Source organism: Miscanthus floridulus, chromosome 7 (genome assembly GCF_019320115.1).
Source record: "Miscanthus floridulus cultivar M001 chromosome 7, ASM1932011v1, whole genome shotgun sequence".
Lineage (NCBI taxonomy): Eukaryota > Viridiplantae > Streptophyta > Magnoliopsida > Poales > Poaceae > Miscanthus > Miscanthus floridulus.
In genome coordinates, this window is record NC_089586.1 from 84,982,775 (window position 1) to 85,052,249 (window position 69,475).

General features: G+C 45.4%; 7 protein-coding genes, 2 long non-coding RNA genes and 3 pseudogenes across 11 annotated transcripts; 6 read left to right on the forward strand and 6 right to left on the reverse strand.

Moving 5' to 3' along the window:
- The first annotated feature begins 806 nt into the window (after nt 1-806).
- LOC136467217 (7-deoxyloganetin glucosyltransferase-like) lies at nt 807-2,704 on the forward strand. Its single transcript, XM_066465819.1, has 2 exons — nt 807-1,487; nt 1,604-2,704. Exons 1-2 carry the CDS (start codon nt 980-982, stop codon nt 2,572-2,574), a joined length of 1,479 nt encoding a protein of 492 aa, XP_066321916.1. The 5' UTR covers nt 807-979; the 3' UTR covers nt 2,575-2,704.
- A 1,582-nt stretch (nt 2,705-4,286) lies between these two features.
- Nucleotides 4,287-13,602, forward strand: LOC136465780 (beta-1,3-galactosyltransferase GALT1-like; annotated as a pseudogene).
- Nucleotides 13,603-13,891: 289 nt separating this feature from the next.
- LOC136467218 (transcription termination factor MTEF1, chloroplastic-like) lies at nt 13,892-15,174 on the reverse strand (annotated as a pseudogene).
- Nucleotides 15,175-31,308: 16,134 nt separating this feature from the next.
- Nucleotides 31,309-33,119, forward strand: LOC136463643 (7-deoxyloganetin glucosyltransferase-like). Its single transcript, XM_066462616.1, has 2 exons — nt 31,309-31,901; nt 32,018-33,119. Exons 1-2 carry the CDS (start codon nt 31,394-31,396, stop codon nt 32,986-32,988), a joined length of 1,479 nt encoding a protein of 492 aa, XP_066318713.1. The 5' UTR covers nt 31,309-31,393; the 3' UTR covers nt 32,989-33,119.
- Nucleotides 33,120-34,212: 1,093 nt separating this feature from the next.
- Nucleotides 34,213-37,106, forward strand: LOC136463642 (uncharacterized). 2 transcript variants are annotated; one of them, XM_066462614.1, is made up of 6 exons: nt 34,213-34,349; nt 34,434-34,520; nt 34,650-34,799; nt 34,999-35,064; nt 35,165-35,344; nt 35,446-37,106. In XM_066462614.1, exons 3-6 carry the CDS (start codon nt 34,707-34,709, stop codon nt 35,509-35,511), a joined length of 405 nt encoding a protein of 134 aa, XP_066318711.1. In that variant the 5' UTR covers nt 34,213-34,349; nt 34,434-34,520; nt 34,650-34,706; the 3' UTR covers nt 35,512-37,106. The 2 variants fall into 2 exon arrangements, with proteins under 2 accessions (XP_066318711.1, XP_066318712.1); XM_066462615.1 differs by having other exon boundaries at nt 35,002-35,064.
- On the forward strand, nt 36,235-37,374 carry LOC136465781 (protein FAR1-RELATED SEQUENCE 5-like). Its single transcript, XM_066464385.1, has one exon. It carries the CDS (start codon nt 36,235-36,237, stop codon nt 37,372-37,374), a length of 1,140 nt encoding a protein of 379 aa, XP_066320482.1.
- Nucleotides 37,375-50,590: 13,216 nt separating this feature from the next.
- LOC136464949 (uncharacterized) lies at nt 50,591-51,073 on the reverse strand. Its single transcript, XR_010761308.1, has 3 exons — nt 51,040-51,073; nt 50,763-50,934; nt 50,591-50,682 (listed from the first exon to the last, which is right to left on the reverse strand). It is a non-coding gene; the product is annotated as an uncharacterized lncRNA (long non-coding RNA).
- A 539-nt stretch (nt 51,074-51,612) lies between these two features.
- LOC136465782 (uncharacterized) lies at nt 51,613-52,467 on the reverse strand. The gene is made up of 4 exons (XM_066464386.1): nt 52,357-52,467; nt 52,197-52,265; nt 51,951-52,109; nt 51,613-51,860 (listed from the first exon to the last, which is right to left on the reverse strand). Exons 1-4 carry the CDS (start codon nt 52,465-52,467, stop codon nt 51,729-51,731), a joined length of 471 nt encoding a protein of 156 aa, XP_066320483.1. The 3' UTR covers nt 51,613-51,728.
- A 231-nt stretch (nt 52,468-52,698) lies between these two features.
- LOC136463645 (uncharacterized) lies at nt 52,699-53,764 on the reverse strand. Of its 2 annotated transcripts, XR_010761053.1 has the most exons (4): nt 53,633-53,764; nt 53,412-53,548; nt 53,217-53,333; nt 52,699-53,032 (listed from the first exon to the last, which is right to left on the reverse strand). It is a non-coding gene; the product is annotated as an uncharacterized lncRNA (long non-coding RNA). The 2 variants fall into 2 exon arrangements; XR_010761052.1 differs by lacking the exon at nt 52,699-53,032 and having other exon boundaries at nt 53,203-53,333.
- LOC136463644 (uncharacterized) lies at nt 53,759-55,989 on the reverse strand. The gene is made up of 4 exons (XM_066462617.1): nt 55,765-55,989; nt 55,524-55,667; nt 54,321-54,428; nt 53,759-54,222 (listed from the first exon to the last, which is right to left on the reverse strand). Exons 1-4 carry the CDS (start codon nt 55,834-55,836, stop codon nt 53,764-53,766), a joined length of 783 nt encoding a protein of 260 aa, XP_066318714.1. The 5' UTR covers nt 55,837-55,989; the 3' UTR covers nt 53,759-53,763.
- LOC136465783 (uncharacterized) lies at nt 55,906-57,251 on the reverse strand. The gene is made up of 5 exons (XM_066464387.1): nt 57,127-57,251; nt 56,958-57,038; nt 56,605-56,664; nt 56,200-56,431; nt 55,906-56,126 (listed from the first exon to the last, which is right to left on the reverse strand). The coding sequence occupies exons 1-5, from the start codon at nt 57,235-57,237 to the stop codon at nt 55,906-55,908; spliced, it is 705 nt and encodes a 234-aa protein (XP_066320484.1). The 5' UTR covers nt 57,238-57,251.
- Nucleotides 57,252-60,621: 3,370 nt separating this feature from the next.
- LOC136463646 (7-deoxyloganetin glucosyltransferase-like) lies at nt 60,622-62,955 on the forward strand (annotated as a pseudogene).
- The last annotated feature ends 6,520 nt before the right edge of the window (nt 62,956-69,475 follow it).

The following is a 69,475-nucleotide window of genomic DNA, read 5'->3' on the forward strand; positions in this document are numbered from 1 at the left end:
CGCGTGAGATTTTCCTGCTCCATTACTTGTGCCTCTACTATGGATCTCGAGAAGATCGACTGCCGATGGACCAAAATAAGACAAAAGTTAGCAGCTGAATCGAAGGTCCTCTCTTGGCCTCTCTCATTTCAAGACTTTGCAGCTAGAGATGTAATCGGGTTAGCCCATAATAAACCTATATATAAGTTTGATATGTTGATCTATAAAATTAGCAATATATAGTTCGCTTGCATCCCTATTTGCAGCTATGCGCCTATATATGCAGAGGTGGTTTTGGTCCATTTGACAGCAAATAGTTGTTGAGATGTACGTATAAGCATAAATGTTTGTACGTTGAAAACTTTTGTTTCTATATGTTCGTTTAAAAAATTATTTCGGACAAGCAACATGGTCATTTATGAGGGATGTAGGAGTATTTTTTAAGGGAAAGGCATGAAGAAAATCTAATGATTACCTTATGTCGAACTAAAAAATTGCTTCTCATATATTTTAGGTGTCTGTTTTTATTGTTATTCATGTAATATGCAGTTTTGTTATTATTTGGTTATAAAAAAATTGAGTTATTTTTTATGAGTTGTGCTTTTAGTTGTAATATTTGGTTGTCTAAAATTATTTGCTGAAATTCAAGTGCCTAAAATATAGAACTCTAAGAAAATAACCTTTCTACTAAGCTGCACCAACAGATAATATCAGCGTCTTCGTTTCTTTATTAGGACTCGTTCGTTTAGCCCAATTCACGTCATCAAAGCCTATATAAATTAGCTTAGGAATCCTGCTACTGCTAGAATTGTTCCTGGTCACCATTGTGTAACAAACGAACGTAGCCTTAGTGGTTGCCAATGCAAGAGAGATTCAAAACGTCACGTCTGTATCTGTATTATATTAGCGCCAGCAATCCAGAAGATAGACCACTCTCACTCCACAGAAAATTCCTGAACACAGCACGCAGCATTACTCTCTCCTTTCCGGCCGACGAGAGATGGCAGCCGGCGACAAGCCGCACGCGGTGTGCGTCCCGTTGCCGGCGCAGGGCCACGTGACGCCGATGATGAAGCTGGCCAAGGTCCTCTACTGCAAGGGCTTCCACGTCACCTTCGTCAACACCGAGTACAACCACCGCCGCCTCATCCGGTCCCGGGGCCCCCAGGCCGTCGCGGGCCTGCCGTGCTTCCGCTTCGCCACCATCCCCGACGGCCTGCCGCACTCGGACGCCGACGCCACGCAGGACCCGGCCGCGCTCTGTGACTCCACCATGAAGACCTGCCTCCCGCACCTCAAGAGCCTGCTCGACCGCCTCAACGACGATGGCGATGGCGGGGTGCCGCCGGTGACGTGCGTCGTGGCGGACAACGTCATGAGCTTCGGCTTGGACGCTGCCAAGGAGATCGGCGTGCCGTGCCTGCTCTTCTGGACGGCCAGCGCCTGTGGCTACATGGGCTACCGCCACTTCCAGCTCCTCATGGACGAAGGCCTCGCGCCTCTCAAAGGTTCGTCCCTTAGTGATGACTGATGACTGATGCGCTAGGCGAAACAAGGAACTTGCATTTCGGATATACGCATATCGTCGTCATGTCTGTGATCGATTAGAGCATGCATGCTGCAGACGAAGCGCAGCTGACGAACGGGTACCTGGACACGCCGGTGGGGTGGGCGCGCGGGATGAGCAAGCACATGCGGCTCAGGGACTTCCCGAACTTCATCTACACGATGCAGCGCGGCGACATCCTGCTCGAGTTCGTGATGCACGAGGTGTCGCGCGCGAACGCCGCCACCGCCGTCATCCTCAACACCTTCGACGAGCTCGAGCCGACGGCGCTCGACGCCATGCGCGCCATCCTGCCGCCCGTCTACACCATCGGCCCGCTCAGTCTCCTCCTCGAGCGGTTGACCGCCGCCGTCCCTGACCCTGGCGTCGTCGTCGACGCAGCAGCGCTCGGCACGGTCCGCGCCAGCCTCTGGAAGGAAGACCACACGTGCCTGCGGTGGCTGGACGGCAGGGCGGCCCGGTCGGTGGTGTACGTGAACTACGGGTGCGTCACCACCATGTCGAACCAGGACCTGGTGGAGTTCGCGTGGGGGCTGGCGAGCAGCGGCTACGACTTCCTGTGGATCATCCGGCCCGACCTGGTGAAGGGCGAGACCGCCGTGCTGCCACCCGAGTTCGTGGAGTCCACCAAGGGCAGGTGCCTCCTGGCGAGCTGGTGCGAGCAGGAGGCGGTGCTGCGGCACCCGGCGGTGGGGGTGTTCCTGACGCACAGCGGGTGGAACTCCATGACGGAGAGCCTCAGCGCGGGCGTGCCCATGCTGTGCTGGCCCTTCTTCGCGGAGCAGCAGACCAACCGTCGGTACGCGTGCACCGAGTGGGGTGTGGGGGTGGAGGTCGACGGCGACGTGCGGCGGGAGGCTCTCGAGGCAACGATACGAGAGGCAATGGCCGGCGACAAGGGGAGGGAGATGAAGCGGAGGGCGGACGAGTGGAAGGAGGCCGCCGTTCGGGCGACGCTGCCTGGCGGCAGGGCGTTGATCAACCTGGACGACCTAATCAAGAATCACGTCCTGCTACCCAAGTGCTGACGGCTCTCTCCAAGTGCTGACGACTTCAGTTTTCTATATTTAGCCAAACTATCTAAAGTTTGATTAAATTCAAAAGAGTATCTATATGTATAACACAAGAATTAAAATGGAAAAAAATAAATTATACTTATTTGGTTTCAATAAATCTGATATTTTTATATTAACTTTGTCAAACACAAAATGTAGTTTCATGTAAAGCCAAAGTCGCTCTAAGTCCCATTGAACAAGCTGACAAGTGTTGGCGTACTATACATAACAAAGGGTACAAGAAGTAAAGGGCTGCTTGATTCATGTAGTGGCTTTGGCTCGTCTTGCTGGATCGGCGTGAGCCACGAAGAGCTCGCTCACTCTGCTAGATCGACAATTTATCTTGTGATCCGCATAACTGTGTTCTATCGTTGGATTAAAGTGTTAGTTTGATCTCCACCAATTGACCAAACAGTCAATCGGGCCCTTGGATCCGCGCCCACCGCTCCATGGTTGGTGGACCTCCGTCGCACAGCACCATAAAAGGGAAGTGGGGGCCGGGGTAGAAGGTACGAGGTTCACCTGAGTCGCCTGACGCCCCACCGATATCTCAACCCTAACCGATCTAGAGATGAGAGTGCTGCCAGCGATGGGAAGCACCACCATCGCCTTCGCCGCTGTCATCGGCACCGTGCCCGCACTGCTACCTACGACAACCTAGCGGACGCGTCTCTGCTTCCCCTACTACTATGACTCCAGTGGCCATGTCACGGTGGCGCCGTGGCCGTGGCTGAGCTCACCTAAGCTAAGTATGACCCACTGATCTACGCCTAGAAATGCTTTCAGATCCATCAATGGTCCCAGAGCCAAGGTTGCTAGTGGGTAGATCCAGTTTGGAGTAGAAAAGAGAAAAGCAAATAGAAAGAGAGGATTAACCCTAGCAAAAAAAGAAAAGGAACGGGCGGGCTCACCTTGAACCTGCCACACCACTACCGCCGTCTCGCCAGAGTGTGGAAAGAAATCAAGTAAGAAGAGATCCAAATCGGATCAGAAACCCTAACCCTAACAGAGAGGTCGACGAGGGGAGGGACCTACCCGTTTTTCCTCGCCGCCGTCGCACAGGAAGAAGCTCCACCGCCGTCGAACCGGCACACGGGGAGAAGCCAAGCCGCGCTCGTCGCCGTGGGCGCGAGCCCTGGCCGATGGCACCGTCACAGGACCGCTCGACGGCGGCGCGCTCACCCACTGGGGAGCGTGCGCTCCGGCGAGGGGACCGCGGCGGCGCCACACTTTGATTTAGGGTCAGGGGAGCGGAGCCACGTGGGGTCAAGGGCAACGGCGCAAGGCCGCTCGACGGCGGCACGCTCAGCCTCGGGCAAGCTCTTAAATTTATCCACTTCCATTTTCTTTTTCCTTAAACGAACCACTTCGAGTTTAGCGAGATTTCCTACAAACTAGTCTTGTTCTAAGAGCAACAGCACACAGACAGATAGCAGAAGGACTGTAGCAGTTACATGGGAATAATCATCGTGGTCAGAGTAGCCGCCCACGCGTTTGAGGGCTGCAAAAGGCAACGGCAGGACTTGACTGGCACCGGGGCGCCTTGTCCGGCACGGCGCACACTTGGCCTCTCCGCCTGTTCTGTTGGCCAATGTTTTTGATTTTTGACATGGTCATGGTCATGCACAGAGGGGAGGGCCGGCAACTTCCTTTCACTTTCAACCAATATAACTGTAACTGTCCCCAGATTATGTGCTCAGAATTTTCAGCAGAATGATAATAAAAAAAATGATTCATTGAATTTGTACTTTCTGTTCGACCTTAGTGTTCTCTGCGAAGTCATCGCCTCATAATATATTAGCAGAATTTCTTTGAATAACGTCTATTGCACTGGCAGGTGCATCCGGCCAGGACCTTGACCAGGGGCGAGGAGAAAAATACCAGAGGGCTGCTGAATTTCCATCCAGGGCGGCGCCGGGTATGTGCTGACACTGTGACAACTGCGGCACCAGAGAAGAAACGAGAGGGCTGCTGAATTTCCATCCAGGGCGGCGCCGGGTATGTGCTGACACTGTGACAACTGCGGCACCAGAGAAGAAACGATCAAAACATGTGGATGACAAAGAAGCTTGCCATCACGGTTCTGGTCATGCTTACTTCTCTGCTGACTGCACGGTATTTGATAGAGCACGCTGCGAGTTCAGGGATATCTCGGTATCAGATCCTCCGTCTGGTTCACCTCGAATGGTTCAACGGCCCAGCGGACGTGTTAGATAATCTGATGCATCGTGTGTGAACATATGGTAGAGGAAGGGTGCGCCGAAAAGGTACTCTATTGTGGTACTATAGCCACAGCAAGGATAGACGTCGAACGGCTCACAGCAGGAGCAGACGCTAAAGTCAGTCCTGACTATCACATCTAGTAACTGTAGCAGCTATGGCAGTTGTACTAGGACTAGATGAGTAGAGTTGTATATATAATTTGCCACTGTAACTCAGTAAAGAGAGAGTAACTCAGTAAAGAGAGAGTTCAGTATTGTCCATCTCCTCTGTAGAGCTCCGGCCAACGCTGGTGCTTATGCTATATATACTATGTTCTCCCTCCCTTCTTCTACCTCTAGCCATAGTGTGTGGTCGGACAACGTTTGTCGTGGTCGGCAACGCCGGTGAGTAGTCGACTCACCCATGCCGGTGATCCAGTGTGCAACAAGTGGTATCGGAGCCATACAAGCGTCGTCGCCAGACTAACCGCTGACGATGACGGATGGTTTAGAGTTGGGCGACAGCAGTGGCACTGCTGTGGCTACCCAACCATCACAGAAGGTCATTGTGCGCACGGTGCGGGAGGTCAGCGGCACCATTGGCCGACACTGACTCGCACCAACTATGAAGAGTGGGCAGTGACCATGAAGGTCAAGCTCAGAGCCCGACGGCTCTGGAATACTATTGATAAGGGCACCGACAGTGAAGAAGATGACATGTCAGCGTTGGAGGCTATCCTCGCTGCTGTACCGACGGAGTACAGGGAGCCATTGGGGGCGAAAAGCTCTACTAAGGAGGCGTGGGAGGCCATTGCAGCGATGCGCGTCGGTTCCGACCGCGCAAAGAAGGCAACGGCCTAGCTTCTGAAGCAGGAGTACGCCAACCTCAAGTTCAAGGATGGTGAATCGGTGGACGACTTCTCCCTCCACCTGCAGACGCTCATCAGTAAGCTGAAAAGCCACGGCGTCACTGTCAACGAAGAGGAGACGGTCTCTAAGTACCTCCACTCCGTGCTGGCGAAGTACATCTAGATCGCTCTCTCTATAGAGACGATGCTGGATTTGTCCACCCTCACGATTAAGGATATGACAGGCCATCTACGGGCGGTGGACGAGCGCCTGGAGCAGGCGACGACAATGAAGGACAGCGGCAAACTGCTGCTGACAGAGGAGGAGTGGGCTGCTCGGAGGAACTCTGGGTAGCCTCCTCCAGCCGCGGTGGCGATGACAAGCGCCGCGGCAAGGCTTCTTCAGTGAAGAAGAAACAGGTCGACCCCAACGCCTGCCGGCGCTGCGGGAAGATGGGCCATTGGGCACAGAAGTGTCCAAATCGTAAGCAGGAGAAGAAGGCTGAGGCTCATCTGGCGTAAGCTGATGATAACGATGAGGCCACTATCCTGATGGCGACATTCTGTGCACTGCACGACGTCGAGGCCGAGGAGAAAGGAGAGGTAATGGCGGTGGAAGGGTCTGGGAAGGCCCTGAAAGCTGTCAACCTCGACGAACCACGCGCCCAAGTCCACCTCGGACGTGTGGGCGACGAGTAGGAGCAGCGGTGGTATCTGGACTCTGACGCCAACAACCATATGACGGGCTCAAAGACAGCCTTCTCCGAGCTCGACGACGATGTGATCGGCACGGTGAAGTTCGGTGACGGCTCAAGGGTGGCAATCCGAGGGCGCGGCACCATCATCTTCAGGTGCCAGAACGGCAAGCACCACGCGCTAACGGATGTATATTATATCTCGTAGCTACGTTCAAGCATCATCAGCATTGGCCAGCTGGATGAGCGTGGTAGCGAGGTACTGATGAAGAATAAAGTCCTTAGGATCAGAGACTGGGAACAACGACTTCTTGCCAAGGTGAAGAAGTTCCAGAACTGGTTGTACCTGCTTGACTTGAAGGTGGAGCAACCGGTGTGCCTAGCAGCAAGACACACCGAGGAGCCGTGGCTGTGGCATGCCCGGTTCGGACATCTCAGCTTCGATGCGCTTGGTCGGCTGAAGAAGATGGCCCGAGGATTGTCCCACATCAAGCACAGAGGTGAGTTGTGTGACAGCTGCTTGGCCGAGAAGTAGAGGAGGCTTCCATTCCCAAAGGCGGCCAAGTATCGCGCGGAGGATGATCTCGAGCTCGTCCATGGCGATCTCTGCAGGCCAATCACGCCAGCCACAAACGGTGGTCGGCGGTACTTCCTCCTACTTGTGGATGATTGCAGTCGCTACATGTGGCTGCAACTCCTGACGAGCAAGGACGAAGCGACGACGACAATCAAGTAGTTCAAGATGCGCGCGAAGGCGGAGAGCGGCAAGAAACTACGCGTGCTGAGGACTGATCGTGGCGGCAAATTCACTTCGGTGGAGTTCGCTGCGTACTGCGCGGATCAGGGTGTGGTGCGACACCACACCGCGCCATACTCGCCACAGCAGAATGGCGTGGTGGAGCGGCAGAACCAGACAATGGTCGGCATGGCTTGATCCATGATGAAGGCGAAGGGCATGCCGACAAGGTTCTGGGGTGAGGCGATGACCACGATGGTGTTCATCCTCAACCACGCGCCCACCAAGGCCCTGAAGGGTAAGGCGCCGTTCGAAGCTTGGTATGGGCGCAAGCCGAGCGTGTCCTTCCTCCGAAACATTCAGCTGCATCGGCCACGTCAGAAAGACAAAGCCGGTCCTCACCAAGCTGGAGGACAGGAGCACACCGATGGTGTTCCTAGACTATGCAGAAGGTACCAAGGCGTACCGACTCTACGACCCACGCGGAGGCAAAGTGGTTGTCTCATGCGACGTCGTGTTCGACGAAAAGGCGGCTTGGGACTAGAACAGTCCGAGCACGGGAGAAGCTGGCGGCTTCACTAGTACCTTCGTCGTCAATAACTTGGTCATCCACGATGGTGGAGATGCTGGGAAAGAGGTGCCAAGCACTCCGGAGGGAGTGCCGAGCACTCCAGCAATAGAGCTGAGCACTCCTGGGGAGGTGCCGAGCACTCCGAAAGGGGTACCGAGCACTCTAGGAGTGGTGCCAGGAGGTCATGCAGTGGTGCCGACCACTTCAGAACGGGTGCCAAACACTTCCGTAGTGGAGCCAAGAGGTCTTACAGTGGTGCCGATCACTCTAAGACTAGGGCTGAGCACTCCTATAGTGGTGCCGAGCACTTCAGGAGTGGTGATGAGCGGTCCAGGAGTAGTGCCGAGCACTCCAGGTGCTGTGCCGATCACTCCGGCAGAATAGGGAACTCCATCAACGTCAATCGAGTTCACCTCACCTCCAAGCGACATCACTGAGTTCGTAGATGCCTTCCACGAAGGTGAAGAGATGCGGTTCCGCAGGTTGGACGACATCATCGGCGGTATAGGGCCCTTAGGCCTGGCGGGATGGCTGCTCAATGACCTAGAGCTACTTCTCGTTAGTGCAAAGGAACCACCCACATTCGCACTGGCCGAGCGCGATGTGAATTGGCGACGAGCGATGCTGGAGGAGATGAAGGCGATCGAGGAAAACGAGACTTGGGAGCTTGTCGATCCATCTCCAAGATGCCGTCTGATCGGCCTGAAGTAGGTGTACAAGGTCAAGCGGGACGAGCACGGTGCCATTGTCAAGCACAAGGCGCTGCCTCATCGCCCGAGGCTTTGTCCAGTGCGAGAGCGTCGACTTCGAGGAAGTCTTTGCACCGGTAGCGCGCATGGAGTCTGTCTGACTGCTACTGGATTTGACAACAACAAAGGACTAGCGTGTTCATCACCTGGACGTTAAATCAACCTTCCTCAACGGCGAGCTGGTGGAGACGGTTTTCGTCAGGCAACCTCTAAGTTTTGCCGTCAAGAGAGCAGAGCATAGGGTGCTCCGACTGCGTAAGGCGCTCTACGGGTTGCGGCAGGCCCCGTGAGCGTGGAACGCCAAGCTTGATGCCACACTGGGCGAGCTTGGGTTCACGAGGTGTGCAACCGAGCACGCGTTCTACACACGACAACGGGGGAAGGAGGAACTCGTCGTCGACGTGTATGTGGATGACTTGATCGTCACCGGCGCGTGTACAGAGGACATCGACAGCTTCAAGCGCGAGATGACGGCTTGTTTTTGAATAAGCGATCTCAACGCGCTCTCCTACTACCTCGGCATTGAGATGAGACAGGGGAAGGAGGCACTCACGCTCGGTCAGAGCGCGTACGCTTCGAAGCTGTTGGAGCAGAGCGGCAGGGCTGAGTGCAAGTCGTGCGTGACTCCGATGGAGGAGTGGCTGAAGTTGTCAAAGGCCAGCACCGCGGCGAAGGTGGATGCAACACTCTACCAGAGCATCGTCGACAATCTGCGCTACCTAGTCCACACGAGGTTGGATATTGCGTTCGTCGTGGACTACGTCAGTCGCTTCATGGAGGATCCCATAGAGGATCATTGGGTTGCGGTGAAGCGGCTACTGCTGCTACGTCAAGGGAACAGTGGATCAGGGGATCATCTTTCCCAAGTTCGAACGAAAGTAGGCTTAGCTCACTGTGTTCAGCGATGCAGACATGGCGAGGGACATCGATGGACGGCGGAGCACCTCTGGCGTGTTCGTCTTCCTCGGGTCGACTCCAATCTCATGGCTATCACTGAAACAGAAGGTGTTGGCACTATCTACGTGCGAGGCAGAGTACGTAGCAGCGGCCACAGCGGCTGCGCCAAGCTGTGTGGCTACAGCCGTCTGCTGGGCGAGCTGATCGGTGTGGAAGCTCACCCACCAGCACTGATGATGGACAACCAGTTCACCATCGCCCTCGCGAAGAATCCGGTTCTCCATGACCGAAGCAAGCACATCGACGTGAAGTTTCACTTCCTGAGGGACTGTGTCGATAGAGGGACCGATCATCATCGAGTTCGTCGAAACTGGTCGGCAACTCACGGATGTCCTCACCAAGCCGCTCGGCCGTCTTCAACTCACGGAGCTGAAGAAGATGATCGGCATGGAGAGGGTTGTAGGGTTAGCAGCAGGATTAGGGAAAGAATTGTTAGATAATCTGCTGTATCCCTGTATGAACGCACGGCAGGGGAAGGTGACGCCGAAAAGGTACCCTGCTGTGGTACTATAGCCACAGCAGGGGCAGGCGCCGAACGGCTCACCTGCCGCACTGTAACCGCAGCAGGGGCAGGCGCCAAAGTCAGCCCTGCTGTTACATCTAGTAACTGTAGCTGCATGACAACTGTATTAGGACTAGATGGGTAGAGTTGTATATATAATTTGTCACTGCAACTCAGTAAAGAGAGTTCAGTATTACCATCTCCTCTGCAGAGTTACGACCAAGGCTGATGCTTGTGCTGTGTGTGTACTCTGTTCTCCCTTCCTATCTTCTACCTCTAGCCAAAGTGTGTAGTCGGACAACGTTTGTCGTGATCGGCAACACTGGTGAGTGGTCGACTCACCCGTGCCGGTGATCCAGTTGGCCAACACGATGCACAATAAACCACTCCGGAAGTAAGTGGTAGTGACAACAGCAGATGCTCCAGCTTCAAACAGCTCGGGTTCCAGAAACTCCTCCCCTGAAGTGTTTCAGTGGCTAGACACATGGAACCAGATGAAGCAGCTAGCCAACATCACCAATGGCCTTCCTCATGCGAGCGAGGCGATCAGCGATGGGAGAACTGCATGGGAAAACTTGACATCATCAGTTCAGAATGCAAGCTCTCAGCAGAGAGAGAAAGAGAGACTCTGCCCTTACTCGATTCGCAGAATGGATGCTTCCAAGTCAGAGAATGGCGTCTTTACCATTGATGTACCCTGTGGGCTGATCGTAGGTTCTTCAATAACTCTTATAGGAACTCCTGGAGTACTCTCTGGTAACTTTTGGATTGATCTTGTTGGGACGGCACTTCCAGGGGAATCTGAAAAGCCTATTGCACTGCATTACAATGTCCGTCTAAATGGTGACAAGGCTACTAAAGATCCAGTCATAGTGCAGAATACCTTCACCGCAAACAATGGCTGGGGGGTTGAGGATCGCTGTCCCAGCACTAACTATAGCAATTCAACTGAAGGTACTTCAATGTTACTTCTCTCTTGCAAATAAGTTACTACTGTGCCTTGCACACTATACTTATCTGACGCCTTCTACAGTGGACGATCTAGAGAGATGTAATGCCATGGCGGGCACAGAAGAAAAGGACATAGATAACTCAAAACATCATGCAGCTGCCAAGAAACATGGAGAGCCAAACAAGTATTTTCCATTTAAACAGGGATACCTTGCTATTGCAACATTGCGTGTAGGATCGGAGGGTATCCATATGACAGTTGATGGGAAACACATCACTTCATTTGCATATAGAGCGGTAACCTTCTTCCACATCACCAAATGGATCATTAAATATATGATATATCTGATATGAGACCAATCCTAACGAACTGGTGCTTCTGTTATTAGGGTTTGGAACCATGGTATGTAACTGAAGTAGGAATTTCTGGTGATTTCAAACTTGTAAGTGCGATTGTAAGCGGCTTGCCCACATCAGAAGACTTGGAGAGCTCTAATATTGAATCGCTGAAGTCACCACCTATTCCAGACGACAAAGATGTCGACCTTCTGATTGGCATCTTTTCAACAGCAAACAACTTCAAGCGTAGGATGGCAATTCGAAGGACATGGATGCAATATGACACTGTGCGCCAAGGAGCGGTAGCAGTCCGATTTTTTGTTGGCCTGGTAAAACACTAAGAGCATTAAGTAATACGGTATATAGTAAACTAACAAGAGTTATCTTTCAGACTAATTGTTTTTTTTGTTTTGTTTTATAAAGCATACGAACCTCATGGTAAATGAGGAACTCTGGAATGAGGCACACACAGTATGGTGACATCCAGGTGTTGCCTTTTGTTGATTACTACAGCCTGATAACATGGAAGACACTCGCAATATGCATTAATGGGGTAAAACACTACCATCACTAAGCTATACTTCTCCAGTCTCCACTTCTTATGTTTCTCTGTGCTTGACTGCGATTTGTTTGACCAGACCAGTGCACTATCAGCCAAGTATCTGATGAAAACAGATGATGATGCTTTTGTCCGTGTAGATGAGATCCAATCCACAGTAAAACACCTTAATGTCAGCCATGGGCTACTTTATGGTCGCATAAATTCTGATTCCTGTCCCCACAGAAATCCTGAAAGCAAATGGTACATAAGCGAAGAGGTAAGTTCTTCACATAAAGGGGTTTACTACAATCAAAATCTAAAACTTCAGACTCCTGCCATAAATGGTAAAAGAAAAAAAAAACAATTATTGCAATGCTTTTTTTATCTGAATTTCAGATGAATCTAGTAGCCAAAGGACATCTATGCAGGTTAATTTACAACATATTGCTATCATAACAGAAACTCAAGGAGTCACATACACGTTATTTTTAATATCATCATCAATAAATGTAAATGCCAACATTTCTGATATGTTCTCCAGGAATGGCCTGAAGAGAAATACCCATCATGAGGCTCATGGACCAGGATATGTAGTTTCACAAGACATTGCAAGGGCAATCAACAATTGGTATAAAGCAAGTCGTTTAAAGGTATGTATATTCAAGTGGAAACATAATCTGTGACTTGTACATACAAAATGGAAAATCGCCTTCTAAGATCCCTCAAGCTACAGAACAAGGTATCTGAAGGCATGCTTGTTTGCACAGAAAAAATGAACTGCTCTATGCCCTAGCAAACAAAAGCTATACCTCATGTGAAAGACCCAAGCTATAAGCCCGTAAACAAGTAACTCAAAGTAATCCTGTCCAGAAAGAAAATATAAGCTATGATATCCAGGCAAATTGCAAAGCCATAGACAAGCCTAGTTATGTGCACAAACTGTCCACATTTTCACTTTTCTGTTTCCCTAAATGTTCTGAATGAATATCACAGCATGTGTCCTGCGTCCAACTTGTATTCTTGCAAACTCATATAAGGTGACTTCAGTTCTATTAATAGTTAGCTTGTCATCTGATGTGTTTTACTCCTACTTCCAGAAGATGGTAATCAGACTAGAAGAGCTAAATTAAATGCTATTTGCACCCAAATGGTTTTTTGCAGATGTTCAAACTAGAGGATGTAGCAATGGGCATATGGGTAAATGATATGAAGAAAGATGGATTACCAGTCAAATACGAAACAGACAAGAGAATTAACATTGACGGCTGCAATGATGGGTACGTTGTTGCTCACTACCAAGAACCAAGACATCTGCTATGCATGTGGGAGAAGCTCCTAACGACACAACAAGCAGAATGCTGCAGTACCAAGTAATGGAGAAGGAACTTCAATGCTTAGATCTTGGCCCAGTTTATGTATCAGGCCACTCGCTAACTTTGCGATAACAACACAAAAGCCTTTAACATCATTTTTTTTTCTGGTGTGCAGCACTAACGTAACTAAACTCAATGAATAACACAGATATAGTTAGTTCACCTCATCCCAGCTTATCTATATTTCCAGAGAATGTTTTTTAGGAGGTACTAAAAGTCAGGAGAAATTTAATATTTTGTTGCCTCTAACATTATGGGGATATAAGCACTCCAGGTGTATAAACTACTTGCAGTCTGAGGGCACATTTTAGCAAACTACAATGATAATCTTTAGCATAGAAGTCATCTGAAGCTAAACATGAACCATAACAACTGAGAACCTTTGGTCCTTAGCCACAAGGGAACATGGATTATAGCTATAATCAAGTATTCCAGATTTAAAATTTGCCAACTGCATGATGCCAAAATAAAACCATGCAGCAATTGCAGTACAAGATATGGTGAAAAAAATTGTCATAATAAAAAGTAGCGTGCACTGTTTTTGCATTGATCCTTACTCGAGACAGCTTTGCAGTGTTCTTGCTTTTCTCCTCTTGTGCACTCCACCCTTAACCTTTGGGGCTTGGAAATAGGACTGGTAACTTAAGCTTCTTTTGTTCTACCTAAATAGAAAGGCAGAGATCCTGCTATTTTTCTTCCAAAAAGAAGCAGGAAAAAACAAGTTGTTTGTATTCATTCTTAAATTCATGCCCATAAGGAAAATTTCAAAGAAAGAAAATAAGAAGCAAAATGCTATTGCTAAACTCCTCTGGCTGATTACTACGCACCTATGGTTAGGGAGATCCACAGCTGCTCATCATTGTCCTTTGTTCTCCAACAACTAAGCCTCAGGCCCATTCTTACTCCACGATGTAGGAAACATAACTTGGAGTTCGATGGGACCTTTAGCTGTACATCAACTTTAACCTACCATCGCTGCTTATATGATAAGTGAGTATGAGTATCCATTCAGAGATTCAATCAGGCTTCTCCAGGTGAACTCCATGTATCTCGGCACTACAAGTCTGAGCTTTGAAATGGCATGTGTTGCCGGTTCCATTTGGTGACGTGATAGGATAATCTTGCTTGACTGAACCCAACTAAACCCAAACTCAAAGGACTGCCATTTCATAATCAATGCAGTAAAAAAGCATAGGGTGCATCTGAATGCCAGCTCACAGCCTTGCCACATTGACAAGCCGCTCCCTGAAATCATCATCGTTGGTTGTTAGCATGTCTTTGAGTGGCATCTCGATGCCCCTTTCCCTCAATGTCTCGTGCCTCGGTTTGATCCTCCCCTCCAAACTGAATGCAAAGTAGTGCGGGAACTCGGATAGCTCAGCGGCAGGGTCCCTCCGCATGCGCTCGCCGAGGAACTGGAGCTTAGGCCTGAGGTTGGTCTCGATCCCGTAGGAGAGGATGGCGGGCGCGCGCCTGAGAACCGCGCAGACGGCAGAGTCGGGGAGCCCCGTGGCGTCACGGAGGAATAGGAGCTTGGGGAGGAGGGTGCGCTCAACGGAGAACGCCAGGAGCAGCGCGGCGGCGAGAGGGAGCGGCTCCCGGCGGAGCATTACGCGGCGGCGGAGGAAGAGCAGCGCCGGGCGGAGCGTGTCGGGAACGGATGCGGCCAGGAGGCGTGGGGACCGGACCACCGCGGAGCGGAGGAGCGGCGGCGGGAGCGGCGCGTCGGCGGAGAGGAAGCGGAGGGGCTCCTCGGGCGGGGAGGTGAGGAGGGAGGGGAAGGCGGAGAAGACGCGCGCGGCGTCGTTGGCTGTGAGGCCGTGGGAGGTGAGCAGGCGGAGGGAGTCGCGGAGGAGCGGCAGCGGCGCTGAGCGGAGCACGGGGTTTATGGCGAGGAGCGGGAACGGGTCGAGGTGGAGGTCAGAAGAGAGGAAATGGATCTTACGGCGAAACTCCACGCCGGCGCCACCGGCGCCGGTGGCGATGGGTGGAAGGGGGGCGATAGGTGGGAGGCCTGCGCGGCCGATCATAGCCATGGCGGATATGGCTTGGGGCTTTGGGGGGAGGGAGGCCGACGGCACTACGGCTGCGGTGTGTGGCCGTTATCCATTGTGTCTGCCGCGTTGTCGGTTTAGGTTGATTTTTTTTCCCATCATAGTTCTAGTTTGATTTTGACCATCAAACTCGAAAATCAGAAATCATTAGTCATTATACTATTATAAAAATATAATGACTAATCAAAGCATCGTTAGCTTGATTTGCCAACATTGATGACGATCAGCACTAAGGGCTATTCGTCAGAACTCTCTCTCCTCCCCCACACCATCTGTCTTCACGCGAAGCGTCGTGGCTACCCTCTTCCTAGCATCGCATTCTCCTCATCCCTTGCTGACGGAGTCACCTTTCGACAACCTTAGATCACTAGTTCGGCCTTTTTGGTAAAGTGGAAAGAAATTTATTCTTTGTACTAAAAAGAAACATTTTAAATATTTTTGTACAATGAGCATGCCTAGGCTCCTAAAAAGTTTCAGGCTCCACCACTATCCTCCTCTCCTCTTCGGTAGTACAGTTGCCTCCTACTCATCTCTAATACCGCCTCATCCTCTGCAGCTACGCCCACCTCTCTCCTCACCCATACGGCCATATACCTTCTCCTACTTCTCTCCCTCGATCCCTGGCTAGGATGAACTCGCTCGCCTCACCAGGGATTTTTCCCTTAGGGAACCAAGAGGGTGTGTGAATAGTGTGTGCGCGTGTAGATGGATCCCGAGATTTCTTGGGTAGTCTCATCTGTACTTGAGTGTGCGGTGAGTATAGATTTTCAATACGAGTCTTATATGATATGCCTGTGCTTCTAGTGGTGTTAAAAAAACTCCTCTCTCTCGAGTGTCACCGCTACACCAGAGAGGAGATGTTCTATCCCTTTTCCACACCAAACTTGCTACCTCTGATGCTTCCTCTTGCTTCCTTCTGCCCTTCAGTAATCCTCTCTCCCCCTTTTCCCCCCCTCTTACTCTCTAGCTCGTGCGCTCCCTCCTCTACACCACGTCGCCTCCTCACGCCACCACAGCTTCTTTCCTCCTCTCCTTCCGCAACCGGTCCCTCTCCTCTACCTCCAACACGCACCACCACCCTCTTTAATCTTTTGTGAAATATTTTCAGTTTAAGTTAATTATTATTTCTATATATTTATAGCATTTGTTATTTCTCTTTTTTCTTCTTCTTTATTTTTCTTAAATGGTTATTTTATTTTTAATTTTCATGTTTTGATTTTTTATTTCCTATATTCCATGGTATATACGTGATGTTTACCGAGTATAAATGTGATGTTCAATGATTTATTTTAGAAATGTTCACATAGTATAAACGAGACATTTCATAATTACTTTTAAGTACTCATGTAGTACTCGTGAGATGTTATTGTGGTATATATTAGTTTGTTCAAATAGTATTTATGTGATATATTTTATTTTCTTCTAGTATGTGGGCTTTTTTCCTTTTTATTAGTTTTCCCATATGTTTGCTCAAGTTTTTATTATTTATTTTCTATTTAAATAAATAAATAATTTGTATCCATGCATGGCGGTGCGGCGCGGCAATAACGTGGCACTTCCACAGACCATGGCCGCTGACGTGGCAGGAGCTACCGCGCCGCACATCTTCGCCCTGTTCGTTTGGGCTTGTTTGACTTATAAGGCCCCGTTTAGATCAAAAAATTTTTGGATTTTGGCTCTCACTGTAGCATTTCGTTTGTATTTGGTAATTAGTGTCTAATTATGGACTAATTAGGTTCAAAAGTTTCGTCTCGCGATTTCTCGACCAACTGTGTAATTAGTTTTTTTTTTCGTCTACATTAGTACTCCATGCAGTGTCGCAAGATTCGATTGACAGGTACTATGCATTTTAAAAGAAAAATACTATTCGTTAATTGATAAGATATGGGTTATAAGTCAAATACGACTAAGGAAACGGTGCCGCACCACGGCCCACGACGCGGCCCTTCGTCACATGTGCGATGGCACGTCCGATCACTCACTTCACTTCATCGCCGCCCTGCGACCGCTGCCCGGCCCTCCTGCTCCTCCTCCATGCTCCAGTTCTCCGCTGATCGATCACCGTCGCGCGAGCTGGGCATGTGCGTGCACAGGGGCGCACACACGTCAGTGGCAGTGGCTTTGGCGCGCGCATCTGCCCTCTCAACAACCACTGCCACCATTACAGCCTCCACCAACACAGGCACCCCATCTACCACACTAACTCCCCTGCTCCCATCTGCAGGCAACCGTGTCCGTGTCTGTATATATACTGTAGCAGTGGAGCAGCCAAGGACGCGATTGGATTGGAGGGCACAGGAAGAATCACATACTAAAAAAAACCTTGCCTACGAGCGCCCGCGGAGCCTATCTTCACGGGTCTAGAGTACGCTGAGATCTATGCCGAGTCCACAGCTGTATGCAGCTACTGAATTGTTTATTCACATGGGCTCCACACCGGTCAACGACTGCCTTGACTCGTTTTATGGCCTCGATCTTTGCCTCGATTTTGGGCCTGGATTCTAGCCTCATTCTTACATTGCTTCAATTTCAAAATGTAAAGCGAACATGAAATGGGGAGGCTGGGTCCGCGGCTAACTCTAAAGCAGTACTAAAGGATTTGTGTAGCAGCGGTGGAATATAAAATTCAGGAAATGAACAGTACCATGTACTCTAAAAATTCTGAACTAGGAAATAAAAAAAGTTAGGTACGGATGAACAGTGAAAAGCATGACGACCAAAGAAATATACGAAGTAACATTCCAACGTATATTGAACTATTAGAAGAGATAAGTATCGAATAAAGTAGTTAAGAAATCAGCTGAAAAAATGATCTTAACGACGGACATAAAAAGATAAATCAATAGACCATCAGGCTACTAGTCCACTGTCAACTATGTCAACTATCTAGTGGTTTGAATACATGGAAAACTAAGGGGGTATTTGGATCCGGTGACTAAAATTTAGGAGATGTCAAATGAGGGTGTTGCATGGGGTGTTCGGATACTAATAAAAAATAAATTACATAATCCGTCAGGTACTCCACGAGACGAATTTTTAAGCCTAATTAATCCGTCATTAGCACATATACTTGTAGCACCACATTGTCAAATCATGGACTAATTAGGCTTAAAAAATTTATCTCGTAAATTAGTCGCAAACTATGCAATTAGTTTCGTAATTAGTCTATATTTAATACTTCATGTATATGTCCAAACATCCGATAGGACAACGACTAAAATTTAGGAGGAGGAACCTAAACACCCACTAAAAAGAAGGGTGAGTAGTGTAAAAACCCATATTGTACGTCTTTTGGATGGGGATACAGCGGTTCCTTATGTAGCACAATTCATATACTAGTAGTACAAATAATTTGGTACAGCGGCATCTACACGCATGTCGTCTCAGACTGTAAAAAGTTGGTTCCGATTAGACGGTATGACCAGTCTTGCATAACAGAGCAAAGCGGCATGCCCTATAGTTCAGGGCTACGAAACTAGAGTCAGCAACGCAGTGCTATGTCAAGTCACGATAAAATAAGATGGGATACAGTATATGCAGCGGCATTGGAACAAGAGATAAAATCTAATAGAACAAGTACAACAACATAGAAGCGAGATACAAAGCTTGAAAAAAGGTACATTGAATGGAGAACAGACCATCGTTACGGCCACCAAGCTAGAACACATTTGCACAACATGTGACGAAAAGACGCGCCGTGGGCCGTGGCGCGGCACTGCCGCGCCAAGATGTGCGGCGTGGCAGCTCCTGCCACGTCAGCGGCCATGGCGCGTGGAAGTGCCACGTCATCGTCACTGCCGCGCCGCCATGTATGGCGTGGCAACGTTGTTTGCCCACGCCGTAGCAATAGGCGCACTCAAAAGTGTTAGATTTGAAAAAAAAATAGTATTAGAATTAAAAATAGTTTAAAAAATGTTAAAAATAAAAAAAATTCTCTCTGACAGGGGTAATTTTAACGAAGAACAACTTCATTAAGAGAAATTGGAAAGGCAGTCAAAAGCGTTGTTTCTGTAATTGTAACGAAACTATTAAACATCTTTTCTTTGATTGTGATCATGCCAAGACAATATGGAGGACTATCTATATAGCTACTGGGTTAAACCCTCCCAGTTCTGTATCCCACATGTTAGGGAGTTGGCTATCAAATTTTGATTAAAAGAGAAGAAATATATTCTGGTTGGGGTAGCTGCTTTATGCCTGGGCAATTTGGAGATGTGTCGTAATGATCTAATTTTTGAAATTGAAAATATATATCTTTTATGCATGCTATTTTCAGGGGAACATACTACCTGCAGCATGATGATGAAACAAAGGAGTCATTTCGGTTAGCGACCCTGGAGCTATTCACTATGGATGGAAATTTAATAGTAGACTTCATCATGCAATTTTTTTTGCATTTTTTGTTTCCCTGAATCATCAGCAATATCGCTTAATCTATGTAATAATGTAAACACTGTGTGCGGTGACGCACAAGCGGGAAGTTTCTTCTGTTGTCTGCATGCAAGAGAGGCAAAGATGGAGAGCCATTGTACGTGCATGCATGTAAGGTACAGCAGCTTTGTTTGGTTCCGGAAAGCATATACGCGTGTACAAGGTCGTAAGAACGGTCAGGCCGACCTAGGACAGCCTGTAGTCGCCGCGCGCTCGTCCTGACGGGTCGCTTCCAGACACGTGGGGTGTTGGGTTCCAGTTGCAGGCTGCTCACAAAAAAATGCGAAGAAGGCTAATCGGCTATTGATCGATTGTCTTGTTCAGTTCGCAGTGGTGCTGGTTGTCTTGTGAGAGCCTTCACCTTCTCTGTCAGCATTTTTGCATAGGAATAAAAATTAGCGGTAACACCAAGAACTACTTGTAGTAAATAAATCACAATAAAGGGCAAGGCTTATATTATAATTTCATTCCCCACATCTATCTGTCCTCATAATTCCTCTGTGCTAATTGTTACGCTCCTTAAAAGAACCGCTCGACAAGTTTGAGTCCCCTACAGCCTTTTGGTGCCCTACCTGTGTCCCGTGCTGTGCTAGTTTTGTTTCTTTCTTTCTTTCTTTTTTCCCCGTTGATAGCTCAATCAGTTGTGACTTTGAATAGCATTGGCATGGCTGTCAATTTCATTCACAAGCGGCGTGGTATGCACGCCGGCCTTTTTTATATTTGATTGAGCTATCAGCGATGGAGTGCGTGGCAGCAGGATAGCGATGACGTGATATCAATCGATCCATCAGTAGTTTATTATTATGATCAATAAAATTCGGTGGACAGGTAACGATGACATGATATCTTAGCAGGGCTTCTTCGCTGCTGGATCGTGAAGAAATACTGTTGGCTGGTGGATGATGCAGATGTTTCCTTCTTCATAGTAATAAGTAGTGATTTGTGCTATGTACTTATCGGTGTGACATGCTAATCTTAGGCGCTAACTCTATGATGGCAGTGACAATGACTATATATATATACATCAATGTCTGATTAGTTCTTAACATTATTGTTTAACTATAAAGCATGTCTATTATGCGTGGAAAATAGTTTTTGTTCTTCGAATCATTGCAGGGCGCCCAAAGGGCGCCTGATGTTCTAGTGTGCATGCAAGAGAGGCAAAGATGGAGAGCAATTGTACGTGCATGCATGTAAGGTACAACAGCTTTGTTTGGTTCCGGAAAGCATATACGCGTGTACAAGGTCTTAAGAACGGTCAGGCCGACCTAGGACAGCCTGTAGTCGCCGTGCGCTCGTCCTGACGGGTCGCTTCCAGACACGTGGGGTGTTGGGTTCCAGTTGCAGGCTGCTCACAAAAAATGCGAAGAAGGCTAATCGGCTATTGATTGATTGTCTTGTTCAGTTGGCAGTGGTGCTGGTTGTATTGTGAGAGCCTTCGCCTTCTCTGTCAGCATTTTTGCATAGGAATAAAAATTAGCGGTAACACCAAGAATAGCTTGTAGTAAATAAATCACAATAAAGGGCAAGGCTTATATTATAATTTCATTCCCCACATCTATCTATCCTCATAATTCCTCTGTTCTAATTGTTACGCTCCTTAAAAGAATCGCTCGACAAGTTTGAGTCCCCTAGCCTTTTGGTGCCCTACCTGTGTCCCGTGCTGTGCTAGTTTTGTTTGTTTGTTTGTTTCTTTTTTTTTCCCCGTTGATAGCTCAATCAGTTGTGACTTTGAATAGCACTGGCATGGCTGTCAAGGCGTGGTATGCATGCCGGCCTTTTTTATATTTGATTGAGCTATCAGCGATGGAGTGCGTGGCAGCAGGATAGCGATGACATGATATCAATCGATCCATCAGTAGTTTATTATTATGATCAATAAAATTCGGTTGACAGGTAACGATGACATGGTATCAATATAATGGATCCAAATTACGGCGCGCGAGATTTTCCTGCTCCATTACTTGTGCCTCTACTATGGATCTCGAGAAGATCGACTGCCGATGGACCAAAATAAGACAAAAGTTAGCAGCTGAATCGAAGGTCCTCTCTTGGCCTCTCTCATTTCAAGACTTTGCAGCTAGAGATGTAACCGGGTTAGCCCATAATAAACCTATATATAAGTTTGATATGTTGATCTATAAAATTAGCAATATATAGTTCGCTTGCATCCCTATTTGCAGCTATGCGCCTATATATGCAGAGGTGGTTTTGGTCATTTGACAGCAAATAGTTGTTGAGATGTACGTATAAGCATAAATGTTTGTACGTTGAAAACTTTTGTTTCTATATGTTCGTTTAAAAAATTATTTCGGACAAGCAACATGGTCATTTATGAGGGATACAGGAGTATTTTTTTAAGGGAAAGGCATCAAGAAAATCTAATGATTACCTTACCTCGAACTAAAAAAATTGCTTCTCATATATTTTAGGTGTCTGTTTTTATTGTTATTCATGTAATACTAGGTAGCGTGTCCGTGCGTTGCTACGGGATAACTAATAATTTATACTAAAAACACACGGATCGCTATGATAAGATAACAATACTGCTAAATTAAATACCAACGTTAAATTACATTTAATCCAAAAACAAAGTTTATGAATTTAACACAGCCACGGAGTGCGCGGCGTCGCAGGCTCATAAACTCTAGAGCTTCCAGAGATTGGGTCGAATCCAACCTAGAGCATCGGAACCCTGCATCTTTTCCTGGACGGGCTTCATTTCGGATGCGCCGGTAGCAATATCAACGATCTCCAGTCGATGGACCAAGTCGTATGGATCCCCATACAATGGCTCAGACATGTAGATTTTGTTCTCTTTGTACTTAGATACACTTGTTCCACTGAAGCTTTCATTGAAATGTTTAGACACGAACAATGTCTGATCACCGATGTCCCTCACCCTAGACCACTCCGGCGTATGGTCGTGGAGGTTGCACTTGTAGATCGCGTTGCTGTAGGTGAAGCTCCGTATCTCATGGAACGTACTCACCATGGCACCCACAATGTATAGCTCACCGTTTGATTCCAGGTAGCTGCGGTGGCAGAGCCCCGTAGGTGGCGACAGTGATGGCAGCAGCGTCGCGGTTGAAGTGGCGTCGGCGGCGTTGCTGCCGCAGATAGAGATTTCTCTAGTGCAGTCGATCGCCAAGAACTTATCTTGGTAGTGGACGATGGATCCCACGGAGAACTCTAGTTTGGTGTCGAGCAGCGTCCATGCGCTGTCGACTCCAACCCGACAGAATGCGACCTCCGTGGAGCACCCAAGCATGGCCATGGCCACGCACTCGCGGCTGACGGCGTCAAGCGGCGCCGAGAGCATGATCTCACGAAAGAACACGTCTCTCATGTCTTCTAGCTTGATGGCTCTGCCTGCGGCATCCGCGTCCCCGTAGCCGTTGGTGGGATGGTGGACCCATCGACCGTGGACCCTAGACATGCGTACCGATGAGGACGCCGCCGCGATGTGTTCGCCTACTGGCAGGAGCTCAAAGCAGGGGGCACGGGCACCGGCGAATGGATTCAGCAGCGTCACGGACGCCGCCTCATCCATGAGCGCTAGCTACCCACACGAGGAGCTGCACGCCACCTTGCCGCGCATGTCGGGCAGCGTATTGGACAAGACCTTCTTCTTTGGGACACAGTAGAAGCCGATGTGGTCCGAGTCGGGGTCGAACGAGAGCAGCAGGAGCGGCCTAAAGGTCGCGAATAGGACGGCGGCGTGCCAAGGGGAGCAAGCGGATCGGAAGGACGCCGCGTCGTGGCCTGACGCGAGACGCTGCCCGATGGACTCGAGGAGATCCTCTGGCAGGCCAGATCTCTAGTTATGAAGAGGTAGGGACCTTCTCTTGGGATTGGGAGGCTGAGCCATGGAAGACAGATGACATCAACTATGGTTCACGCAAGAAATAGCAAGCGAGGGCGATGGAACACGTGAGCATGAAACCAAATGAAAGGAGAAAAAAGTTGTCCCTTTTGCAAATGCAAAGAGAGAAAGTAATTAAATGTAGGCAGATTTGACAAGGTTCTCAGAAATGCAAAAAGGTTCCTTTTGTCTTAATTTTCTTTTCTTCTGTGTTAATTCTCTTTCCTTTTGCTCGTTGCCATGTATGCTGGTGCATGCAAACATACAATATGTATATGGATAGTATAATAATTTTCTTCTTCCTATTTTGCCGTGATTCCTCTATCACATAATAGACAATATTCAATCAAGGAGAATGACACGATCAATCAGTAATTAAGATGTCATGGGATCGCAGGCGTGGGCAGATGGACGAACCAAAAGAAATATCGCACCAAAAAATATCCACACTTTGTTCTTTTTAGTTGTAGGAGATGTAGTTTTGTTATTATTTGGTTATAAAAAAATTGAGTTATTTTTTATGAGTTGTGCTTTTAGTTGTACTATTTGGTTTTCTAAAATTAGTTGCTGAAATTCAAGTGCCTAAAATATAGAACTCTAAGAAAATAACCTTTCTACTAAGCTGCACCAACAGATAATATCGGCGTCTTTGTTTCTTTATTAGGACTCGTTCGTTTAGACCAATTCCTGCCCAGGATTCATTTCACGTCATCAAAGCCTATATAAATTAGCTTAGGAATCCTGCTACTGCTAGAATTGTTCCTGGTCACCATTATGTAACAAATGAACGTAGCCTTAGTAGTTGCCAATGCAAGTGACACAATACTCGCCGGGATTCAAAACGTCACGCACTACCGGATTCAGCTTCTTTGCCGAGTGCCTCAGGCACTCGGGAAAGGTCGATATACACTCGGCAAAGAGCGTTCGGTAAACAGTTTATCGACAAAGATCCTCTTTGCCGAGTGCACTTTATTGGGCACTCGACAAAGCCTTTGCCTGAGTGCTAATCTGACACTCGGCAAAGAAAAGTCGCCATGACGGCGGCTTTGCCGAGTGTCAAGGTCAAGCACTCGGCAAAGGTCGCCGCTTTGCCGAGCGCCGTTGACTCAGACACTCGGCAAAGGTGGCCACTGTGCCGAGTGCCACCGGCAAGACACTCGGCAAAGGTAGCCTATTTGCCAAGTGTCTTGACAGGATACTCGGCAAAGGTAGCCTATTTGCCGAGTGCCTAGGACCGTGGCACTCGGCAAAGCTATGATGTTTGCCAAGTGTAATGGCCTTTGCACTCGGCAAAGCATGTTCCCAGGTAGTGACTTTGCCGAGTATCATGGCCATTGCACTCGGCAAAGTGACTGAAAACAACATTTTTATTTGTTTTTTACATTCCATCCAAACAAACAGAAGATATATATAACAAACATCATCAACATCACATATATATCATTAGCAGCACATATATATCACCAACACCACATATATATCACAAACGTCACATATATATCACAAACGTCACATGTCTCACAATATATCACAAATAAGTTCACAAGTAATCCAAGTGCTCCATCATCTACAACCACAATTGCAAATAGAAGTACCATTAACAACCACAAGAATCTTAACCAGATGGCCAATGAGACTGATTTGGTGAAGGATTCGCTGAAGCATGAGGATCGTTTGATGCCGCCGATTGATTCTGCACAAAGGAGAAGAGATTGCATGTGTGAGACAAGATAAATATATACCATACATGAATAAAACTTTCATACACCACTAGGTTTGACCGTAAGCATGAACATACAAACTAAAACTACAATACTCATAGGAGTAGAATAGTGAGAAGGTGGAGGTGGAGCGAATAGCGAAGGTGGTAGAACTACACCCGTAGCGGCGCCAAGACTTTGCATGTACTGAAGAATCTCCACCATCCGTCCGCTGCTCGGCCTCCCGCTCGGCCTCCACCATCTCCATCTTCGCCTGCATCTGCTCCCTGTATCCTCCTCTCTTGTTCCAGCTGGGCCTACAATATATTCACCCCAATGTTACAATAATGCAAAGGAAAGGTATAAAAAACCAATGAACGACGAATAAACTAGGAATAACCTCGAGTGCCTCCACCCGGTGGTGTGAAGTGTCCTACCGAGGTCATATGGTCGGGCTCGTGCTTGTGCTGCTTGCTTGAATCTGGGAGAGACTGGGAGTAGCGGCTGAGTCGATTGCGCCATCACCAATCCAGTACCGCCCATGCTTCTTGCCTCCTCCCATGCTCATGACGACTTCTCCATCAAGGTCCTCGGTGCTCGGATCGTACTCTAGCCCATGGAACTCCTTTGCCATCGATGTGTACTCACTGAGGCGGTTGTGTACGGTCGCATTGCTGTATGTCTCGGGCCCGTCCTCCGGGTTGTAGTCGACGTCGGACGTCGCCTTGCCCTTGTGGGCCATAGCAAATGCCTTGAAGATGGAGCAAGCCTGGCCACCATGTGACGCCGACTGCGAGAAAAACAAAGATGATTAAAAATCATGCAGAATTGAGCGTTAGAATAAATAAATGAATTCACGTACCCATGTTTCTGCGTATCCGCTGAGGCTACGGTTGCATCGATGGTGTGCTACACCTAGCATCATCAAACGCCGCTCCCAGCACAAGTTGTGCGTCTCCTCCCACTTGCATGAGCACCACTTGTCCACCATCTGTACCCAGCACTGGGGATGCACGACGCACTAATAAGGAATCATCTACGGGCCATCAAGTACATGGCATATCAGAAGATGAAATTAAGCCTACTTAATCTCAAAAGAAATCAGTATTAATGTTCTGTATTTACCTGTAGGTACTGGTCTCGGGTCAGCGTCATGGTTTTTGCGTCCCTTTTGGTGACCTTCGTTCCAAGGACGGTCCCATGGTAAGTTACGACAGCCTGGATGCATGCCTCGTAATGCATGTCCACGATGAGTTTTTTTGTAGCATTTGGTAGCCACCGCATCCGCCCTGGCCTCATGTTCATCATGGCATCTAAAGAAATCCTGCATACAAACATGATGTATCCATTCATTATTTCAAGAATGTCCAATGAATGCGATGTATTGAGCAATGTAGTGTGAGGAAGACTTACCCACAGCTCTTGCTTCACCCGCTCCGCCTTGTTGTTGAATACTCTACGGGCCCTGATCTACCGCATCGGGGGCGGCTGCATAGTAGTCAAACGAGTAGGCCGGCCCTATCACTCCGGTGTACTCAACCAGGCTAGGGAAGTGCTCCTTGCATAGAAGACCGAGGATGCCATTGACTTGGCGTGTGTGAGCACCTCCACTTGCCACAATCGTCTAGTTGCTGCCCAAGTGATTAAGAAAAATTATTAGTTTCTATTTTAATTTTCAACATATCATATAAAGTAGTGATAACATTTAAAGTTACTTACTTTTCCCCCTCGGGTCGAATCAGCGGGCGTCTCTCACGAGGTATCGGTCGCTGAGGGAGGCTCGCGGGACCTCGCAAGTAGACGCTCGACGAACTAGAGGAAGCGGAACCCCCTGCTATCGCCTCCTCCTCCTCGTCCTCCTGCGCCTCCTCGGCGTCCTCCTGGGGCACCTGCTCCTCCTCCTCCTCACGCGATGGGGCAGCAGGCGACAGCTCCCTCCTATGGCTGCTCCTCCTCCTACTCTCCTCCGGTGCAGCGGTCCTTGTCCTTCAGTACAAAGACGCTAGCTTCCTCATCCCACCGCCCACCATCTTTGTTCAATCACCTGCAATTAAAAAGAGTAAACCAATAAGCACAGATAAACAAGAAGTACTTAGAAAGAGATGCAAAATAAACAAAACGTAATTACAAAATAACATAGTATTACATGTATTAGAAATAATCTTCATAATCAGGATTAGCTGGAACATAAGTCTCATCATCACTATCAATCATGTCGAAATAATCAACACTATCCGAATGAGCAATGTTGCCATTGTCATTGTCTAAATGTAATCGCTCAAGCAATTGTAAGTCCTTCATATTTTGCACCTCATCTCCAGCGTCCTCTTCAATAACCATTTCATTGTCTACTTCCATTATGATCGCTTCGGTTAAGTCTATCTCAAACTTCCCTTCTAGTCCCTCTTCTTGAAAGAACTCTCCGTCATATGTGTTTGGGTCTAAGTTGTAATCTTTATCGTTTGGGATAGGCACTTTACCGTGTGGCGATACCCTGTGCACAATATCCCAACCCTTAAGATGCCTTTTGGTTTGACACGCATATGGGAGATAATAAACTTGTGTGGCCTGTTGGGCCATAATATAGACATCGTCTCCTGGTAAGACAGAATCCTATCGAATTTCGACTAGCCCAAGATTAGAATATGTCCGTCTTGTTACTTCAGTATCAAACCAATGGCATTTGAATATGACGGGATTAAAAGGTTTGGAACCATGAAACTTGAGTTCATATATTTCTTTAATTCTTCCATAATACTCGACCTCATCAACGCCGGGCGTAAAAACTCCAGAACTTGTGGTTCTTTGATTGGGCCAACTCTGCTCGTAGCTTGTTGTGCGAAAGCGATATCCATTCACGTCATAACCAGAAAATGAACTGACCCTATAGGCAAAGCCATCGGCAACCTGTCTCAACTCAGCACGCATAGACGCATCCCTCTGGCCCTGCAAGCTCAAGTAGGATACATTGTTATTTTATTCGCACGCATGAGTAACTTGGAATGTCAAACTAAGTACGAGCTAAATTGGACGGTACCTTCCGTTTGAACCAAGAAATGAAATCGAGCATTCCATTTCCCGCACCCTATCTAAGAAGGGTATCTAGCTGCTGCGGGGTAGGATCCCTTGATTGACGCTAGAATTCATGAAGAAATTCCTTGTACCAACGAGAAATAAGGGGGTTTGATGCAGAATAGTGACAACGTATTTAACAAGTTCGTTGAGAACTTACTGCATGTATGGCGCCACTTCGTCAAGGTTGGTCAACACGTATAGCATGATATGGCGCCACTCTTCATGATTCAAGGTCTTGGGGGTCGATGCACTTGCGCTTCCGAGTTGCCCTCGGAAAAGGCTGAGGTTCGATTCATTTTTACCAGCATTGTAACGAAGGGGTGGATTATGCACGCTAGGGAGGTTGACACCATAGTATGTTGTTGTGAAGTTTGCCACCTTCTCCAGAATATATGCCTCTGCAATGGAAGCCTCGATTTTGCATTTATTTCTATATTTCTTTCGAAGAACCTTTAGACATCTCTCGATTGGATAGCACCAACGGCCCTGCACGGCCCCCCATTCGTGTCTCATACGGGAGGTGCAAAATCAAATGCTGCATCGGATTGAAGAAGCCGGGTGGAAAGATCTTCTCCAACTTATAGAGCAACACATGTGCCATTTTTTCCAAGTCAACAATCATGGTTCGAGATAACTCCTTGGCACAAAGCTAGCGAAAGAAATAGCTCAACTTTGCCAGCATTAGCCAGACATGCTCAGGGACATAGCCTCGAACCATCGCCAGAAGAAGCCACTCAATCCATATGTAGTAGCCATGACTCTTCATCCCTAAGACTCACATAGTAGATAAGTTCACTCCCCTCCTCAGATTAGCTGCATACCCATCAGGGAATATTAACATCTGGATCCATTCTAGTACTTCCCTCCTTTGGGGCTTGCTCAAGACAAAATCGGCCTTAGGCCTTCTCCATGTCTTGCCGCGACTAGGAGTCTTCATATGTTGGTTTGGTCTATCGCATAACGTTGCCAGATCCACTCTAGCCTTAACGTTGTCCTTTGACTTGTCATAAATGTCTATGATTGTTGCCCAAAGTGCCTCGGCGACATTCTTTTCAGTGTGCATTACCTCAATATTGTGTGGAAGGAGAAGGTCATCAAAATAGGGGAGCCGAGTCAAGCCTGACTTATGAGTCCACATATGTTGCTCACCATATCCCACAAAACCACCTTATGGATTGACCACGAGACCATCTATCTGTTCACGAACCGCGGCACCCGTCATTATCGGTGGTGCAGGGTCTGTCACTACGACACCTTTCGTAAAGTTCTTGATGTCTCGTCTGAATGCATGGTCAAGAGGGAGGAATTGCCGATGTTTGTCGAATGATGAATACTTGTCACCCTTCTGCAACAAAATGAACCTCAGACCTTCCTTGCATACTGGGCATGGGAACTTTTCGTGAACACACCAGGCGCAGAATATCCCATACGCTAGGAAGTCATGTAGGGAGTAGTGGTACCAAACATGCATTTTGAAGTTTTTCTTTGTAGCTTGGTCGTATGTCCAAACCCTTTCCTCCCAAGCATGGACCAATTTATCAATCACATGCTTCATGAACACACCCATATTATTCCTCGGGTGTTCAGGAATTATCAATGACAAGAATACGTTCTGTCATTGAAAGCATACGCTGGAGGGGGAGATAGAGGGGGATAACGAACACGAGCCAACATGTGTATGGGGCAGCCATCATTCCATAAGGATTGAACCCATCTGTTGCCAGCGCAACACGTACATTACGAGCCTCTTTAGCTTTCTCATGATGAATGCCATCAAAGTGGGTCCATGCTTCACCATCGGATGCATGTACCATCCTATCAGGATTGTATCGTTTACCATTTTTGTGCCATGTCAGTAGATTCCTCGGTCATGTATAGCCGTTGAATCCTCGGTATGAACGGAAGGTGCCGTAGGATTATCGCGGGAATATGAAGCTGCCTCTTCTAGCCATCACCAGAATCTACCTCCAGAAACCTAGAGGATTTACACTTTGGACAGTACTTTGCTTCCGCGTATTCTTTTCAAAATAGAACGCACCCCTTCGGGCAAGCATGTATCTGCTCATATGGCATCTTAAGTGCACGAAGGAGTTTCTGTGACTCGTGCATGCTCTTTGGCAGAAGGTGACCTTTCGGAAGCAGGCTGCCAATAACTGTCAACGTACCATCGAAGACGTCTCGACTCAGGCTATACTGGGACTTTAACGCCATTATACGTCCAATGGCATCCAGTTGAGAAACCTTTGTGTGGCCGTGAAGAGGTTTTTGTGCCACGGCAAACATGTCGTAAAACGCCTTTGCGGTTGCCTCTGGCTCCTCCGTACGTGACAACTTCTTCGTAGATTCTTCGGTTTGCAAGCATCATGTGTGACAACTTGCGCGAAACCTTCTCAAATTTTTATCACAGCCTCCACAGATGATATCATGACATCTTGACAAGTTTCATGATTTTCGAACTTCGTTTGCTTTTTATAGAATTTAAAAACAAATCGACCGTAAGTTCGTGGTCATGTTTCGTGAACAAGATGTTCGAAATTGATGGTCTGTTCCTGGATACGGCCTCACATTATACTAAATAACATGAATATTATTTTTCCATTCATTTTTTAATTATTCGAATGACTAGCAGTTATAATTTGAATTATCCAAGAAAATTCAATTAAATGAAATAAATTAAAGAAATATAGAAAAAGTCCGAGAAATGTGCCACATTGGAACATGAAGTACTAAATATTGTATGAGGACTACATAAAAAGTTTAGAGGTAAAAAATAATAAAAAAATAGTTTGCTGAGTGTTAAAAAAATTGCACTCAACAGATCACCGCTTTGCTGAGTGTCAGGATAAGACACTCGGCAAAGGGTTAACGGCGGCTGCTGGCCGGCCCTTTGTCGAGTGTTCTGTTTTGCCGAGTGCCCGACACTCGGCAAACATAACATGGTTTTTGCCGAGTGTTATTGTCACCTATTTGTCGAGTGCCAGTTGTTTACCGAGTATTTTCTTCTTGGCACTCGACAAATAGCCTCTTTGTCGAGCGTCCGATAAAAAATACTCGATAAAATCTTACGCTCGGCAAAGAAGCAGTGACGTCTGTATGTGTATTATATTAGCGCCACCAATCCAGAAGGTAGATCACTCATTCGCTCCACAGAAAATTCCTGAACACAGCACGCAGCATTACTCTCTCCTTTCCGGCCGACGAGAGATGGCAGCCGGCGACAAGCCGCACGCGGTGTGCGTCCCGTTCCCGGCGCAGGGCCACGTGACGCCGATGATGAAGCTGGCCAAGATCCTCTACTGCAAGGGCTTCCACGTCACCTTCGTCAACACCGAGTACAACCACCGCCGCCTCATCCGGTCCCGGGGCCCCCAGGCCGTCGCGGGCCTGCCGTGCTTCCGCTTCACCACCATCCCCGACGGCCTGCCGCACTCGGACGCCGACGCCACGCAGGACCCGGCCGCGCTCTGTGACTCCACCATGAAGACCTGCCTCCCGCACCTCAAGAGCCTGCTCGACCGCCTCAACGACGACGGCGATGGCGGGGTGCCGCCGGTGACGTGCGTCGTGGCGGACAACGTCATGAGCTTCGGCTTGGACGCTGCCAAGGAGATCGGCGTGCCGTGCCTGCTCTTCTGGACGGCCAGCGCCTGCGGCTACATGGGCTACCGCCACTTCCAGTTCCTCATGGACGAAGGCCTCGCGCCTCTCAAAGGTTCGTCCCTTAGTGATGACTGATGACTGATGCGCTAGGCGAAACAAGGAACTTGCTTTTCGGATATACGCATATCGTCGTCATGTCTGTGATCGATTAGAGCATGCATGCTGCAGACGAAGCGCAGCTGACGAACGGGTACCTGGACACGCCGGTGGGGTGGGCGCGCGGGATGAGCAAGCACATGCGGCTCAGGGACTTCCCGAGCTTCATCTACACGATGCAGCGCGGCGACATCCTGCTCGACTTCATGATGCACGAGGTGTCGCGCGCGAACGCCGCCACCGCCGTCATCCTCAACACCTTCGACGAGCTCGAGCAGACGGCGCTCGACGCCATGCGCGCCATCCTGCCTCCCGTCTACACCATCGGCCCGCTCAGTCTCCTCCTCGAGCGGCTGGCCGCCGCCGTCCCTGACCCTGGCGTCGTCGTCGACGCAGCAGCGCTCGGCACGGTCCGCGCCAGCCTCTGGAAGGAAGACCACACGTGCCTGCGGTGGCTGGACGGCAGGGCGGCCCGGTCGGTGGTGTATGTGAACTACGGGTGCGTCACCACCATGTCGAACCAGGACCTGGTGGAGTTCGCGTGGGGGCTGGCGAGCAGCGGCTACGACTTCCTGTGGATCATCCGGCCCGACCTGGTGAAGGGCGAGACCGCCGTGCTGTCACCCGAGTTCGTGGAGTCCACCAAGGGCAGGTGCCTCCTGGCGAACTGGTGCGAGCAGGAGGCGGTGCTGCGGCACCCGGCGGTGGGGGTGTTCCTGACGCACAGCGGGTGGAACTCCATGACGGAGAGCCTCAGCGCGGGCGTGCCCATGCTGTGCTGGCCCTTCTTCGCGGAGCAGCAGACCAACCGTCGGTACGCGTGCACCGAGTGGGGTGTGGGGGTGGAGGTCGACGGCGACGTGCGGCGGGAGGCTCTGGAGGCAACGATACGAGAGGCAATGGCCGGCGACAAGGGGAGGGAGATGAAGCGGAGGGCGGACGAGTGGAAGGAGGCCGCCGTTCGGGCGACGCTGCCTGGCGGCAGGGCGTTGATCAACCTGGACGACCTAATCAAGAATCACGTCCTGCTACCCAAGTGCTGACGGCTCTCTCCAAGTGCTGACGACTTCAGTTTTCTATATCTAGCCAAACTATCTAAAGTTTGATTAAATTCAAAAGAGTATCTATATGTATAACACAAGAATTAAAATGGAAAAAATAGGGAGTTGCTATATTTCAGTCGCCTGAAATATATGAACCATCTCAGGCGACGTCCAGGGCCCTTGGATCTGCATAAAGGGTCAGATCTGTTCTCTGTTGTTTTTCTGTAGCAGGCAACAAAACAGGTCCGCAAATGAACCCGCAAACCCAACCAAAGCAGCTACCGGGCCCACCAAACCTTAACGGGTGCAAGATCCGATACCCGCTATATCAAATAACTACTCATTCGGCCCACAAAGCAGCTATTCGGCCCAATTAAACAGTACACAGAAATTACAGCTCTGCCACTACACCCTCCAGCAAGAAAGAAAAACCCCCGATCAATCTGGATCTAGAAGGGGAATTAGAGAGGAGAGAAGAGCGAAAATTAGAGAATAAATGCACCGGTAAAACACAAGAAGATGAATAAGGGCAAATGATATGATCTGCCTAGGAAAAAGGTACTAACCAGCAAGATTATTCTATTTCTTGCCTTCATCTCCTTTTTCTCATTGCATCAGTTCACTTAAACACCTGAACCATAACCATCTTGCTTCTGTCTTCTTTGTTGCTGTTGCTATAGCTCTATAGTTATCCAAAGTAAAGTACACTTGTCAAACCGATTTAGATTTCCAGTTATCTGTCTCCAAGAATTACAAATCATAACAGTGACCATAGAGCAAATCTAGTGGGATCCACGCCTACATGGTGGTTGATGACTACAAGAACAATGTGTTATGAACCTAGGCAACTTGTATAGGATTTACAGGCAACTTGTATAGAATTCAGAGGCAACTTGTAAAGGATTTAGGGGCAACTTGTATAGAATTCAGAGACAACTTGTATAGGATTTAGGGAGAACTTGTATAGAATTCAGAGGGATTTAGAGGTAACTTATATAGGATTTTGGAGAAACTTGTAAAGAACTCAGAGGCAACTTGATCACAAATTGATCAGCTTATGGAATTCTTTGCACATGACAGAATTGCAATAGAGGCAGACACCCTTCTTTTTTGCTTGTTTGTTTTGGTTGTAAGTTTAGATGACCACCACAAATGTCACTGCCCACTGGCTGACTGCAATGCAAAAGATCTTCTTACACCTAAAAATAATAGTTTATTGCATGTTTATGCTGGTTCACAACGAAGGACTGCATCAAATAGGAGATGAAGACTTCTTAAGGGAAATGGGTATTGGATGTGATGACACTGGACTGGAACTTACACAATTATCAGAGATAACAGCTAACATACATTGTGAATAGGTTTGAAAAATTGATTTATCTTATTATATGCAGAGTGCTTTAGCAGTGTTGCTTTCCCTAATCGGTTTATCTTAATATATGCAGAGTGCTTTAGCAAGAGATTTAGAAGCCAATATTCAAAGGTACTATAATTTTGATTCAAACATTGTAAACCCCAATTATACTAATGAGGTAAATAAAAATTGTAGTTATTACATATTAAGAAAACTACATTTGCAATGCTACAAACTTGTAATTTAGACTATTCCTAATTGCAACTACTGATATTTGAGTTTCTTTTTGTTTGTTTGTAATGAACAGGATAGTTCATCAGCACTACTGGAATACAACTGTTATGGACAGGATAGTCTTCTTCATATGCAGGGTGCGTTCGAAAGAGAAGTGGAATTCAATCCTGAGAGCTACTACATGTTTCATACAAACATTGAAAATGCCAACAATACTCATGAGGTAAAAAGGAATTCAACTTATAACACATATTGTCAGTGTGACATATATAAGTTCATCAAACCCTGTGCAAAAAATATAATAATCATAATGCAGCAGGCACTACAAGTTTTACTTACTTTATCTTGCTTCAATGTGTTATTCCACTACTTTGTCTTCCTCTCTATCTCCTTGGCATTTGACTGACCTCATGCTGTAACAGCAGAGCTCAATACCACCAGTGAACTACAGCAGCTATGGACAAGAACAAGAAATACAAAGACAAGAAGTGAGATTCCTAAAACTCGCATTTCACAATTTTTTTTAAAAAATGGGTACTAACAAAAGAACTAAGATTTTATTGTAATGGTGAACCCCAAAATTTGCAGGAGATCATGTCACCAGGAGGAACAAGTTATGTACTATCACAGGGCGGATCAAGCTATACAAGCCTTATGAACCAAGTCATAGCTCAGGCTAAATCTTTAAATCAGAATTATGAAGAATTTTTGTCATATGAAATGACAGGAAGTTTTATGGACATACTCAATGAGCCATTTCCACTAGAGGTATTTACTTGTTCTCTACATATATAGCTAAATTACTTTGTTTGCTACAATACAAGATGAAATATCTAACAACACATCTTTTTCCTTACCGGTGAAAACAGAACCGGATGTTCATCACTACCAATAGAATCTATGAGCCACCACAAGATGATGTAGACGGCCTGTGAAATGAAGAATCAGAAGCAGTACCAGAGTTTGCAAATGAAGAAAACATGGTACATGAGGAAAGACAAGATGAACAAGGCAGTGAAGGGGAGAAAGATACAGAGGGCAACATGACAAAACAACATCTAGTAGCAAGTGAAGAACAAGATGAAGAAGAGCTCAGGGCAATTTAGTTTGAAAGCCAAAGTATTATGGCAGCTGAGCGTTTGTCTCACGAACATGCTAGCAGGCATGTTCCTTAGCTAGGCATGAAATTCAAAACAACAGAAGATGCGTACAGTTTCTACAATGACTACGCATTTATAGTCGGGTTTTCATTGGTCAAATGGCACACATACAAGTGCCAAGACAAGAAAGATCACAACTATGGCCAGGTAACAAGGGTCACATACAAGTGTAACTTGTCTGGTAAGAGAAAGGAGGATGATAGCACTGATGTTTCAGGAGTACGAAGCACAAGAAACAACAAAAGGAAGATTTCTATTTCAGGAGTCCAAAGCGCAAGAAATAACAAAAAGAAGATTTCTAGTACACCGCTAACACCTAATCCTGTGCCAAACAAAAGGAAAACAAGTACGCTTGTACCAACTGAGTGCCCCGCTAAACTTGTTGTCACACTACAGAATGGAGAATGGACAATAACCAGGTTGAATCTTGAGCATAATCATGCGTTTGCAAGCAAGGATCAGAAGAATAAATTGTTTTCACAGATTAGGATGACTGAAATGGAGAAGGAACTTATTGCAACATTGAACAAAGTGAACCTACTAGATAGGAAGATTATGGCAGTCCTATCTTATATAAGAGGGGATGTCACTCCATACAACAAGAAACATATCAACAACGAGAAGACAAAGATAAATAAGGCAACATCGGATAATGACATGCAGCAAGTGTATGACTGGTTCTCTAAGAAACAGGCTGAGGACCCAATGTTCTTCTACAAGTTTTCCATAGATGAAAACAACAAAGTGAAAAACATTTTCTGGTTCAATGGTACAAGCAGAAGGTACTATGAGGAATTTGGAGATTGCATCAGTTTTGATACAACCTACAACACAAACAAGTACTCCTTCAAGTTTGCACCAATTGTTGGTATTATAGGTCATGGGGACAATTGCTTGTTTGGCTGCGCTTTCATAATGGATGAAACTATAGAAACTTTTGTGTGGTTGTTTCAGACAATGCTGACTTGTATGGGAGGAAAGCACCCTAAAACTATAATCACTGACCAGGACCTAGCAATGAAGGCTGCTATCAGAAATGTTCTACCGGACACTATTCATCAGAACTGCTTCTTCCACATTATGAAGAAAGCTCAGGAGAAAGGTGGCAGGATATTTTCATTGGAAAGGAACAAGAAGCTGCATGACGATCTCTTTGACATTCTTAGGAACTCATTGACCAAAACAGAGTTTGAGTACTTGTACAAGAAGTTGCCACAAACATATAATGTCGGTGGCTTCAGATACCTTGATGACATGTGGTTTAATAGGGAAAATTTTGTTCCATGTTACTTCAAGAAGCATTTCTTCCCTTTCATCAACTCTACAGCGAGAAGTGAAGGCACAAATGCATTATTCAAACTGGATGTCACACCAAGGTATATTATTATGAGATTTATGAATGAGTTCCAAAGAATTTCAGATACAACAGAAAAGAATCAAGCAGAACAGGACTTTAAAACTAGATCAATGCCTTGGTTGAGTACGACATATGAGTTCGAAAGGCAGACTGCAAGGCTGTACAACAGAAAGATATTCTTCAAGTTTCAAAAGGAGCTCATATTGGCAACAAAGTATGAGGCTCAAGAACTCCAGAAAGATCAAGTTTATGCAGTGTTAAAATCAGAGTACCATAGGTAGTTTGAGTTTAGAACAAGGAGATACATTGTGACAGTAGACTTGACACAGAAAAACTACAGATGTCTATGTTGCAAATTTGAAAAAGATGGTATAATATGCTACTGTTGACACAAAATGTGACGCACTGTGCCTCACACACAGCAAGCCGAAAAGCGTAGCTTCAATCGGGTTCCCGGGTGTTTCATGATCCGGAAGCGTGCCAGTCAGTTTGACCTGAAAACTAACAAGGGATAAAACAATTAAATGTCAAACCGGAACATGTCGGGTAATACCGGACAGTTCCACATATACGGCCCTGAAGCCACTTACAACGACATACGGCTATAGAGAGCTGTCTGCCAACAAGTTCATAAACCATTCGGCTAACTGTAAGGTGAATGCACGTAAAGACCTAATTGCCGAATGCATGTGCATGGGAAGACATGTTTGAACAAGTGAAATTAATTATGAGTTAATGCATAACCAAGCTCGGCAATCCAGCCGAATTGGGGTCCACGAAGAAGGAACGTACAAATAAAAACGATTAAACTAAACCAAAACCTGCATCTGCCGCACGACACCTAGTTTTGTTAGAGCTTAAACGTGATTAACATGCATGAACCCGCAACATGTGACAATCTAGATTAAAGCAATTCAGCCATTATGAGCATGTTATCTATTTAGCAATGATCGTTGAAGCACGAATAAAACCACAAGAGAGATAAGGCCGAACAATATCAATCTAGATTGGGCAGAAGTGTGTTACAAATATATGAAAGGTTTAAAATATGCAACACTAGATAACTTAATGAATCTATTTAGATTTGCCAAATCTAATATAGAGCCGATAACTATCTCGCTTTTACTAAGCATATTGAGCAAACGCCTGCCGCACGGTATTTACTCATAAACAAAGCATAAGCGAAGACTTCTTGATTGTCAAGCAAAGATCCGCCGCACGACCATTGAAAACAAACAAGACTACTTGCATCACGTCTAAATCTACCGCATGATACTAAACATGATAACAAGGTTGTCAGAACTTACGGAGGTCGACGGATCGATGATTCCTCTCGAAGAACTCGACGACACGACAAAAGGACTCGAAAGTTGGCACGGGGCCGGTTGTATTGATTTGGTTGTGTACCCTTATTACAATGGTCGAGGGTCAATATTTATACCCTAGACAAAATGTGAGTCCTTAAGGACTACGATTTACAAAGGAACTTCTAAACAAACTTGGAAACTTACGATTCCTTACCCTAAACTTATAGATTCCTTTATTAATACAACTCTCATCTTTCCGATCGGTCTTGCTTGCCATCTTCTGTTTTTCCCGAATGGAGTTACCGCCTTCCAGAGTAACCGACCGCACAAGCATTTAGCCGACCGCTTGTGTTGTTTGCCGAACACCCTTCTTCCCGCATGTGGGTCTACCTGTCATCTTCCAGAATCGACCAAAATCCAGTGTTAACACATGCCCCCTCAATTTCGGGATAAAAGTTGTTTTATTCTGAAATTGACCACAAGCTCTTTCATCCTCCTAGGTCATCACCGTTCAAAACCGCAGCCACTGCCCAAAAATTCAAGCTTTCAGCGCAACTTCGGACCTCCTTCAAATCTTCAATGGCGACCCAAGATGAAATCCCAGAGGTAAACTTTACTTATATTCAGCAACTTTTGTCTTATCCTCCTGCTCTTCTTCTGATTTACTCCCCTCTGATTTCAATCGTCTTCTAAAGGAATACAAGAGCCAGATTTTGATCCCCTATGCTGCCAACCCCGACTCCTATTTCCTCGGCCCAATGGGAAATCCTGACGCTTCTGAAATCATTGAGAAGGAAACCCAAAGAATTCCTTTCAAGTCTGGGATCACCTCGTCAAACCGATGGCCAAACACGTTCAAAAATTGGCCATTTCCCCCAATCACCGGATGGCGTAACTAGTACAGGAGAATGCTGGAGAAAAGCAGCAGCCACTGGGAAAGTCAGGACATCAGTCATTGTCTGGAATTATCTTTAGCAGAGACACCCAGGAATGACTCCCTTCTGATAGCAGCTTCTCATTTTTGGTCTGACGCCATCAATGCCTTTATCTTTGGTCATGGTATTATGACCATCACTCTAGCCGACGTATTCATGATGACTGGCTTGAATATGTCATTGCCAGTATATCCCTACAAATACAAGAGCAAAAGTAACCAAAGAGCCGTCAGCTCTAGATGTGGATGGGTCAGACATATTCAGAACTACATGAATGCATCTAGCGCCGTCTCTGACAAAGAGTTGAAAGCCTTCATGAATATGTGGCTATGCAGATTCATCTTCTGTGGAAAATCCAATGAACCAACCCTGAATCACATGGTAATGGCTGAAGACTTAGCTGCAGGCACTCAGATCCTACTAGGCAAATATCTCTTAGGGTCTGCTTATCATATGATGCATCAGATCACCCTTCAGATGCGCCAAGGTGGAGAAATTTCTTGTGTGAATGGTCCCTGGTGGCTAATTCAAATGTGGCTCCAACTATATATGCATCAGATAACCCCTGTGAGCCTCTTCAACCTAAGTTTCCCCTCAGTTAACTATGCTGAAGGCAGCACAGCAAAGGTTAAGGCCTGTCAGACTTATGGGGAAGCAGCAGCATCTATAAGCATTGATATAGACATTGGTCATTTCTTCAAGCTATTTTTCAAAGGATTCGGCAATGTGCTCTGGTTTCCTTACAGAGAAAATGAAGATCTGACTTTGCCCTGCAAGTTTAGCTATGAAATTAGTTGTTCAGGCTAAGAATCCACAGAGATTTTCAACTCCTTTATCAAACCTTGCACTTTGCCAGCCGAATTTCATTATGGGAGATTAGTACAATCCACCTATGAATTCTATTATCCAAACATGGTGGCCAGACAATTAGGATGTGGCCAACTGCCTCCAAAATTCCTCTTCTTAACAATCATAAAGTCAAGGGAAGTAATAACAGAAGGAATGGAAGTCAAGAAGGTCTTTGAATTAGGATGGGAATTGCCAATATACGAACCATCTCCATTTGGGCTAATAGATGTTGCTCATCCCTTCTTTGTTTCTTGGTGGCAAGAATGGCATGCTCATATCTTCAATATATCAGTTCATTCTTTATGCAAAAACTTGCAACCCGATTTTGCTTCTGACAGTGAGGTAATTTCATTATGCCCATCATTTCTTGTTCTTGAATCCACTTCTCATTTTAACATCTGGTCATGCATAGGATCTTGAGTTTACTCCCCCAACCAAAGCAATTCAGTACTATTCGGCTGGTCCCAAGCCTGCCCTGGGGTTTGATGCTCCAAACTTAAAGGAATTCATGAAAACTTCTGCAACTTTGGATTTAGCACCTCTAAAGACACTCATGAGAACTCCTGCTACTTCAGCTGCTGCATCTTCAAGAGGAAAAAGCAAAAGGAAAACACCTGAAAGTTTTCTCTTACCCAAAAAACCAAGGACCAAGAAAGCCAGATTATCCCTTAAGGCATGAATCTTTTATTTTCTTATTAGGTCAACAATCTCACTTAGCAGTAAGCCTGACTACCTCTATATTCATTATTTCCATTGCAGCCACAAGTCGAAATTCCCACACTGGGCAATACCTCAGCGTCTGCAGAACTAACCCCTGAAGTTCCTACTGAAGATGAAGAAATTCATGATAGCGAAATTTCAGAGACTCATGAAGCTGAAAGTTCAAAGGCTCATAAACCTGATGAGACTATAGGTAACATTGTTCAACCAATTCTCCTTTTTTTCTTTTTAATAACATCTACTCTCTTATGCTCATTATCATTTACTTCACTGAAAATAGATGAAATCTTAGATGAACTGGCAAGGGAAATCTCTCCTGATCAAGCTCCAAACCTGTCCCCTCTGAATCTTCAGCCAAGTTCCCCAGCAAGCCAGGGTATAACCCATCCTGATGATCAATCATCTCAGCAGGTAATCCTTTGTTTTACACTATATTTTAGCAAAATTACCCAATCGGCTAACACCTTCTTTCTTTTCTTTTCTTTAGAAGAACATCGCTAAACCGACCACCAGTTACTCCTTCTCTATTGAGGATTACATCATTGAGAAAGGTGAAGAGATTACTTCCCATCAATCCTTATCGCTGGAAAATCAGTCCCGGCTAAAGGAGGTGATTATTCTGCTAAACAAGGATATCATCAGTCTGGTTCAGGATGCAGACCAGATAAAAGACCTCCTTGAACTTATTGATCAAGATATCCCATCTGCTCTCAAGGTTCCCCTAGAATCTGTAGCCCATCTTGACGACCATTTTGCTATGGTGAGAAGGGCAACCAAAAATATATCTTCGAGGACCGCTCTGCAGAAGGATAGATCTCTAAAAAAGCTGGAGATTAAAGATCTTCACTCTCATATCCAGACTACGAGAAATTCCTTGGCAACCTTGGAGCCTGAACTGAAAGCCATGGAGGATGAAAAAAAGCAGACTAGAAGCTCAACTAGCCGAACTGAATGCCAAAATTCAGTCTCACAGGGCCCATATAACTAACTTGTCGAAGAACATAGAAGTAGCTTCACTAAAGATAGCTTCGACCATCAAAGAAGATCAGCAGATCAAGACTAAGCTATCCAGCATCCAGAGTTCTGAAGATGAAGATCAAAAAGTGCTAGATAATGTTAGCCGAATCAGGACTGAGGCTATAGAGGCAATTAATCATCTTCTGAACCAGTAGACATTGGATTTGTAATAAACTTAAGTGTGATATCTTCTTCCCCTTGATTAACCAGCTTTATGTTCATTTATTTTTATTCATTCGAAAGCAATCGGCCCCTTTCCCTTAAATTACTCGATTAGAATGTAGCCGATTGTCTCCATTCTTCTGATAGCCGAACGAATCCAATTCAAACATTGTGAGGGTATAACCGAACAATGTTGGCTCCAACAAACCAGGGAGATATTCAAGCGACGTTCGACTTAAACCATGCCTGGCCTAGTCCAGTAACGGCCCAACCGAAAGGGAAAAACCCTACTCCGCCGTTCGGGATTCTCGCCCCACAACCCCGTGGAATTCGCCACGATCCTTCGCTTCGGCTTATAAATAGACCCTTCCATTAGCCTTCATCGCTATCTTCGCCTCAGCGTTCTCACATCCGTCTCCTCCACTTCCTTCGTTCGATTCATTCCAGAAGAAAACCCTAACCTCCATCAAAGCAAATGACGAACAGTGGCAATCGTGGCAAGCGTCCTGCCGACGGAGAGGCTGAAGGAAGCAGAGCATCGCGCTGCCGGCGTCGTGGGTATGATTCGGCTCTTTGCCCCCTTTGCAATTTCCTTGTTCATCTCTTAATTTCGATTTTTCTTTCCTCATTCATCAGGATAAGGGTCATCAGCTCCAGCCAATACCATCTCCTTCCTCCGGTGACGGCAGCTCAACCGGGAACTCCATCATCCGGCTCCTCCGGGTCTTCCAGCTCTTCAAGCTCTTACCATTCCAATCCTTGGGGTTCGGCAGAACTAGCAGATGCACACCATCCATACTCTCACGAGGAGGCACTCAAGTTTCGCCAGGAAAGAGACGAAGCCCAGGAGGAGCTAGGCGACGTCTCCAAGAAGTTCGTCATCGATCAAGCCGAATGGGAGGACCAGCGGAAGCAATTCTGTGACGCCATCACCGGTTTGATATCCTCATTTAGTTTTATCATCCTGGCTTCCTTTGCTTGCCGACTCATTTCTTCTTTTCTGTCCAGCTCTTTCCGCGGAGAATGACCGCTTGAAGGCGGCGGCGAACAAGATCGCCGACAAGGTGAATGCCCAGGGGGAGACATCCGAAGCACGCCTTGATGCTGTGGACGGCCGCATTGATCAGGCCGTCATCCAAGGTGTGCACCTCGGCGCTTCTCTCGGGCTGGCGGCAATGACCTCCCAAACCAACGAGGACTACTCCTCCCAGCCAGTTGGTTTCGTTGGAGGACGCCCGGACGAGATCGACGACATTGATGAACGTCTGGAGGCCTACGATGATCATGCCGCTGCCCTTGCTAAAATCACAAACCCCCAGTCCATCCTCAACAAGTTATTTGAGGAGTAGTTTGTATTAGGATGAACTTTTATAAATAATCTCGTCCTTTGGAATAATATTTACTTCTTTGACTCTTTTCACTTGCGACTATCAGAAAAATACTGAAAACAACCCAGTTTTGGATAAACATTCTTGTGCTAGAGGCGATGCAAACTGCATCGGCTATTTTGTGCTAAAGGCGATATGAACGATATCGGCTATTCTCAATCTTGTATCTGATTTTTAGGCCAAAGGCGATTCTCTCTTTGTCGGTTTTTCTTGTATACCGGTACTATATTTGAAATCCACTCTGCATACTTGCATGGCCGAATAAAGTTTGCTTCTATTAATCTTTCAACTTCCTTCTTTACATCGGCCAATACCTCCTCTTTGTATATCTTCCGTGGAGGTTGTTTGTAAGGACGAAATCCAGGTTTAATGGGTAATCGATGCTCAACAATGGAACGATCCAATCCAGGCATTTCTGTGTAATTCCAAGCAAAACAATCTTTAAACTCCTTCAACAGATTTATCAACTTTGATTTATATTCTGGGTCTAACTTCGCACTAATATACATCGGCCTTGGCTTAGAATCATCACCAACATCAATTTCTTCCAATTTATCGGCCGACATAAAACCACGTCCCAACTTTCCTTTGTTGCCATCGACAGGATTTCCCATTAAAAATTACTATGAGAGCCGACTGCTTGGATCGGCTGTTGGCCTTCGCTGAAAACATTTACAGGACCTTCTTTCGACACTTTTCCGGAGAAACAATCAACGCCTTCATATTCCCAGTAGGTAGACTCTGTGGCAGCAACACTTACCGAATCATCAGCATGTACAATTTCAACATCATCTCCAATCCATTGAATGAGAATTTGATGCATGGTTGAAGGAATGCAACAATTAGCATGGATCCAATCTCTGCCCAAGAGTAGACTATATGCCCCTTGCCATCAATGACAAAAAAGGTGGTAATCAGAGTTTTTGACCCAATAGTCAACTCGACATGGATAGCACCTCGGGTATCAGAAGGATTGCCAGCAAAGTCCCTAAGCACCATGTCAGTTTTCAACAATTCTTCATTAGTCATCCCAAGTTTCCTGAAGGTAGTATAAGGCATGATATTGATAGCAGCCCCTCCATCAACAAACATCTTGGTCAAAGGCTTGCCGTTGACATATCCTTTTAAATAGAGTGGTCTCAAGTGACGATTCTTGATTGGTTTGTCAAAAACAGCTTGCTGTGTTAATACAAGCTGGGCCATCAAATCCTGACATTCACTTTCATCAAAATCAGAGTACACCTCTTCTTGGACATCTTGGCTTTCGGGAGCTATAAACTCTGATGGGAGGAAGAAAGCCATGCAAGCATTAGCCGAAGGACCACATCCATCAGGCTTCTTTTTAGGACGCCATATCTGCTTTGTTTCGGTAACTTCCAGTTCCAACTCCCTATTCCTCAACCGTTGCACTCTTCTTTTCTAACTTTTCCTCAGGCCTGGAGGACACCACTGTCCTTTTTGCCATATGTACCTATAGGAATCAGCTTCTTCATCATGCATTTTATCATGTATCCAACCTTGACCTGCAAATCTTTTCCTTTGCTGATTCTTAAAATCATCTATTTTTAGGCGCCGATCATCTTCAGGAACCTTCGTTCCAAGTCTTTCGTAGACGGTACGGCGGTTGACTCGAGATTGCCTATACTCGGAGTACTGAGTACTACACTCCGGACAATTATTTCTTGCAGGCAACCTCAAACCTTCATTCCAACAATGCCTAAAGAACGAACAACCCCAATGAGACTGCTCCTGTTCTGTTATGTATTCTTCTTGCTCCCTTCGGTATACCTCTTCCTCATACCTCCGGCTCTCTTCCAAAAACCATTGCTTCTTACAGTATTCCTTCTCTTGTTCTCTCTGCCACTTGTTTAGTAAAATACGTGATGTAACTCTGGGTTTAGAAGTTTGACCTTTCTCGGTTCGGCTATTCTGAAACCGAACTCGTTGCTGCAGCTCTCTACTGGTGACTTGCCGATCCGGGTCAACAGTACCACTTTCCTTTGCTCTATCAGAAGTCAACACCTTTACCTTGCCTTTACCTTTGAGATCATTGGCAGAGACCATATTCACAGAGAAAGAAATCATATTTTGTGGAAAAGGCTGATCATCAATTTTCATCTTGCCATCAAACCTCAAATGTCCCTCTTGGATAGCTTTCTGGATTCGTATCCTGAACACTCGGCAATCATTGATAGAGTGAGAATTAGTGTTATGGAAACCACAATACTTTTTGTCTTTCACTCCTTCAGGACGTAGCATAGGATGTCCTTCTGGCAGCTTGATGCGTCCTTCCTTTATCAACAATGCAAAAAGTCTGTCTGCTTTAGTAACATCAAAATCATAGGTTCCCTTTTGTTGTTTCAACCAACGTTGACTAACTTGAGTGGGTTCCTTTGCCCAATTTAACTCAGCTGCAGCTATTTCATCTTCATTAATATACTCAGTCGCTTCATCCAAAAAGCCTTGATACACCTCATTAGTGGCATTGTTTTTCTGAAAGCGATTATCTCTCCTGAATCCTTGGGCTTGATTACTCATAGCTGCTAAACGCTGTGCAAGTTGGCCAAGATCATCAAACTCTAAACCGAACAACTTCTTCCTGATATTCGGCAACATTCCTGCTATAGCTATTCCAGGTAGTTGATCATCTGGTAAATTTAGAGAATAACACATATTCTTGGTCTCCCTAAATCTGCGAAGATACTCCAATGGTGTCTCATTTGTTCTCATCCTCAGACTCATGAGATCAACCAACTTCTTCTCATTGGTACCCATATAGAAATATGAATGAAACTTCTGCTCTAATTCTGCCCACGTACCAATGGAATGAGCTGGTAGAGACGTGAACCATGTGAAAGCTGGTCCTGTAGGAGACAAAGGAAAATATCAAATCCTCCAAGCTTCATCTGAAGCAGCTTCTCCAAGCTGCATTAAGTACCGACTGACGTGCTCTATGGTACTAGTATCATCTTGACCAGAAAACTTGGTTAAATCTGTTGGAGGCTTCACCCTTGGAGGTAATGCTACTCTGTTGTACCATTCTGGATAAGGAGACTTGTATGAATAGGATTGATTCTTTGGCTTCAAGCCGAACTGATTTTGCATCATATCAGCCATCCTGTGCATCAAAACATCAATGCCTGGATCCTGATTTCCTTGTACTTGCATTCCAGAAGGCAATCCTGAAACACTTCTATACCCTGGATTCGGCACAGCATTGATAGCACTGTAATCAGTAAATTCTTGATATCCATCTCCATACATATTCTTCTGTAATCTGTTTGATGCTGGAGAAACTCTATAAGCTGAAGGTGGCACTTCTCCTGTGGTACCAAATGTCACCTGACCATAGGTGGGATGTGATTGCTTTTCAATGTGAGTCAATCCACCTATATTTGAAGGCGACGCTACTTCTTTTCCAACAGGCTTCTCTTGATGCTTTGGAACATTGAAAAGCGTCGGCCCACTGAGTGGTCCAACATTTTCTTCGAAATATTTATCAACCATTGGACCAAAAGTACTGATCATGATTGCTCGAAAGGTATTCAGGAAAGCTGTGTGATGGTTTGTCATGGTTTCTCCCATAGCTTTATAAACTAGGGCTGCCATCTTCTGAGCATCCTCCTCTTCAGTGTAATCAGTTTGATGCGGAAGAAGAACCCTTGGCATTGACTGCTTTTGAAACACTTTATTGCTCTTGTTTTTGGAAAAAGACATCAAGCATTTCCGTTGGTATTGCTCACATGCTTGTAGCACTAAATCCTTGTAATTATCTGGCAATTCTGCCATGCTTACATCCAGAACATGATCATTGTTGATCTCAGACGCCATCTTGAACTAACAGGTAGTCCCACCGGGCGTGCCAAAAAGTGTGTTGACACAAAATGTGACGCACTGTGCCTCACACACAGCAAGCCGAAAAGCGTAGCTTCAATCGGGTTCCCGGGTGTTTCGTGATCCGGAAGCGTGCCAGTCAGTTTGAGCTGAAAACTAACAAGGGATAAAACAATTAAATGTCAAACCGGAACATGTCGGGTAATACCGGATAGTTCCACATATACGGCCCTGAAGCCACTTACAACGACATACGGCTATAGAGAGCTGTCTGCCAACAAGTTCATAAACCATTCGGCTAACCATAAGGTGAATGCACGTAAAGACCTAATTGCCGAATGCATGTGCATGGGAAGACATGTTTGAACAAGTGAAATTAATTATGAGTTAATGCATAACCAAGCTTGGCAATCCAGCCGAATTGGGGTCCACGAAGAAGGAACGTACAAATAAAAACGATTAAACTAAACCAAAACCTGCATCTGCCGCACGACACCTAGTTTCGTTAGAGCTTAAACGTGATTAACATGCATGAACCCGCAACATGTGACAATCTAGATTAAAGCAATTCAGCCATTATGAGCATGTTATCTATTTAGCAATGATCATTGAAGCACGAATAAAACCACAAGAGAGATAAGGCCGAACAATATCAATCTAGATTGGGCAGAAGTGTGTTACAAATATATGAAAGGTTTAAAACATGCAACACTGGATAACTTAATGAATCTATTTAGATTTGCCAGATCTAATATAGAGCCGATAACTATCTCGCTTTTACTAAGCATATTGAGCAAACGCCTGCCGCACGGTATTTACTCATAAACAAAGCATAAGCGAAGACTTCTTGATTGTCAAGCAAAGATCCGCCGCACGACCATTGAAAACAAACAAGACTACTTGCATCACGTCTAAATCCACCGCATGATACTAAACATGATAACAAGGTTGTCGGAACTTACGGAGGTCGACGGATCGATGATTCCTCTCAAAGAACTCGACGACACGACAAAAGGACTCAAAAGTTGGCACGGGGCCGGTTGTATTGATTTGGTTGTGTACCCTTATTACAATGGTCAAGGGTCAATATTTATACCCTAGACAAAATGTGAGTCCTTAAGGACTACGATTTACAAAGGAACTTCTAAACAAACTTGGAAACTTACGATTCCTTACCCTAAACTTATAGATTCCTTTATTAATACAACTCTCATCTTTCCGATCGGTCTTGCTTGCCATCTTCTGTTTTTCCCGAATGGAGTTACCGCCTTCCAGAGTAACGGACCGCACAAGCATTTAGCCAACCGCTTGTGTTGTTTGCCGAACACCCTTCTTCCCGCATGTGGGTCTACCTGTCATCTTCCAGAATCGACCAAAATCCAGTGTTAACACATGCCCCCAATCAAGAAAAGCATGGTTGCATACATAATCAATATGCAAGAAATGGTTGCACAGAATATACAGATGGAACAGCCCCCACATCTTGGCCTACCTCCGACAAACCTTCATCTAACACAAACACAGATCACATAGGACAGAGCACAAAGGACAATTTCTTTCTATGGAAGGATAATGATAAAAACTTGGTGTGGGCTGACACAAAACACAACAAACATAAGACAAGGTGTGTTAGCACAAATCACAAAGGACAATTTCTTTCTATGGAAGGACAAGGATAAAAACTTGGTGAGGGTAAGCACAATCACAAATAACAAAGAAATCACAAGAAACATATAACAAGGCGACTCATATTGTCATCATATGATCAATTCAACAACTATCAATGAGTTAAAAAGCAAGTGCTACACAGACTAAATTTAAAAAATGCAAAACTCACCTGTTGCCATGGTACTGAGGACAAAGGATCTCAATAAGATGCTTGGTTGGACTTTAACTGACCGCGTACCCTCATGGTGCTTCTAGTATCCATGCATAAAAGTCATACTTCAACATCTTGGTCTGTAAGAACAAAATCAAACTCATAATAATATAACAAAGACCCAATTGAACTATCTATAAACAAGAAGACAAGAGGAACATGCACAACCCTCAAACTTCTCCTTGTCTTCCCTATAAAAGGTTAGTAGTACACAACAAAAAACACTTATAGAGAAAACCATAAAGCTAGAATAATGGGTACAAAAGAGTTAACATCAGCAATCCAACAGAATATTATCATCTTGTTTACTTTAGCCTCTTCAATGTATATTAAAATTTACAACCACTTTAGCATCAAATGCTCTCACCAAACTAGCTACTTCTTTACAAAGTGGCATGCACTCATAGCAAGAACCTACACCCTATATTGACCTAAACGCAAGATCTAGAGACAAGCCTCAAATCAAGCTCCCTGATTCAAATTGCCAGAGACCTGAGAAAGAAAAAAATAGAAACAAACAATCAGATTCAAAAACATGAAGTTATAATAAACAAAGTGACTGTTGGAACTAATATTACCTCCTTCACTTTGCATGTACCATCATATGCACTATTGTATTCATTGAAAACCATGTCATTAACAAGTTTGATGCGAAGTTGACTAATATCATCTTCGGTGTACTTCTCCAACATATTCAGATGGACTTCAAAATGCTCTAGATTCTTTATAGCATACACACCACTATCATTGATTATGCTGAAAAAAGAAAAACAAAAAGGGAAAAACAGGAAACAATGGGACTATAAGCACAAACAAAATCCACATGATCTATATAAATCAAAGGACTACATTTCAATCACATACTTATCAGATTGCTGGGGTACAGTTCCAAAGAAGACATGGAATGCATGTAAGCCATAGTTCGATATTAACAACTTGTTTCCAGACGGTGGCCAAGTTTTCTAGCTACAAATCAGGCAAAAAGAAAATGACTACACCATGCAAAATAATATTTGTTTCGATGAAGGATATAGTAAACTACTGTAGCACTGAAAATAATGGGAAAAACTGCCACTGCAATACTGAAAAATAGACAAATGGTGCATATACAAATACAAACTGATACTTACAAATTCATCTTTCACAGCTTTGTGGAAAGCTGAGTCTACTCCAAAGCACACTGTGCATGAATCCAAGATTATACACCATCTCAGGCTAAAATACAGTACAACAACATACCACCGATCATGGAAGAGTATTGGAAAATAGAGCTGACAAAATAACAAACATTGTGATTATTAGTAACATCACATAGTAGGACTAGAACACAACATTTATGCTAGTACTCTTTTTCAAACAATAGAGAAGATATGTTACGCACATAGTCGCTGGATGTTAAAGGCCTAGCACGATGAGCACCCTTAAAGCATCTCACAGCAGTCTCAAATAGCTCCTTCTCCTTCTCATCATCACGACCATGATTTCCAATAAGATAATCCTATAATAACAAATTGACCGATATTATTTCCATATAGCGCAAACATATAGTTTACAAAGAATACATCAACGACTACTAACCCCAACTTTAGAGAAGAAGTAATGCTTTCTAGAATCCCTGGGGTGTTTTCTAAGGAACAGCAGCTTGCAAAATGCGTTCACTACAAAATGGTTGACCTTTCCGCCAGGCCGAAGAGAAGATGAAAGTGCACTCAACAAGACAACAACAAACCCATAATCCACCACTTTTAGACTGCAAACACAAAAACAAAACAATTCACAGTGAATTGGTACAAGTATTAACACATGGTGCTGCACAAGGCTAAGAATGGGAAAATTGTGTAAATTTCAAACTTACTTCAAGTGTTCGCTGCTTTCTCCCATCTTCAAAATAGCTTCATACACATCAGATTCAAGTTTGGACACACTAATCTTGGATTGAGGGATGATAAAAGGGCTGATCTTGTACATGCTGGGCTTCGCAAGCCGTCTAGGACTGATGAATAGCAACCTTTGAACTCGAAGACTGCCAAACAGCTTCACTGGACGACTCAGAGTTCAATACAAATCCATTGCTGCCAACTAGACTTTGCAGACAAGCAAGGCCCACCAACCACAGACTTTTCACGATGGGATGGAAGACGTGATTGAATAGGTGTCTGCAAAACATACAACAAGGAACACATAAAATTGTTCGAAAAATGGAAAAACTAATAGTGTTAGAGCAAGGATCTAATAATTTCAATATATCCTAAAACTGCATCACAAAAAATCACACAAACACAATACGATACACTTACAAAGAAAAAAGAAGGGGGCATTTACTCCAAATATATATACAACACTAGTACTGGTTCGCAAGAGTATGAACATTACTACAACTACTTATACAAGCTATTACATGATCCAAAAGCAGCCCCAACTGCTACCATGTAGCATTGTACTAACTACTTCCCCTTCTACTACCATGTCTCCAAAAAAGATAAAGCAAAAGGAAGCAGGCACCATCACATTATCTCCCACCACAAACTTTCCAGAATGATAAGATTAGGTACGCCTATTTACAATTTTTATAGGATCTCCATAAGGACTGACTGCAGCAAGAGGAATAGGTTGACTTGGATCTTCTTCGATCTCAGAATATTCAGTTAAAGGTAAAGACTCCATACGGATAACGTCCTAAAACAACAATAAATACAGAAATAAGACCAGAGAGATCAAAAGTTACATCACAATACAAAATCGATATAATGCAATAGGGAGGATTACATTTTCAACATTCCCATTTATCTTAGTCCCAGCATTTCCAGTGCCAATGGTCTCCTCATTGCTCACATTACCACCTCTAGGAGACGTCGGCTTATCAACAAAAACCCATTCTTTAGATGCAGACCTAGATTTCAAGTTCAAGTTGCTTTTGGTTTCAACCTATGAAAAAATGAAACTAAATCAGGTGGGAAAACATTCCTTGTACATCAAAAACTACTTGGCATCTACAGAAACAAAACAACATACATTTCCAGGGACACCTCCATGGGAGATATTAGCACCAACTTTCTGACCTGAAGTAGAAACTCTACTCAACTGCAGCAACAAAGAATAAATAAAATTTCATATACATAATATATAATGACTTAGCATGGGAAGAATAAACAAGATGGAAGAGGACATGTACCATAGACAACGCTCTATCAAGAGGACAAGATGTATCACAAGTTGTACCAACAGGGCGCCTCAAGTTAGGATCTGCAACATAATTTCCTAAGTCATCTAGTTCTTCAAACATTCTGAACGAAGGTACACTAGGGCTACGAAAGAATGGAGTCTTCGTCTTCAGACAAGGTTCCTTGACTAGGTGCTTTTCCAGCAAAAAAAATATAAGACAATAAAGAAGGCTGAAACTTAAATGAAATAAAAAAGTCATATTGCACAATTCAAATACTACAATTGCAGAATTACAAAGGTGCAATTTACTGATAAAGAGAATGCAACATAAAAAATAGGGACTAACCATTAAGATCTTGAGCAGAAACTGCATTTTCATCCAAGTCAGCTCTAGAACCAGCTTGAGCATTCTCCACTCCACAAGGACCAAGACCACTCAGAGAACCAATAGCATTCCTTAGACTCGGTGCTTCTCCTGTTTGTCCTACATAGAGACCATGCTCAAACATGAGCCCAATTCATATATCTTAGATTTCGTAAAGCATTTTTTTTCATCAGCGGGACAAACCTGGGGCCCTCTCAACTGTACCAACCAAGGAGATAGCAGCGGCCGCATAAGTTGTCTCGCCTTCATGAACAGTAGGAACCAAGGGGGAAGCAGTATATGCAATAGTTGCTTCGCCTTCCTAAACAATAGAGAACAGAATGAAACAAGTCTATTCAGTAGGGTATTTCATTTACTACATCAATACCTAGTAGTGTATATTACTAACAGCAAAAATATGCTGGAACCTATGCCTATCTGATCATGGAATAGCAGAACAGCTACAAAAGCATATAAAAACAAGAACCAAATAATGCAAAACTCACTTTTAGATGGAGCTTTTGACGTTTAGTTGCAACATTAGTAGTTAACACTTGGTCTTCCTCAATAACTACAGTATTATCCTTGTTACATCCATTTCCAGTTTGATCCGGCACAGTTGCCTAAAAAGACAAAAGTGACCCAACAATTTAGAAAATACACAACTGAAGACAAATAAAATGATAAATAGGAACATTCACCTCAGCATTATGATCTTTTATGTGACTCAGAGGGGACTTGCCAAGACGTTGAGAGAGTCGAGTCCTAGACGCTACACTATTGGCGCTCGAATATTGTGATGCACATCTTTTCCTCTTCCTTTTACTTATAGCTGAACCTGAAAATAATCATAAGATTATGAACACACATACAAACAAATCAACTAAATGCAGAAATAAATGTTACACAACATTCCATGTACCTTCAGCTGATGAGTCTTTGGAAGGAATAATTTCAGTTGACTGAGAAGCACGACAATTCTCACCACCAGATCCATCGTATAATCCATCAGATTCAATTTTATCAGTCACAGAGCATTCTTCTTCATTTGTTTCAGTAGGAGCAAGCAACTGTAGGATGCACATCTTCAATAATGGTATTATTTGCAGCAGTAGCAGCACCATCCACTTCTTTCATAGCTGTTTTACTTGTATCACCAGCCATTCCCGCATCAAAGACATCATCTTGCACAACAAAATGTCCTGGAGAAGGCAGTGGGGCTTCATATTCAGCACGGACAGCATCATCATCACCATTATGATGTGCTGGAGAAGGAAGAGGAGCTTCATATTCAGCAGGGATACCATCAACAACTCCATCATCACCATCATCATGTCTTGGAGGGGGCACTCTAGCAGCAGAACCCTCAGCCTCATCAGAAGCATCACCACCACGATTAATTACATGAGTCCTATGCATGTACATAAACATCTTAGCAACAAGTGTGCCCGGGCTCCTAAAGCCTAGTCTTGTATGGTGGTTTTCAAAAATATTGCACATGTTATCCATGTCCTGTAATGCCAAGTTAATAGTAACATATGAATCATGTAAATTTCATTATACAAGAGTAATGAAATGATCAAATCAAAGGATTGCACAAAGACACATACATTTGTCCTGATGAAATCACAACGTCTATCCAAAGTTCTCCTAAAAAGAGCACAAGCCTCTTCCGGTAGATACTCTTCAGCATAGCATGTGTCATCGATGGATTTCACCTACATAAAATCAACTCAACCAGTGATCTCAAAAAACCCTTATAGCTAATACAACTCTAGATGTGCATTAGAAGTCAACAAAAACCCAATAACAGAATGTTAACAAGGCATGGGCAGCCACACAAACTTCATAGAGAACTAGGGGCTATTAGATTACCATCCAACGCCCCAGGATTCATCATGCATGTATGATTTTTAGAATAAAATTTAGAGAAGATATTTTCTATTTCAACACAGCTTTCTTTCAGTACGGTGTTCAGACCATTTATTTGGCTAAGAGAAGTAAAGGAGAGCTTTTATTTGGATAGGACAAGTAGATGTAGAAAGTTTTGAGATATCACACAGCAGATAAATTACTTCTAAAACTTAATAAATACTGCACAGGACAAAATGAAACACTGCCTGCAACTACTACAAAGATATAAAAAAGGAAAAAGTTACAGAAAGATTTGTTCTTCTATGACTACAGAACATTATCAATCCATCAAGATAATTGGCTAAAACATGCTTCTTCAATGTATTACCAAATTTCACTAAATAGATAGCCACTGGTTCTAAAAACTAAACAGGCAGCCTCTGAAATTAATCACAGTCAGACCAACAACATCGCTACAGAAATCACAATCTTGAGCTATGAACTTAATACAAGAATGACACTTGCACAGATTTAACATGCATATTGCACATGCTTATAACTAAAATTGCAATGGTCGTAACTTGTAATTTATATTATTGGTGATTGCAATAAATGCCTTTGATCAAGTAAGCAACCTAAGATCAACACTCAAGATTTTTGGTAGATTTTTTTCATACTAGACAATACAACACCAATGTATATTGGACAAGCAAAACCACAATAAATAGATGAAAAGTTGTGTTAGCAGAATCAGAAGAGAATTTTTTCTAAGAAAGCACAAGGTCAACATTTTGCTGACAGTAAGAATCAGAAGAGCCTTAGGGCACTAAGACTAAGAAACATTTATACAACTCCAGAAAGATCTAAACTCATGCAGCAAGGATACATGATACATCAATAAAGCTCATGGATACACAACATCACAACTACAAATATGAATTTTCAGGTTCACTACTCACCGGTCGCTTTCCATAAATGTCACCAGACACACGATCATATGAAGCAAAGGTCTTGATCATCGAGCCCTTCCAACAATGGATTCTTGGCAGATCTAGGGGCAGCTGATTACGTACTCCAAAGTTGATATAATCAAGATAATAACCCTACATATGATTTCAAAGGCATCACTAAAACATGCTGCATAACCAAAAAACGGACAACTGAATAAAGGAAAAAAAATACAAATATAGGCACACTTACAGCTAGAAAGTATCTGCAACCACCAATTGTACTCCGATGCTTCTTTCTGTAGTTTGTAATGGAAGAAAACATCCAATCATAGATGAACTTTGACCAATTCCATTCTTTCACCTTAGATACATCAATCAATGCACCTAGATACTACGGGCTCGGATAAGTACTAGAATTAGCACAAAGAAATGTAGACAAGGCTACAACCATGAAGTATCGAAGCACGTCATCATCAGATAACGTGCCTCCTACCAACTTGTCCCCAAATGTCTTGATCATGGGCAAAGAGGGCTCTTTGATTGCTGAAAGGAAGTTGCTCTTCGTAGACTCAGTATAATTCTCCTTAATATCTTCACCATCATTTGGAAGCCCTAAAAAGAGATGGACTGACAATGGATCCAATGGAATCACTTTCCCTCCAACTACTATGTCACTACAACTCACATCTACTTGATCTGCTATCCATTGCACAAAGCCTCTGGGTGCTGAGCAACCATCGTACTCCTAGTAAAATTCCAAAGCCATGATGCCTGATAATTTTCTTTTTGCGCTCATCCAACTTTGCTATTATCTTTTCTCCAAAGTACTTGCTATTAAACCTACTTCCTGGTCTCTCTGATGTACCTGCAGCGCCACTCAATTTCCCTTTACCTCTACCTCTAACTGTTCTGATACTCTGTAAAACAATGCAACAAAAAAGAAAATCTGGTTAGGATACTAGAATCACTAAACATGGTGACAAATTTAGCAAAAAACTTGATTAGTTGGCTATGTTTTTTGAACAAAACCTATTCCCTGAAATATCATGCTCATCATGCATCCGCTCAATCGTAATGCTACTGAATTTACCTTTCTAGTCTGGACACCTGAACCCCTTGCTTTCCCTTTCTTCTCAACAAACTTAGCAAACTGAGAATACATAATAGAAACAAAAATATCAGGTACAGTTCAAATGCAAATAGCACTATACAAGAACAAAAGTGCATGATGAGATCAAGCATTCAAGAACAGAAAAGAAAAATAGGCAAGGACCAATGCCACCAGTATCACTCAATCATCTACAGTATAATAATCATGCAGTATATACAGGAACAATAAACTAGCATGGACCCTAAACTACTACTACTACAGGAGTAATACAAAACTAAAACAGCCACAACACGATATATCAGATATTAACAGACAAAGGTTTCAGAACATACTCCACAAACGGCTTTTTGAACATGCTTCAAAGTTTTCAGCATTTCACTAGTATCAATATTATCATCTTCAGGATTTGGATCCTAAAAAAGGCAACAAGATATATCAAATATCAAATTATTATAATACACAAGTGCACACACAAAAACAAAGTCAAAATGAACTTAGTACCTCGCCATCATTGAAAGGATCAGAGGTTTCCTCTTCTGAGTTGTTAGGAAGATCATCCTCACTCTCACCATTTGTAGACTCACCATCAGAAAGAAACTCATCATCATCCATGGCTACATAACAAAAAAATGGTTAATGATCTCATTGCTAGCTGCAGTAAAAAACCAATCGAATTGAAATTTAGCAAAGCTCTCTACAGATGAGGGGTCAGGGCCTAGCATGTCAAGTGCATAAGAAGCTAAAATTACTAGTACAAGGACTTCTATATAAAGAAGGAAATTACTAGAACAGGAGCATGATTTTGACCAGAACACCTAGATGCTTGACATGCTGCTTGTGGACTAGTATTGCTCACCCTATAGAATTTTCATATATTGTGCAAAGGAAATTCAGTCCTGAAATGCGGAATGCATAGCACTCTCATGGTTTCTTATTAATATGCAGATAGTACAATAGTATAGTACAACACATAATTCAGTTATCAAAATTACATAACAAAGGCACACAAAATCAGTTTTAGGACCACTGACATTCTACATGATTAGATCTAACAAAGAAACAAATCAATGTCAACCAAACAAACCAGTGGTCAAAATCCCTGATTGATCTATCAACTCCTAAAATAAAGTCGTTGAGCCGATTAGTACAATCTGATTCCAATCTGGCAGGAAAAGGGGCAAATGGGCGACAGAGTTGCAACAACCTTGCCCAATGCCCATACTCCACAAAGAATCAAACAAATTGTGTCTTAATAACACACAGCCATGTAATCCTTCCACGATCAGGTGCCACATGTGTATCACCTATGTCAAGAGGGTGCACAACGACTGACTGAAATACCAGGAGCCCATAAAACTCCAAAACATGCAGTAAGTTGTGGGAGCTTAAACAAATTTCTAAAATAAACCATGCATGTGAGCTCAAACTTATAAAAACAGATCCCAATATATGCAGTACTTGCCAAAGTCAGGAGACGGTAAAAACTGGATGAGCTCCATGCAATTACTAAAAAATGTTATTGTAACAAATCAATATTGCTCCATCCAATTGTGCAACCTCAAACACCATGTGGTCCATTGCAATTTTGTCAGCTATGTTATCTTAGAAGAGGCCTACTGCATGCAAGAACCAATCACATGAAGAACACAGACACATGCAGACACAAACACAAAAGCTTCTTAAAGAAACAGAATATGACCACAAAAGTAATAAGAGCTGACGGTGGATACGTCCAACAGGGAACTGAAAAGCACAACAGTGAAAATTAGCAATCACATATCAAAGCTAAACTCTGCATAGCCACAGAATAACAACAAAAACAGAGCTTGTGCATTTGCACCACTTAATGAAAAAACCACACCAATATCAAAGCTGTGACAGTAGACCATAAACTCAAAGAATGTACTAGTGACTACAAATAATAAGCATCAAGGCTAGACAAGCGATAAGAGCAGCAACATGTAGCGACAAATATGTTCCACCGCGAGTGAAAATGATGCATCAACACAAGACCTAACCAAAACAAAGTACTACAACAGATTGCACAGGGTAGTTTAGCACTATTGATGGATCAGGTCCACGAGATTTCCCTTTACATCTTGTCACCCACCAAATACCCATTTCCAAGCAAGGGAAAGGAATGCTGAAGTACCATTTCCTCATCAGGAGCTCTGACCACATAATCAATCAATCATCACGAAATCTAGACTGCCCAAACGCATGTCAATAGCTCACCGCCTCAGAATCAACACAAATTTTAAAACCCTGACATAGGCTGAAATCATAACCTACCAGAACCTACAATTGCTCAAAAGAACAGACAGTCATCTCAAGAGAACAGACACAGCCATGTGCACGGTAGCCCACATAACACAGCAAGACAGACCAAGCTCTGCTTTAGATCTACAAGCTTGGCAGAACAATAGAAGCCCTAAATTTTCAAAAAACTGACATAAGGCAATGGCCATCCATTGTTCAATTGGATACATGGTACAATGACAGCTAATCCAACAAACCCTAATCCACACCAACGGTGCGATGAACCCTCTGAATCCACACACCACCAAACCCTAACATGAGCCCATCGAATCGAAATCACCAGATCCACACCACCAAATCGCAACCAAAATGGGTCAAAATAAAGGGAAGAGGGAGCCGTACTACCTGCTGACCTCCGCCGCGACGCACCCTCCGAATCAAAAAGCGAGGAAGAAGACCGAGCAGACCTACGCCGTCGTCGTCGCCGTCGCCTTCGGCGTCGCCAAGGAGGAGGGAGAGAAAGGGAGAGGAAGCGAAATGGACAGGAGTGGACCGAGTGGAGCGGAGACTTCTCGGCAGGCGCGACGATCCAAAATTGAACAGTAAAGTGGGTCCCACATGTCAGCGACGGAGCGGGTGGAAAACAGACCGCACAAGCGCGCGCCGTCGATGCCCCATCCGACGAAGGACAAATCGCGTGTTTTCTCCAACAGAAACACGCGAGTGTCCTTTAGCAATACCGAAAACGGGCCTGTCTACCTGCGAAAAAGCCACGGCACACACGGCAAATCGAACCTAGAAACCATGAAATCGTAAACAACCAAAACCTAATTAACGCGAACAACTACAGAAACAACCACATCCTTCAAAACCAGATCTACAGATCGACACCAAACTTAAAAAACATCTGAGCTGACCACTAAAAACAGATGAGCAAGCACCATTGCTCAACTTGGCTACGAATCCACTTCTTACAAGCAATCCAAACCGAAACCCCTAACAAAATCAAAGAGAAGTAAATCGAATCAACAGGGACAGGGGGTTTTCAAACAACAAACCTCGACGAAGCAAGCGCAGAACGCAGCTAGCTGCTGACCTCAAGCTATGGCAGAGACGAGCGAGCCGCGGGCGGCATCTTGCGGGCAGCATCTTGAGGCGAGGCGCGGGCGCGGCATCTGAAGCTGGGGTGCTTGTCGTGGAGCGACGGAATCCGAGGCCGGGCGAGGCCTACACGCGGCACGCGCTCGTCCGAGTGACCGAGAAGGCGGCGGCGGCTTCCGAGCGAGAAGATGGGAAGGGGAGAGAGGGAGATGCCGGCGCGGGCGGCAGAAGGCGCTGCCGTGGCGTGGGATGGGGAGGACCACGGGAAAATCGCCACCCGTGACGAGCTCGAGAAACCCCGATTCCTTTCGCGCCTTTCGAGGAATAAAAACTAGTATATACTGAGAATTTTGGCCGGTCCGTTGCTCCGTTCGGTGTTAGCGGGTGCAGTGGATCACGCCCGGACCCAATAGGAACCAAACACAGCACAGGAACCCAATGGAAACCATCCCAGCGCACGGATCGCAAACTCCATCCAACGGAGGAGGCATCGCCTGAAACAGAGACAAAATTCAGGCGACTGTGCTATAGGAAAAGTGAAAAAAAAATTATACTTATTTGGTTTCAATAAATATGATATTTTTATATTAACTTTGTCAAACACAAAATGCGAGTTTCATGTAAAGCCAAAGTCGCTCTAAGTCCCATTGAACAAGCTGATAAGTGTTGGCGTACTATACATAACAAAGGGTACAAGAAAGTAAAGGGCTGCTTGATTCATGTAGTGGCTTTGGCTCGTCTTGCTGGATCGGCGTGAGCCACGAAGAGCTCGCTCGCTATGCTGGATCGACAATTTATCTTGTGATCCGCATAACTGTGTTCTATCGTTGGATTAAAGGACACTACAATTGGATGGTGGCTTGACACTTGCTTGACGCAATCAAACAAGAGTTGGGAGGTTCTAGTCTAGTCAAAAAGTGTGTGCCATTAGGTCGCCCAAGATAAATTGTCGGCCTGCTTCTCATCGGTCTTCACCTGCTCAATTTATGCAGTAAACTACAATCAAGTCAAGATATACTGCACAAACAAGGAACAGTTCGATCCCTTCCATTGTCCCAGGTGGCCTGTGGCCAGGAGGAAAGCAAACATGAGCGCTGCTACTCTGCCGGCCAGCCAGAAGCCGCACGCGGTCTGCGTGCCGTTCCCGGCGCAGGGCCACATCACGCCGATGCTGAAGCTGGCCAAGATCCTCCACGCCAGGGGCTTCCGCGTCACCTTTCGTCAACACCGAGTACAACCACCGCCGCCTCGTCCGCTCCCGCGGCGCCGCCGCCGTCGCGGGCCTCACGGGGTTCCGCTTCGCCACCATCCCGGACGGCCTGACGGAGTCCGACGCCGACGCCACGCAGGACCCGGCGACCATCAGCCACGCCACCAAGCACAACTGCCCGCCTCACCTGCGAAGCCTGCTCGCCGGGCTGGACGGCGTGACGTGCGTCGTGGCGGACAACCTGATGAGCTTCAGCGTGGACGCCGCCAGGGAGGTGGGCGTGCCGTGCGCGCTCTTCTGGACGGCCAGCGCCTGCGGCTACATGGGCTACCGCAACTTCCGCCTCCTCATCGACAGGGGCATCATCCCCTTCAAAGGTATGCTCTGCTGCCTCTGGTCCCTCTGCATCCCTATCCAATCCGTCGAAAGCCATGCGATTTCTTTTTTGGGTGGCGCAGACGAAGAGCAGCTGACGAACGGGTTCATGGACACGCCGGTGGACTGGGCGCCCGGCATGAGCAAGCACATGCGGCTCAAGGACTTCCCGACCTTCCTCCGCACCACCGACCCCAACGACGTGCTGATGACCTTCCAGTTACAGGAGGTGGAACGCTCGGAGTACGCGTCCGCCGTCGTCATCAACACCTTCGACGAGCTGGAGCAGCCGGCGCTCGACGCCATGCGCGCCATCATCCCGGCCGTATACACCATCGGCCCGCTAGCTTCCGTCACGGAGCAGGTCGTCGTCCGCAGGGGCCCCCTCGACGCTGGTGAGCTGCAGCCTGTGGCGGGAGGACCAGTCCTGCCTCGCGTGGCTGGACGCCAGGAAGCCCCGGCCGCGGTCGGTGGTGTACGTGAACTTCGGGAGCGTGACGGTCATGAGCGGGCAGGAGCTGGCAGAGTTCGCGTGGGGGCTGGCGAGCAGCGGCCACGACTTCCTGTGGGTCGTCCGGCCGGACGTCGTCAAGGGCGACACCGCCTCGGCCGCGGCGCTGCCGCCGGGGTTCCTGGAGGCGACCGAGGGCAGGGGCCTCCTGGCGAGCTGGTGCGACCAGGAGGCAGTGCTGCGGCACGAGGCGGTGGGCCTGTTCCTGACGCACAGCGGGTGGAACTCGACGCTGGAGAGCCTCGGCGCCGGGGTGCCCATGCTGTGCTGGCCCTTCTTCGCGGAAGCAGCAGACTAACTTGCCGGTACAAGTGCGTCGAGTGGGGCGTGGCGATGGAGGTCGGCGACGACGTGCGGCGGGAGGCCGTGCAGGCGAGGATACGGGACGCGATGCGTGGGGACAAGGGGAAGGAGATGGCGCGCAGGGCGGCGGAGTGGAGAGAGGACCGCCGCGGGGTCGGCGGCGAGGTCGCTCGCGAACCTCGACAGGCTGATCAACGATGTGCTGCTCTCTCCGGCACGATTGGGCGGCTAAATCAATATGGCTTGAATGATGTATGGCCCTGATCAAAGTTAGGCGATGCTGCGATGGATGAACGCTGATGAGGTCATCTACCGACTATCGAGAGTCTGAAATGGTTCTGTTTTTCTGCCCCCTTCGTGACTTTTGTGTCCGTGTGATGTATGCTTTTGGAAAGATAGTGTTCCCCTTTCGTCGCCTTAGCACGGTACTTAGACCATTTCAAATAGCTCCTTAAAACAAGAGTTTAATTTGTTTTTATTAAAAATGGCAATGCTCTATCCAGGAGGTCCGTCCGTTCGAACTGCCCCGTTGGTTTCAAGTGTTTTATCTCGATGTTGCATATGTTACTATGGCTCTATACACATGTTTCAAATGTTTCATACTCATGTAGCAAGTGTTTCATCCAAATATTGCAAAAGTAGATCTCTGTGTTGCATATGTTGCTATGACTATACACGCATGTTTCAAGTATTTAATCTGCTTCAGATGTATGTTGCAAGTATTTTATCTAGATATTTTAAAAGTAGGATTTGGGAGATCACATGTTTCATCTGACGCATCGTAACCTGCCCTGCTGCTGCTAGGGTGTCGTCAGTGGGTCACCGTTGTAACACCCCGATGTTACGTACCTGTTTAACAATAGTTTAAGGCTTAATAAAACCTAATGAATAAATTTTATTATGCTTGGTAATAAACTCTTGTAGGAAATGATACGATACATGTTTGTTTAAATCACCTTTGTGAATATAGTCAACATGTGTGATGTCAACCAACCTTGATTTTATGCTTAAACATCTCTAAATGAGTTTGCGAACAAAAGTTATTTAGGGTTCATGTTGAAAAAATATGGAGAAAATAATTAAAAATGCCAAAAAAACATACCTTGTTTTAATGGCTCGGTAGCATTTTAGAGGATAAATAAATAATTATTTTATATTGAAACTATAAAATATGTTGGTGTAATCTACAATTTCATGAAGATCTTATGTATAGGACGTGGGACCCAGTTCTTGACCTAACTCGCTGCATCGGGCGTCAAACAGAGGCACATGGCCACTGCCGCGCCCACGCCCTGCTCTGACCTCGCCCGTGCTCTAGCTACCCACATCGTGCACGGGGGTGCCTAGGCCGCCCATGCCCTGCTCATGTCCTTGCCACGCTGCCCTGCTCCCTGCACTCGCGCTCAAGTGGAGGTCGAGCCCCCCTCGCGCACCTCACTTCCTCGCTCCCCGCTAGCAGAACGCAAGCACCCACCATGGCCGAGCTTGGAGCCGAACTCGAGCACCATCGTCCTTGCCGCTGCACTCGGTCGCAGGCCAAGTTGATCTCTCCACCGCCTTCGCTCCGCTCCCCTCCATGCCCCATGTGCATCACCGGCTAGACTGCCTCCACCGCCACGCCTCGCAGCGCCGCTGTTGCCAGCCGTCGCCCGCCGCCCCGTAGCTGCCTGTGGCCGTGCCCCTACGGCCATGGCGGGATGAGTCGCGACCATCCCCATGTGCGTCTAGGGCCTAGCCATGCCCCTGCGCCACCACCCGACCGTCGGAGCAGCCCCGGCGTCGGCCATCGCAGCAGCAGCCGCAGTCGCTCGGGCCTAGCCTTCCGTGTGTCTTGTCCCGACCCATCCACAAGCCCCTGTGGGTGCGCACAGACCCCGTGCATGTAGCCGACCGGTCCATCGTCGCCACCGAGCCCTCCGTGGCCAGAAATCGGCCCTGCTGCGGCCCTTGGCTGCTCAGTGATGACGAGGAAGAAGAAGAGTAGGACCTCGCACTTAAATAGAAGCTTTTCTAGGGTTCCCAATGTAAATCTCGTGACTCACATGAATAGTACTGCTAGACTGCTGGTTGATTTAGGAAAAGTTTAGGGACCTCGGTGCAAAGTGTTTGTCTTTTATGATTTTTCCTTTTTTATGTTTTATTTGGCTGAAACTTTGAAAACTCATAGTAAATCGTAGAAAAATCATAAAAATGCCAAACTAGTTTTGTTACACTCCATACAACTAGATCTATGCACTAGATACATAATATGACATATTTTAGTACAAAAGTTTTGCTATAGATATTTGCCTATGTTTTTAATGCTAAATTTATATGTGCTGTTATATGAATTCAATTACTGTGAAATTTTTATGGTAGGTTACTTGTTGCATGCTTGTGCCTGTGGTAAAAATTTCATATCCAATGGATGTTAATTTACTGAGTTATTGATTTATCCTGTGTCAGATGCATTTATTGCTTTTAAATCTTAATTAACTGCTAGTAAATAATTTGCTTATCCTAAAATTATGAAATTTATGCAGTAGTTATGTTTAGTTAAGATGTATCACCCATAAATTTTTCATGTCCAAAAGAGATATTTGGTGTGTCACCTTTTTATTCCTTGGTTATAATTATTTAATCTTTCACATATGTTAGGTGTTTAGATTAGAGTTAATATACGTTTTTCTATACTATTTGTTTTACATGATGTATAGGCAAAGTGTGTTTAGTAAGTATAAGTATGCATGGCATGTTATGATAAGCTTTCACTTGTATGTTTAAAATACAAATGGTTGTTTTACTCGCTTGTGTGATAATAGTAACTCCCAAGTAAGTCGCTAGGAGAGGATGATGAGTCGAAGCTCCAACATTTAGTTACCCTTCACCGTGATGACATATTGCTTGTCTTGTAGTGTTTGTAAATGTCTTGTTATGCTTGTTTGACTTAAGCAAGCATTGCATTCATGCATATATCATTTAGGAACGGTAAAGAATCGATGGATCTTGTGAAGGATGTTGACGTCTAATGGGAAGATGGTATAACGGTGACCCACCTGAAGATGATGGTTGATCATGTTGAAGATGGAGCCAACTAACTTAGTGTGAATAAGTTACCCAAGCAAGCTTCGGTGCATAACCCCTATTTTTATAGCACTTATTCTTATATTGATGCATTAAGTTACAGGAGTTGCTTGAAACCCACCTACATAAATAGTTCTATCCTATGAGTCCTACTATTATGATAGGAATCGAATAGTATGCCATGCTATAGGACCTACGGTAGAAGTCAGGTGATGGACTGTCACTCACGAGAGATAGGTCATGGCTATTTTGTTACTGCTATCACATGGTTTTGGAGATGGATAATATATAATTGGAGACCAGCGAGAAGAGGAACAATGGTTTTTTTTCTAAATGGTTGGTGGGTGCCGTAGGGCTAGGCTCTAGGCGCTCGTTTTTCTGCCTATGTCGATTAAGGACTGTTCGTTAGTGGCGCTATGACAAGTTTGAAGGTACCAAACACATAACAGGGGCCCTAAGTTATAGTTGATCGTGAAGCTTAGTACTTTCTTATGACTAAGGTGCGCAAAACATTCACCGAAGTGTTTCTCTGGCCATTCTAATGGCTGTTTTTGGGAGGTGAATGTCCATGGACCAAACTTATGAGGAAGAAACCCATCACCGGTTCGTGGGGTGGGCCTCATAGGGTGGGTTCCCCAGGGTGGTTAGGTCATTTTGGGCCTTGGTCATATGATTGGAATGACTGCCTTGTACATGCTCTTTTGAGAGAAGTACGGGCATGTGTTTAGGATTACCCAAATGGATATACATCGATTGCAATCGCCGCCCTCCTCGGATATGGATACCACTTGTCGCACTACTGCTATCATAGTTAATGAAACTAGAACATGGAGATGATGATGAGGCTTATGCCGGATGATGAAATATATCCTAATTGCTTACCACATGCTTGAAAGGTAGTTTAGGTGCTTACCTAGAATGGTTAAGTAATAAACTTGATGTAACTGCTAAAACCTTGAATACCAGGATGCACTATTAGTAATGCTTCTCTGCAAAAACAACTAAACAGCTAGCCAAATAGCCTCTGCATATCCTTGAGAGTCGGGAGACTACTTGTAGGATCTCTGGTTAGCCTAGAGAGGGGGTGAATAGGCATGTTAAAACAAAACTCAAGTAGATGCCAAATTTCACCTGTGGCACTACCGCTTTGACCTCGCGGCACTGTCGGACAGCAGCACTGCCTGGGCTATAACAACTGGCACTACCGTACCTGCAGACAACTTCTAGTCACAGTTCAAAATGCAGTGAATGGAAACTTAGATCAGAGAAATTCCTTAGCTTCCTATAGGTATGAGGTTCACAGATCGAGAGCTAGGAGTGGTAGGAACTCCACACACAAGTAGATCGGCCACAAACCCTATATCTACCTCAACAACAATGTGAAATGCAAGTGAAGTAAATCAAGCACAAGGTGATAATGATTTATCCCAGTGGTTCAGCTCGCCACCAAGGCTTGCCTAAGTCCACATTGTTGAGGTTGCCACTAAGGCTAGGGCTTTGCAACTCTTCCTCGTTCTCAAGTCAAGAGAGTTACCTCTTGAGATGAGGGGTGAGTTTACTAGCTACAAGAGATGGTTACAAACCTCCTAAGGGCTGCCACATAAGTTGGCAAGCTCCACAGGCAACGCTCTAGCCATCTAGGAGCCAAGCTCCAAGAGTAACAAACATAACTACTGGCCAAAATATGAACCAAGTGCTCTTTAGGCTTTGGGAATCAGTGGATCTGCTCTCTAATTGAGTTTGGCACCTTTTTCTCGCAAGGATTGATGGGGAAATCAATGGAGAAGCTTGGGAGCTCAAGGTCACCAATGGAGGAGAGAGAGATGAGCACTTTTCTATTCTTAGGGTGAACTTAATGGTTCAGAGAGAGAAGAAGAATGTTGAAGAGGAAGGGGAAAGGTATAAATACCCCCTAGCCCCCAACTAGTCACTTAAGTCATGGCAGTGCCTCTTTCTAGGTGCGGCACTACCGCACAAGGCAAGACAGCAAGGGTAAGAGTAGGGATGAAAATGGTATGGATATTTTTCCGACCGTATTCGAAACCGAATCCGTTTAGAGGGATTGAGATCTATCCGTATCCGAGTCTGGATATCCAACATCCGATATCGTATCCGTATCCGAATACTCAAATCGCATATTTATGATGTCGATATCCAATCGTATCCTATCCAACATAGTTGACACTATCCGTATTCGAATCCTGAATCCGGACAGAAATATGAAAACAAATATAATATCGGTGATATCCGTCCGTATCCGATCCGTTTTCATCCCTAGGTAAGAGTGAAGTGCTAGGCTATCTTGGCTGAGTAACTGAGGATGTAGGTGTAAGATAGAGCACTTGGTAGCACTATGTTAGCTCAAGCATTGTGTCCCCCTTTATAGTATGGCTTTTTCCTATACTCAAATTCAAAATATAAAGAATTTAAACCTCCTTTGAGTTTGAAGCCATCGATATTTGTAATTGGGGGTACCTCCATTTCGTATAATATCCTCAATTATATATTCCTTGCTTGTCATCTTAATAAATCTCATTAGTCCTCTAATTGCGTGGTTATTATCACCAAAACCCACAATTAGGGCTTGATTGCACTTTCAATCTCCCCTTTTTGGTGATTTATGATAACTCAATTAGAGCTTACAAAAGATATGAAATACAACTGAGATTTTCAAGCCATGGATGTAGAGCCTCCCCCTAAATATGTGAATGGAAAATTGAATTCTTGAATTGGCATTAGAAGCCAAGAATCACATTTTAGTGAAAGTGATGGGGCTCCCCCTATATTCATGCTCCTGTGGGGTGCTACACACTGTGACAGATAATCAAACGTGATGCAAATGATAGTTCATGCACAACAAAATAGCTATGATAGCTAGGTGCTGGCACTGCCACTCCATAGCCATAGTACTGCCGCAGAGCGGCACTACCGGTCCTAGGTATGACACTGTCGCACTTGCTGTAACCTGCATAGGTGAAATCAAGCACAACATAGTATGTAACACATATAAAGAGGTACATTCTTGCACAGTTAAATGACAAGCTACAACATAGATCAATACATGTCTATATCCCATACACATAGAGTACTTAGGTAGCATTATTACATAAATAGAGTTTAGAGCGACTCTCAAACTCTCACCTAACGAAGGCTACTCTCAGTGGATAGAACATGAGGCTCCTACTGGAGCAACCTCTCCATGGCATCAAAAAGTTGTTGACCCCTCTAATTTTCTCCTCCTTTGGCATAAAGCACCAAAAAGAGAAAATAAGAAAGACCAACGAACTCACTCCTCATCTTCTTGAATACCCTCCCAATCGACATCATCTGCACCAGCAGCCCTACTACCACCAATAGCAACACCAAGATTCGCCATCATCATCATCGTCAGTCGTCATCGGAGGAGGAGGACACCACCGCCCTCCCTTGGTGATGGATGGTCAAAGTGTGGCACTAGGCATTTGGTGCTCCTCCTCAAGGACTGCAAGGTCGAGGCCAAAGTCATGTGAGGGTCAAGCTCTAGCTGCTCTTGCTGCTCATACTCCTTATCACCCTCTGAATCCATGTCAGAGAGGCTAGGGAGGTCATCAAACCTTGGTGGTGACTCAACTAGAGGAAGAGGTGGCAGCCCTGCTCACTCTTTGGCCTCCCGATTGACCTCAAAGTTCTCCAACCGGTCCTCATATGCAGTCCTCGCTGCATAGGTGCAAGTAGTGAAAATGTCCTTGATCCATTTCCTAAACTTCTTCATCTTCTTACCTTTGCTAGGACCTAGAGTGGGAGGACTCGGGTATGTCCTCAACTAAGGCAGAGTGTCTCTCTGCCTTGCTAGCACCTGAGGCTTGGGTCTTCTCAATCTTATAGATGGTAGTGGAGACCATCCTTGTCAAACTTGTAGCCTAGTGACCCTTTCAATCATGAACATGAGATGGGGAGCATAGGGCAGCCCCTTTCTCCCATCATCCATAGCAATCCTCAGCTCATGCCATAGGAAACTGAGGGACATTGAACATGTCACCTCTAGGAGC

What these genes read in the sequence shown, in the direction of transcription:
- LOC136467217 (XM_066465819.1), top strand. Translation starts at nt 980, where the DNA reads ATGGCAGCCGGCGACAAGCCGCACGCGGTGTGCGTCCCGTTGCCGGCG. An exon ending in AGGCCTCGCGCCTCTCAAAG is followed by an intron (nt 1,488 to 1,603) that starts GTTCGTCCCTTA and finishes TGCATGCTGCAG; the next exon opens with ACGAAGCGCAGCTGACGAAC.
- LOC136463643 (XM_066462616.1), top strand. Translation starts at nt 31,394, where the DNA reads ATGGCAGCCGGCGACAAGCCGCACGCGGTGTGCGTCCCGTTCCCGGCG. An exon ending in AGGCCTCGCGCCTCTCAAAG is followed by an intron (nt 31,902 to 32,017) that starts GTTCGTCCCTTA and finishes TGCATGCTGCAG; the next exon opens with ACGAAGCGCAGCTGACGAAC.
- LOC136463642 (XM_066462614.1), top strand. Translation starts at nt 34,707, where the DNA reads ATGCAGGGTGCGTTCGAAAGAGAAGTGGAATTCAATCCTGAGAGCTAC. An exon ending in ATGCCAACAATACTCATGAG is followed by an intron (nt 34,800 to 34,998) that starts GTAAAAAGGAAT and finishes ATGCTGTAACAG; the next exon opens with CAGAGCTCAATACCACCAGT. An exon ending in ATGAGCCATTTCCACTAGAG is followed by an intron (nt 35,345 to 35,445) that starts GTATTTACTTGT and finishes CGGTGAAAACAG; the next exon opens with AACCGGATGTTCATCACTAC.
- LOC136465781 (XM_066464385.1), top strand. Translation starts at nt 36,235, where the DNA reads ATGGAGAAGGAACTTATTGCAACATTGAACAAAGTGAACCTACTAGAT.
- LOC136465782 (XM_066464386.1), bottom strand. Translation starts at nt 52,467, where the DNA reads ATGTTTGAAGAACTAGATGACTTAGGAAATTATGTTGCAGATCCTAAC. An exon ending in TTGATAGAGCGTTGTCTATG is followed by an intron (nt 52,266 to 52,356) that starts GTACATGTCCTC and finishes TTGTTGCTGCAG; the next exon opens with TTGAGTAGAGTTTCTACTTC. An exon ending in TAAATGGGAATGTTGAAAAT is followed by an intron (nt 51,861 to 51,950) that starts GTAATCCTCCCT and finishes TTGTTGTTTTAG; the next exon opens with GACGTTATCCGTATGGAGTC.
- LOC136463644 (XM_066462617.1), bottom strand. Translation starts at nt 55,836, where the DNA reads ATGTTTTCTTCCATTACAAACTACAGAAAGAAGCATCGGAGTACAATT. An exon ending in ACATTTATGGAAAGCGACCG is followed by an intron (nt 54,429 to 55,523) that starts GTGAGTAGTGAA and finishes GATTTTATGTAG; the next exon opens with GTGAAATCCATCGATGACAC. An exon ending in GTGATTTCATCAGGACAAAT is followed by an intron (nt 54,223 to 54,320) that starts GTATGTGTCTTT and finishes TTGGCATTACAG; the next exon opens with GACATGGATAACATGTGCAA.
- LOC136465783 (XM_066464387.1), bottom strand. Translation starts at nt 57,237, where the DNA reads ATGGATGATGATGAGTTTCTTTCTGATGGTGAGTCTACAAATGGTGAG. An exon ending in TTCAAAAAGCCGTTTGTGGA is followed by an intron (nt 56,665 to 56,957) that starts GTATGTTCTGAA and finishes ATGTATTCTCAG; the next exon opens with TTTGCTAAGTTTGTTGAGAA. An exon ending in CAGGTGTCCAGACTAGAAAG is followed by an intron (nt 56,432 to 56,604) that starts GTAAATTCAGTA and finishes ATTGTTTTACAG; the next exon opens with AGTATCAGAACAGTTAGAGG.